General features: G+C 38.7%; 1 protein-coding gene across 1 annotated transcript; it reads left to right on the top strand.

The window, feature by feature from the left end:
* Positions 1-37538: 37538 nt before the first annotated feature.
* On the top strand, positions 37539-38755 carry LOC137242274 (uncharacterized). Its single transcript, XM_067769623.1, has 4 exons — positions 37539-37631; positions 37807-38036; positions 38102-38255; positions 38399-38755. The coding sequence occupies exons 1-4, from the start codon at positions 37565-37567 to the stop codon at positions 38515-38517; spliced, it is 570 nt and encodes a 189-aa protein (XP_067625724.1). The 5' UTR covers positions 37539-37564; the 3' UTR covers positions 38518-38755.
* The last annotated feature ends 33334 nt before the right edge of the window (positions 38756-72089 follow it).

Genomic DNA, 72089 nt, shown 5'->3' with positions numbered 1-72089 from the left:
GCTTGTACCTCTTCGAGCTCCAAAATATTGTAACGAATTTAGTGAAACTCCGCTTATTTTGCACCTTCTACTAACGTTCCTATCGCTAAATTATTGAATAAATAACTCTAATATTCAATAATGCAAAATGGCCTTCACAATAACATTGATACTTCACAACCAATAGCTTGCTTAAATCAAACTGAATCTGCTTACTCAGCTTTTGCTCCTTTTATACTCTGTGCTGTGTCGTTCGCATACTTCTAGGCGTTTCTTCTTCTAGAATTTACTACTTGTTTACCAGCTATAAACTCAGCAGCTATAACTACAGATGCACGTTTATAGCTTCTCATATGCTCGTGTATATGTAAGTGATACTTCGACCGATGATTGCATACTTTTGTGAGCATCTCAGATATATGCATGTATTTGTACATATCTCTCCGCTTCTTGTGTGTACATATGTGTAGACATAATGATTGATTTGTTTATGTAGATACAAGTGACTGCTTAGTATCGACTTAGAGATGATAGTATGCCATAGTGTTGCTAATATTCGTCACACTGCTCTCCACCGATCGGGACGATCAGACAAATTTTCTGATCTAAACGCTGCTAGCCTCGCCAAATGAATCACCCATTTATTTCGTGGTTCCCCAATTGTTTGTATGCGGCAGATGACACCACTGATCCTCTTCTCAACTCTGCACGGGCCTTCCCGGCTGCACCAAAATTTGGATGGAACACCTTTCCACCGGTGAGGGTTGTATAGCAGTACCAAATCTCCCTCCAAGAAACCTTCCGAATTATTGTCCTCATCGTACCTGCGTTTCATCTTACTACTCATTATCCTGGATCGTTCCCTCACACTCTGTAGTTTGGCTAATGAACTACTCCGTAGAGCTTGCTCTTGACGGATTGGCTTCACATAATCAGTATCGTACCCACGTTTCACAACAGTAGTGCGCCCTGGCTTGAAACTACCCTCGCATTTTTTCTGGGAAATTCTTTCCTTCGTTTTTGTGCATCCATTAGGGTTTGTCAATGCCAGTTTTTTTCTCGCGGGTACCTTGGGTTTTGATTTGTTTTGCTCGTTCATTCCATCAACCTTTGCCTGCTTTACTTTCTTTGACTTTTGTGGTCTCTGTTGAATCTCCTCCACCCGTACTCGCTTACTGCTGAACCCTTTCTCAAAATTGAAGTTAAGTGGTATATCCTGGTTCATATAGCGCATAATCCTTCTCTGCATGCCGATTCTTATGTCATGGTCAACTAAGAAGTCCACTCCCAATATGAATTCATCAACGATCTCCGCCAAAACGAATTTGTGTAGAATCATGACCTTTCCAATTAAGACCTCACATACCACTTTTCCTTGGACTTGGTTATACTCGCCAGTGACCGTACGCAACCTTGCTCCAGGAAATGGTTTTACTCTCCTGTTGACCAAGTCAGATCAGATGCGCCCGTATCTACAGTCAGTACACGTTCTTTGCCATCCACATTCCATCTGACGGTAATACTGCTTGATTTCCTTCCAATGTGCGACACAGATATCACCGGACATTCAATAACTGGAGCTGGCTCTCGATCTCTACATCTTACTCGCTCTTGCTCATCTCCTCCAGCTTTGTTATTAAAACTATCCATTCTGCTGAAACCACTAGGATCGAGATCGCAATGACGTGCAATGTGACCGGGCTTCCGGCAAATGAAGCATTTGATAACTCTTTCACTCCGCTTTTGCGACCCTTTCAGTGCCTCCAATATTGTGTTTACCCAGTCTGGCTTTTCTACCTCCACACGGCGTGCTTTGAACGCTGGCTTACACAGAAGCGATGCTGTTTCCTGAATTAGAGCATGTGATACCGTTTCTGTGAGGGTGGGTTTTGGGTTTGCGTACGTCAGTCGCTTCGTTTCCACATCTCGTATACCATTTATAAAGCTCTGGATTTTTACCCTCTCGGTGTATTCTATGGGTGCGTCCGCATTCTTTAATGTGCCAGCCTTTCAAAATCCGACGCAAACTCTGGCAATATTTCACAAGCCCTCTCGAAGCGGTTCAGTAAATCCATTTGGTATATGGGTTACCTATGCTCGGTTCCATATCGTCTCTCTAGAGCGCCCATCAGTGCTTCATAACAGTTCCGTTCGCCTTCTGGAATGGTTTGTAAGATCTCAGCTGCAGCTGGAAAGGAACAGAACCGTTAAAGGATGGAATTTTTACCTTGCGATTAGACGTTGAAGTGATTGGGCGGTTCAATTGTAATTCCCAGATCTTGTATTTCAAAGCATCCATCTCTGCCTCTATTTTATTCTATCGACCACTGAAGCCTTCATGAGACTGGGTAAGTTTTTCTTCCATAAGCGCCTCCAGTTTAGATGACATACGGGCTTCCTGCTCTTCTAGTTGTGTGGAGATCTGAGATGATATCAGTGCTGAAATTTGTGCCGATATTTCGGAAATACGCGTCCCCTGTGCTTCAATCTTAGATGTTATTCGTGTCTCTTCGGAACCATCTTGTATGTTATACGGTTCTCATGGGATCCTAGTTGAGATGTGTTACGTAGCTGACTGTTTGGGTGGTGAAGAGCAGCGGAAAGCAGATATGCTTGCGGGCCCAGGCTAGCTCGTCGTCTTGGGCGGGGTATTGCACCACCGACCTCACCCGCAGCCACATGAACAAAAATGGTTCATACCTGCATATGTATAGGAAAGGAAGGAGAAGCTGGAAAAGATGTAAATATACGTTAGGGGTATAGTTAGAAGGGGGAAAGCATAAGGGGAGAAAAAGGTGAAAACCTGTGTGCTGACTCCTATCTACCTACAGTGCCCCCAAACCTGACACTGGTCGGTCGCCTGCCACTCGGTCATTTTCCCTAAACACTTACCTTCACCTTACCTTGCCACGCACAAGCGCGGCACCAACACCAAACCTAAAACTTTAGCCCTGCATTATGGAAAGATCTAAAATTTTCAGCCATACATTATTCATTTATTAAAATACACTCAAAAAGGGAAGGTAAACTAAAAACTACGATTTCAAAAAAATCCTAAGTTTTAAACTAAACTACGCCCTAATACTAATTACACGTTTTCAATTCGAACGAAATTATTATTCCCAAAAAAAAAATTTAACAAAAGTAAAAATTAATGTTTCCCAAAAATATATACCAAATTAATCAATTCACAACAATTTTTTTTCTCCTCAATTTACGGCCTACGCTAATGTCTTACTAGCTAATCGGAAAATTTATGAATACAATTCAAACGTAATAAAATAAATTCCTTGCGCTACAAAAAAAAAAACAATAAACTTAAAGCCCTAATCCTTGACCTATCTCAATAACTGATGCAATTAAGAACAATGAAAAAAGAAGAACGATCAAAAAACCAGTTTGGCATAAGACAAAAATATGCCTGCATGTAGATACGTATGTGCATAAAATTGTGTAATCAAATATATTATTGCTCTTTGTCAATTCCTATTATTTTCAAATTTTTGAGTATAATTTAGTAATTGCAAGTCAATATATGTGCACACTAGCATATATACTCAAATAAAATAATATAAGATTTACTCACTCACCATATCACTCAATGTGTTGGAGGCGCCTTCAAGCTATAGAGTTGCTATGCTGAAAAGAGGAAAAGCTCAGAGCATACATGCTAGATACATACGTCTATTCAGCTCTTGATAGCTCACTCGGTTGAAAAGGAGAATGAAATGGCGTTCAATCCATTTGTAGGAAGGAAGCTAGCTCGCTCTCCAGAAGGGCGTGGCCCATCGGCTGGGGGCCTTAACATTTCGTCGCAAGTGGTAACGAAACCCAAAGGAGCGGAGGCCGAAAGCAAGCAAGGAGCGTTGTCGCCGGGTGCTACACCGAAGCTTTGCAAAAAGAACTCCGACAGCAAGGCTCAAACGGGCACACCATTATTAAGTGAGCTAATTAAGCAGGCGTCAGCTGCGTTAAATCAGCAAAACCCCCCTGGAGAAAAAAAGATGACCAAGCTAGGCAAGGCAATTGAGGACTTGATGCAGTTCTTCATAGGGCGTAATAATATACGCGCGGAAATCAAGCACTTGGCCTCCGTAATAAAAGTGCTGTACATCGAGTCGGCCCTAGAGGTAAAGAATTTAGAACATAAATTGCGTGCAAGCGAATGCGCCAAGGATAGAAGTCCATCACCCCCAGGAAAGCGACCGAGGAATAATTCGTACTCGACCAAGGAGAACAACGTGGTAAAACCCACTACTACACTAGAAGATGTCTTACCAGGGCACGTGGGTGGTCACAAACGACGGCAAGAAACGCAAGAGAAGACGGAGCGGAAAGAGGAAACTGCAGCCCAAAAGACGGGAGAGTGGCAGTTAGCCAAAAAGAAGAGCAAGAAAAAATCACTTAAGGCTAGGCCGGATGCAATCATCATTTCCAAGGCGGGGTATGCGACATATTGCGTAAAGTGAGAAGATGCGACGAATTAAAATCCCTGGGTGATGACGTCAAAACGATTAGAAGAACGGCAAAAGGAGAGCTGTTACTAGAGCTGAAAAAATCGCAAGATGGGAAAACAAGCGCGTACCAAGCAGAAATTGAAGCGGTACTAAAGGACTCGGCTAAAGTTATAACAGTGCAGAGATCTCGATGAGATTACTACGCCCGAGAAGATTTGCAACGCCCTCCACCAGCAATGCAACATCAAACTTCCAGATGTGGCTGCAATAAAAAGCATACGCACAGGGTACAGTGGCACGAAGTCGGCACTTATAATCCTTACAGCGGATGATGCCAAGGCGGTTCTTAATACGCAAAGAATCCGGGTAGGATGGGTTTCCTGCCGAATTAGAGAGCTCAAGCAAGAAAAACGCTGTTATAAGTGCTGGGGCTACGGGCATATAGCTCAGAAATGTAAGGAGATTGTAGATAGGTCTAGCCTATGCAGGATATGCGGCCAGGAAGGTCATAAGGCTGCAAGTTGCGAAAATGCACCGAAATGCGCGCTATGTGGGGGACAACATTCTGCAGGCAGTTTTAAATGCCCACAACGAGAGGGCAGCAAAATGACTGTCTCATGAGGGTACTGCAGCTCAATTTAAACCATTGCGAGGCAGCCCAAGAGCTATTCCCAAACAGTCTATGAAGGAGGATATGACATAGTGGTACTCTCTGAACAATACAAAAATCGCCAGGAGCAGGGTTGGCTCTCAGATTCAGCAGGGAAAGCCTCAATTTGGGCACCAGGGAAATTTCTCCCACAGGAAATTATGACGCCAACGGTAGCAGGATTCACGTGGGCAAAAATCAAGGTATATACGTCTTCAGTTGCTATGCCCCTCCGAGCAAGACCATCGCCGAGTTCGAAGACATGATATACGGGATCACCATTGAAGCACGAGGTAAACACCCGCTTTTAGTGTGTGGAGACTTCAATGCATGGTCATCTGTGTGGGGAAGTGGACGAACCAACGAAAGAGGGAGAGTTCTCCTCGAAAGCCTTACTTCTTTGAGGCTAGAACTCCTAAATGAACCAGGGATATATACCTTCGATACAGGTACCAGACGATCCATTATAGATCTCACCTTCGCTAGCAGCGAAATAGCAAGACGAGCAAAATGTTCCATAAGCAATGTCTACACACACAGCGACCATAAAGCTATTAGCGTAGAGCTGCTCGAAACTCCACGAACGGTAGCAGAAAGACATCGACAAAGTAGGAAATGGAAACAGCACCTTTTCGACCCACAAATATTTGACATTATCTGGAAGGACGCCATGGTACGAGAATCGCATGCGGAAGACCAGTCGGTTTAAATCACTAAGTTGCTATGTATGGCATGTGATGCTGCCATGCCCAGAAGTCGCGGAAAAGCACAGCGCACTCCGTTATATTGGCGGAATGACGAAATTGCGGAAGAGCGTAGAAAATGCCACAAAGCACGAAGAATAGCGCAGAGGGCACGCTCATCACCACGATGTGCAGAGCTACACAGCACCTATGTCGCACAAAGAAAGGCACTTCAAAATGCCATAAAAAAGAGCAAGAAGTTATGCTTTAGGGAACTGCTGGATAATGTCGACCTAGATCCTTGGGGATCAGTCTACAGAACTGTGATGGCCAAAGTAAAAGTCCGATATCACAGCAACCTACGTGCCCGATACTGATGAATATTATTGTTGAAACACTTTTCCCGGCGCAAGATCGCTGGACTTATCCAAGCGAGGATCTAGAAAGTACGGAAATTCCGCAAATTACAGAGCAAGAGGTGCTGGACGCTGCAAAAAGAGTTGCTGATAACAAATCCCCAGGACCCGACGAAGTACCAAACATAGCCCTTAAAGCCGCGATTACAACTAGGGCTACATTATTTACTGATCTTTTTAATGCCTGTATGCAAGAAGGCGTATTCCCTCGCCCGTGGAAACGACAAAGACTTGTCCTATTGCTGAAACGTGGTAAACAGCCTGACCAACCATCCTCATATAGGCCACTTTGTATGCGGGATTCCCTAGGGAAGATTTTCGAGCGTATAATTAGTGAGCGCCTACAGCTGACTCTAGAAAGACCAGGTGGCTTATCGAATAGTCAATATGGATTTCGCAAATCAAGATCCACCGTAGATGCAATACAAACAGTCGTCAATATAGCTAGAGAAGCTATCTCTGGAGGCCAAAATAAAAGGAAGTTCTGTGCACTGATTAAGTTGTACATCAAGAATGCTTTTAACACTGCGAACTGGATGCAGATAATGGCAGCGCTGCAAAGCTTCGGCACTACCTCTTACTTACGCAGAATTATAGGTGGCTATCTTAAAGACAGAGTACTTCTTTTTGACACGGATCAAGGAGCAAAAGAGTACAAAATCACAGGAGGCGTCCCACAGGGATCTGTTCTCGGTCCAACGCTTTGGAATGTAATGTATGACGGGGTGCTAAAGATTGATCTACCAGAAAACACGCAAATTGTGGGATATGCTGATGATATTGCAGTGTTAGTAGTGGCCAAGAAACTGGACCTGCTTCAAGCATTATGTAATGACGCCGTAGCAAGAATAAAGGAATGGCTGACCAATACAGGACTGGAGTTGGCTAGCCAAAAGACGGAAGTGGTATTAGTAAGCTCCAAACGGTCGGCGAACGAGTTAGTCTTAACTGTCGGGCATCATCAAATCACCTCAAAGGATTCCTTAAAATACTTAGGAGTGCACATTGACTCTAAGTTAACTTTCAAAGAGCACTTCAGAGCGGTGGGGGAGAAAATTACCAAAGTTAATGGATCACTTATGCGAATAATGCCTAACATTGGTGGTCCGAGCGAAGCTATACGTCAGCTATTGTCCACAGTAACCAGCTCAATAATACTATACGCAGCACCAGTGTGATATGGATATAAACAGGCCCATCAAAAATATATATTAGCAGCGTACCGACTTGCTTCTTTAAGAATAGCAAGTGCTTATCGGACGGTGTCCGACGACGCGATCCTGGTTCCAACCCGGAAAATCCCAGTGGACTTACTGGCAAGCGAAATGGCCGATCTGTATAACAGTAATATCGAGCGACCATCTGAAGAAGACAAGAAAAGAGCAAGGACACAAACAATAGCTAAGTGGCAAGAACGGTGGGAGACCTCGAGTAAAGGGCGTTGGACTTTCACACTAGTTTGGAACGTAGCTCAATGGAATGAGCGGTAGCACGGCGAACTGAACTACCATCTCACGCAGATAATGAGTGGACATGGCGGTTTCAAAGGGTATTTATGGAAGCGTAGGATAGAGGAAGATCCTCATTGCCCAATGTGTACCACAGAGTTAGAAAACGCAGAACACGTCATGTTCTACTGCCCCCGTTTCCACGAAGAAAGACTCACATTGCATGGAGTCTTTGGGGAGGAACCTACCACGAGAAATTTAGTTAAACATATGTGCAACAGGAAAGAGTGCTGGACTGCAGTGAGCAAAATGGCATTTATGGTAATGACACGCCTGATGGATGCTGAGAGGGAGGCATTTTTCAGCCTCCCCGCAAAAAAAAAAAAAAAGCTCACTCGGTTTTGCAGTTATGCAACGAGTGGGTTTGTAGTAACGAATCTACCAGGGTCGTATTCAACCAAGATCCAAAAGAAATGCCGGTATCTAACACAGTGAACCGCGGTATGTAGCGTCGATATTCCAAGGGACGATCCTGCAAGGAATATTGCCGCCAATCTTTAGGTTAACAAAACTACAATTCTCAAATATTTACAATTTTGAGTTAGTCCCTCGTCGACTAACAAAAAAAAAAGGAAAATAAAAAAACTGCCAAAAGACAAAAATCCGAATAGTGAGATACGATGGAAGCGCGGTTAAATGGGGGATAAAGTAGACAAATGAAAGCCGAAGCGAAATGAAATGAAGTGAATTAAAAACAAAAGGGGAATAAAAATTTAATGTAAGAAAAAAAAATTTGAAAAAAGTAATAGAAAATATTATTTCAGCAAAAAAGAAAGGGCAAACGCCCCGCTGTCCCCTCTTACAGCACTCACCTAATTCAAAGTATATTACAAGGGTGTTAACTTAAAACAACCTAAAATAAAACTTTTAAATAGAACAACAATAAAATTTTTAAATCCGCTTCGTCTGCTAATGCTGTTGTTGTAGCCTTCCGTTGATGCCGTCGTTCTTCCAGAATTGAATGTTGTGAAGCTCTGTTGTTGTTGTTCTGTGCGCAATTTATATTACCAGACTTTCCTTTGCTTATGGACAGGATCAATTGTTGTTGCGAGCGATACCAAATAAATATGTTGAGCGTATGTATATGTTGTTTGGTGTTGCTCATAGGTTTAGATAAAGGTTGAATTGTACTTGTTGTTCTTGCCGTGTGTTGCTCGGGAATATGCGCGAGTGCATTGCCAGCCAAAATGAGGTTGTGGTTGTTGTAAACGTTGTGTGCCGTCGGTATGAAAGTGGCGTGATGATTGTTGTTGGCGTTGCGCCGCCAATACCAAAATTCGTGGTTATTATTGTTGGAGCGGTATGTCGCTAATAAAAAAAGATGCTGCAGTGGTTATTGCGCCCGTATGTTGCCAATATAAAAGTGGCGTAATGGTTGTGCGCGGTAGTTGTTACCGAGCGGTATGTCGCCAAGCTAGCCTTTAGGCCGGAAATCGAGACTTTCAATTCTCTGTGCCCAGTTGTCCTTTCCAGCAGGGAGTGCCCTGTTAATATACAAAAAACGTTATTTTTGAAGAATTTATTCATTTATTTATTTATTTATTATTATTACAGCTTTTATGCCTAGATTTACAACATATAAATTTATTACACGTGAAATCTCTATCGTATCACAGTTCTGCGACAAGATAAGAATAATTTATTTATAAACATATTTAAGTCATCACAGTTTCTTATTTCTACAGGAAGTTTATTAAATCTTTTTAGACCTTTATAAACAAGTTAAGCTGTCCTCTTTCCGTTGTAAAGAGCGGAAATCTGAAGCTATTTTTATTTCTCGTATTAATATTGTGAACGTCTCTATGGTATACAATATTGTTCTCAAATACTCCGGCAGATTACCCTTTTTAATATTAAAAATAAAAATCACCACAAAGAAAAGGATACGCTGTTTTACACTAAGCCATTGCAATTCATTTAGCATTTCTCTTCTCGGAGTATCGTATTTTTTCTTAAGAATAAACTGACTTATCTTGTTTTGTTGATTTTCCGACAGGGTGGATAAATGATGTATATTGGAACGATTTTCCTTCATCCCTTGTCAAATTTAAAAATAAACCTCATCGCTTTATTTTGCATTTTTTGTAAACTGTCTATCACACTATCTGCCACTAAAAACAATATGGTAGGGCAGTAATTGAAATGAGGTTCCACGATTGTTCTATATACAAGAATTTTATGCTTTTTTGAAACAAATTTACATGATCTGTATAAAAAGCCTATCTTTTTTGCAATCTTTTGCTTCAAGTCGTTTACATGATCCTCGAATTTCAATTTATTATCAATAACTATACCTAGGTGTTTTATTTTATCTACTTCCATAATTTTGCAGAATTCGATTTTTAGTTCATTTGTATTACTAATAAGTGTTCTACTTAAGATCATATATTTAGTCTTATCATCATTTATCTTTAATTTATTTTGGCACATCCAGAGATATACACTATCTAAATCTGATTGCATTTTTTCAATAGCTACATTGAGATTTTTATCGCTTATCATAATAAGGGTGTCGTCTGCAAACAATTTGATATCACAATGGTTTACTACTTTGACTATGTCATTTATATATATTTTAAAAAGTATTGGTGCAAGTATCGATCCTTGTGGAAGGCCGATATTAGCAGCTTCTTCACTTGATATAGAAGTACCATTAATTAATGTTTGTAGACGTCGGTTGGAGAAATAACTTATAAACCAGTGCAGCGCTTTATCTCTTATGCCGATACTATACAGTTTATACATCATAATTTGGTGAGATACATTTTCGAAAGCTCGTTTTAGGTCCAAAAATACCGCAATTAACTTTATAAACTGGCGTTACCGTAGTAAGTTTCCAACAATCTGGCATGGTAGCTGGCTGTGTATTCAACTGAGTCTTTTACAACACCATCCGCCAAAAGTTTCTTGCCACCTATCTTGTTTTTAAACTGTTTAACAACTTTTGTTACAGTATCAGCTGTCACTTCCGTGAACTCAAATTATGTGTGTACATTATAATCATGGTTAAAGTTATTTCCCACTATTTCAATCTCGGTATTAATATTTTGTATACTGTTCACGAAAAATTGATTTAGTTTATTAGCTATGTCTTTTTCATCGCTGTATATTATATTATTTATTTCCATTTTTGTTATCGGAGTTTTCTCTTTTTTTAAATTAACTGTGTCTTTAAAATATTTCCACATAAGCTTATTGTTTTGTCTATTAGCCAAGATTTTACTTCCAGGTACCTGTTTTTCTTAATCTTGATTAGTTTTTTGTAGTGTCTGTTAAGGCTTTTGTACTGCCTCCAGTCACCACTCATTTGACTACTTTTATAGAGACCATTTTTGCGTCTGTTTAGATCAGTTAACTCGGGATCATACTATTTATTCATTAGTTTCACTTCAATTTGTTTTTCAAACGTTAGAACTTTCACTGCTTCAACCATAACATAATTCAAAGCTTTGATTTTATCCTCAAGTGATAAATTGTTTAATATACTCAAGTTATAGTATCTAAAGATATGAAGAAGGTTTTCAGCATTGTAGCACTCCCAAGAAGTTATAGTTTTTGTTACACGCATTTGGTACTCTTTCTGTGATTCTAAATTAAACCCAATTATTTCATGGTCAGATATTTTATTTTCTTCGAGCCTCATACAGTTAGTTTTATCACTATTTGAGTAAAGTAAATCAATTCTTGTTTGAGAAGTTTCTGTTATACGGGTATTGAAATCGATTTCCTGAGTCATACATACATTTGCCATAATGTCATTTAACTGATTTCGGATGGAAGTGTTCCTGTTCATGTCTATATTGAAATCCCCCATAAGTGAGTTATTATCGCTTGGTTCAAACTTATGTAGAACATTTTCACACAAGTAATTTATAAAATCACAATCATTACTATTAGGTGAATGATATAAGGGTCCCATACACCATTTTGTACCATTTCTTTTAATTTTAATAATTATACACCATATATTTTAGTCAAAGCTGTTGTTGTAAATCACTTTATACTCAATTGTTTCGTGAACATATAAAAAACACACCGCCTGTGTGACGGCTATGTGAATCACATCTTACGATCGTGTAGTTAATTAAATTCAATTCGGAATCTTCTATATCAGTTCTTGATTCTGAGCACATCACAATAAATGGGTTTTTTTGTATATATGAGCATTTCAAGCTCATTTTTGTTAGCTATGATGCTACTTACATTTAGGTATAAACCAAGTAGTTGCTATGTACGGTTAGGACCTTTGTTATGGCAATATTTTTCATAAGCCGGACATTTAGTACTAAATGCAAAATGATTTGCATCGACGTCTGCTACCTTTTTTTGCACAAGTTCGTAACAATTTACACATCTCACTATTTCGGACTTACAATCTTTTACTTCATGCGAGCCACCACACTTGGCACACGCGATTTTGTTTATACATTCTCTGGGCTTGTGTTGAAAGCCTACACATTTAAAATACCTTAAAATATTCATATATTCAAAAACTCTGCAACTGTCGTATTCAATTTTGATTCTTTTTTACCAATAAGCAATTCGCATGTATTGGCATCACTCTCTATTAGCACAATATAGCTTTCAAGTCTTTTGTTTTTATCTTCATAGACTTTTATTATTTTCATTTCCGTATTATTTTCCATTTGATTTTGCTTTAAAAGGCTGGTGAGGGTGATAATATTTATTGTCTGCATGATTGTGTACTCACCGACATACATAAGGCTGTATGTAGGCGTGCATACATGCATGCAAGTTTGCTATTGGCTTACTTGGAAAGTTGGCTATGTAGAAGCCAGCTTCCCAGTGGGAATGCCAAGTTGGACGAAGATCAAAAAAATCAAGGGCAAAGAAAACCGTTAAACTCACCTGGAACTCCTGCTGCTATCTTGTGTCGGAAACCGCTTGGTGGTTGGCCGGAGATCCCTGGCCTTTATCCTTTTCTGCCTTTCACGTTTCGCGAAAACTGTTCGGCGCGCACCGTACTTAATATCTCTTTGAAGGGATTTTGTTTTATTTTTTTCTCACTCGATTAAAAGCGCGCACAACAAACTTATAACTTTGAATAGTTCTCACGCACTCACTCACACTGGGCACTGATAAAGTAATACTTTGTCCGTTGCGTAACGTTGTGCCCTTTTATAGCTATCGCCGTGGCAGGGAACGTTACTTAGAACGGAAAATTTTTACCTATACGTGCAAATCTATCTTTCGGCTTACCCGTATTTTCATTTATGCATCCACACACTCATACATTTATACACTTAAACGCTTACACAAACTAACACCTGCACAGATACATTTAGTTCGTGGCTTGACTGCAATTTTGCTACGCCATCAGCAACATCGTATCCACTGCAGACACAATGTTGCCGTTGTGCTGTTGCGACAGTCATTCCAACATTGCGGCCAACACACGAACCTAGACATATCACACGTCGTTACAGATACATGCTGCCATTCATTCGAACCAGTGCTTATGATGCAAGGCTGTCGTTACAGGCTCGCAACCGCCGATGGTGCCTTCACTATAGAGCGTGTGCGTAAAAAAAAATCGAACGCAGCCTGCAACCTTTTGTTTCCCGTCCAAAGTGTGGCACTGACCCACGACTCAATGCCGGACTTAATTTTATTGTCAACGCTTGTTTCTATTGCTACATCTACATACTAGGTCACTGGGTTACTTCTACTCCTTATACCATTCCTAACCTATATCACAGATAGAATCTAAAATTTAGAATAATTAAAAAAATATATATTACAGATAATAAAACTTAATAAAAACTATAAAATAAAATATCACTGGTAATAAAAAAAGATGAAATAAAAGGATTAAATAAAATAAAATATCACAGGTAATATAGTCAAGTAAAAAAAATATGTAAGATAAATAAATAAATAAAAAAAATCTTAATAAATGAAAAAATAATCAAATAGATAAAAAAGCCAAGAAAAATAAAAATAATTTAATAAATAATCACATATGTCAATAAATTAATAAATAGTATACGTCAATAAATAAATAACTAAACATCTCTACTTCTAGTATCGTATACCTTTTGGCTTCTTTCATGGGCCAACTTCAGCTCTTTCATAATTTTATTCCTAATCAGTTGGAGTTTGTCACTTGGAGCCTCTACCTCGAAATCAAAATCCTTTCCCGCTGCCAGCTTTCGGTATAGCTCATATGATGCAGCATGCTGTATCATAGGCATGCCGAAAGTGGCGTAGTACGGCGACATGTTGATTGCTGCATGTGTAACGCTGCGGAGTGCAAATGCTGCGTCGCTGACACATTTGTCCCTATTTTTCTGATTCTCTTTATAAATTATCTAATTAATTAATTAATCTGTAGGACAGATTATCTAATTAATCTGTAGGACAGATAGGGTTGTTACCCTCTCCGCAGCGTTACCCTGAGGTGAATAAAAAGCTGTTTTTACATGTTTTGTGCAATATTTCTCTAAAAAGTAACCGAAAATCTCAGAAACGCACAGTTTTCCGTTGTCCGAATGTACGTATTCGGGCACGCCAAAAACATGAAAAACATCTTTTTTCAAAAACTTGACTACCTCAGCTGAAGTTGCCCTTTTCATTGGTTTTAAGAATACGAACTTTGAAAAATGATCTAAACCTCAAAAGAAATACACATTACCATCACTAGAACGAGGATACGGACCCATAAAATCTATGAACAAACGTTGGAAAGGTCGCTCTGTGAGCTTTTGTTTGCCCATCAGTGGCTGTTTGTAGACATTTTGTGTTTTATTAATTCTGCAAGTTTCACACTCTTTAATATATGTGCAAACATCTGAAACCATGCCTGGCCAGTAATATTTCTGACGTAGTCGGGGCAGTGTCTTGTGGATGCCACCGTGACCAGCGGACGGTGAGCTGTGAGACGACTCTACCAGCCCCGCTCGCAATTCCGAGGGAACCCAGAGCGTCCAGGTCTGGTCCGCTAGAAAATCATCCCCCCTGTCGAATTACGTCCGTTTATAGACGTAACCGTCCGATATGCATAAGTCTAGTAACTTGTCTTTGTTCTCGGTCACCATCTTTTTCAACTCCATATACTCCTCCGCCTCAAAGCGCGGTGACTCGGGACACACGTCTATGGCTCTATCGTTCGACAGTATTTCATACATGTGCATTCGTGAAAGTGTGTCGGGAACAACGTTTTGTGCACCTTTTCGATGTTGGATATCGAAATCATAACCCTAGTGTTTCAAACTCCACCTTGCCAACCTCCCAGAAAGATCGTTCTGATTCATGAGCCATTTGAGGCTGGCATGATCAGTTATGATGGTGAACGGGGTTCCCTCCACGTAAGGTCCGAATCGCTTCACATTCACGATAGAGGTGTAGCATTCCAGTTCGGTGATGCCATATTCCTCTGCGCCTTATTAAGTTTTGCCGATACATATGCAATCGGTCTTTCGTTCTGGTCATCGTCCAGTTGGAACAAAACCCCTCCCACTCCGTCAGTCGATGCGTCACATTGTTTATAATTTTCGGTTGAAAGCAGGGTGCATAATCACCGGTGCAGAAACCAAACTCTGCTTTAAAATTTCAAATGATTTTATTGTTTCGTCCGTCATATTAAATTTCTTTATTTTGTCTTTCTTGAGGCAGTCGGAGCTGCAATAGTCGCGTAATCCTGTATGAAACGTCGGTACCAGCCCTACATCCCCAGGAACCGTCGTAGTTGCTTCGGGGTTTTTGGGATTGGAAAGTCTCTCACAGCCACCACTTTATTGGCTCTATTCTACTACAGCCATCCCCGACTACATATCCTAGATAGCGAACCTCTTTAAAACAAAACTTGCTTTTTTCCACGTTTATAGTCAATCTTGCCTCGCGAAGACACCGAGCGACCTTTTCCAACAAACACATATGAGACGAGAAATCTTCGGAACAAACTAACAGATCGTCTAAATAAACAAAAACACATTTACGTAAAGCGGCCCGAATGACCTTGTCCATAAGACGACACATACGTTGCGCTGCGTTACACAACCCGAAAGACATTACGGTGAATTGGTATAGGGGTCGGCCAGGGACAGCGAAGGTGGTATTTTCACGTGAGTTTCTGTCGAGGGGTATCTGCCAGAAAGCATCCTTCAAGTCGATTGCGGAAATATATCTCGTGTTTTGTAGGCGGCTCAAAATTTCATCAATATGTGGTAAGGGGTATGCGTCCTTTATAGTTCTTTCATTCACTTTGCGAGCATCTAGGCAAAGCCGATTCTTCGTTCCTTTAATAACCAATGATACGGGGAATTCCAACTACTGTTGGACTCCTCGATGACTCCCATGTGCAACATTCGATCTAACTCTGCGTGTATGAGTTTTTTAATGACCGGCGAAATTGGATAATGGCGTTGCTTGACCGGCAGGTTCTCGTCCACCACCTCGATGACGTGTTCCTCTTTGGCTCTCCGGCCAAACCCCAATACCGCGAAGGTTGGGAATTGGGTCTTCACACGCTCCAACATATGGTTTTGTTCCGTCGTCAAAACGTGTTGGACTGCGTCAAAAGAGAGGTCACCCTCGGCGGGCACGAGCTCCGCCACACTGGCAGCATTCACACTCCCATTCAAACCTTTACGCACAACACTCGTACGGAATGCCTGCCAAAAGTCTATACCTAAATAAACTTGTTTTTGTAGACCTGGCACTAACAAAAATTCTAATTATATGATTTTAATAATCGGGGATTGCCCATATTGAAAACCGCCGTACCAAGCATAGCTTTAACACATAATTGCATACGAAGTATGCAATGTGTTAAAATTTAAAATATGCAAAAAAGAAGGCAATTGGGAAGAACTTTAAAACAACTATCGTAGGAGTGCGAGTTCGACTCCCACTCCCGGGAGAAAAGGCTTTGAAGAGATTTACAAGGTATAATCGAAACAGCTGTCGCCTTGTCCGTCCTGATGTCACGTTGTTTAAATTTTTCCCAAATTATTAAATAAATTATAAAATTCTAATTATTCGGTCGAGTTATCCCACACAACCGGCAACTTATTACTCCTACCACGGCGGTTTCCTCCCGTTCACGGGTCAGATATTTTGGGCCCTGATTGGCACAATCAAGGCCTCTTTACCGCATAGAAGTGCCGATGAGCCTTTTCCTAAGCACTCGCCCCTAAGTCCAAGTGAGCCAAGACCTCATGACCTCCTATTCTTTTTTTTTGGCGAAAAACCTATTATCTCCTTTCACTGTAACAATTGTTGAAACTATTTTATTCTTCAACCTCTTAAAATATTTTATGTTTTCCCTCATTTTCTCTATCTTCTTAAAATTCCTGACTTTCCTACTTGCTCTTATTGTATCACAAAATATTCTTTTTCTTGCTTTTTGGTACTCTAGCTTTCTTTGGTGTATACTCTTAATCTCCTTCTTTTCCCGTTGTTCGGCCGGGGTGCGTGTGCTCCTGGAGGTAGGTCGGCGCACCGGGGTCGATCTCAAGCGGAATATACGTGTTGGAAATAAATAAAAGAAGACGAGATTTCTCGTTATAATTGGATGTTTTATTGGATGAAGATAATGTTATACAATTTAACAATATTACCTTTTGAACAGTTGTATGAAGCGGCGGAGATCGTTGGCGGCAGATGCGTGCTGTGCGGCAGTTGAAATCCAAGAGAGCGGTTGTATAGCAAGCTACAACCGTTGACACGCAAAATCCTCCGTTTTGGAGGGGAAAGGCACCCACACATCAACCCCGACATGCATATGCATGAGTGCTGACAAAAAGCACACATACACGTGCATGTACATGCATACACATGCATGTGGCGGTGATGGTGTGGGTGGTTATAAATTAAGTCGAGTATCGAGTATCGATTTGAAGAGTTGCATTGGGGGGATCGCAATCACATGCGGAAAAGTTAGGCATCCTGCCTAAACATGCCGGCCCCCCTTGCGATACGCAACATCGTTTTTACCCCCACCGAACTCCGACCGCTGAAAAGCAACGAGAAAAAACGTTTGCATTAAAACTAAACTTAACCTAAAATCGCGTATTTCGCCAGCGTCGCGGGTGGCCGGGAGTCCTGCCCGAATTGCGCAGCATGCCACCTAAGCTAGGATAAAAATAAACATTAGAAGTGGAGGAAAGTGAATATTTATTGCCTTTGGTTATACATAATTCTTAGATATATATAGAATCCATAAAGTGATATGACGTAGAAGGTCAATAGTGCTGGACGAAGAGGCCGAGGTCTCCGTTCCAGACTGGCAGAAAAAAATTTTTTTTTTCTTTTGTTGGACGGAGAGGCCGAAGTATCCGTTCCAGACTCGGACTTTTTTGTTTAGGTTTTTCTGGGCTGGACGAAGAGGCCGAGGTCTCCGTTCCAGCGTTTAGTGTGTCGTGTCGCTCTCGCGGCGACTGCCTTTTTTTTTGTTGGATGAGGTGTAGCATCTTTTGAGGTGCCAGGGCGAGTGACCGTGAGGTTGGTTGGGTGAAACGGCGGTGTTTTATTACAAGACGTATGTTAAAAGGGATGAGTAAAGCGAGTTTAAAACGAAGCGTAGGGGCCGACGAAGGTGTGTATTTAATTTTGTGCGACAGCTCATGGCGAATAGCGCAAATCCTAATTAAATTCGAAAGTGTACCAACTGCCGGTGCTTGCATGCAGATTGGCGATGCGTTCTCAACGACGCATTCTATATGCACGTACCATTTTGAGATAGCATGCAACCCTGTCATGTATTTATTGGTTAGCTGACAGCTAAATAAATAAATAAATGTAAGGCGGGATAACCTCCGAAGAGATCTAAGGCCGAGCTTCTCTTCCAATTTGCGTCGTGCTCCTCTTGATTTTTCCCTACATATTGGCCGGACGGGACCTACATGTTTTATGCCGACCCCGAACGGCATCTGCAAGGCAGATGAGTTTTCACTGAGAGCTTTTCATGGCAGAAATACAATCGGAGTGCTTGCCAGACACTGCCGAGGGGCGACCCCGCTTAGAAAAATTTTTTTCTAATTGAAAAATCTTATTTCTAAAATTTTGATGTTGCTTTGCCCGGGAGTTGAACCCTGGGCATACGGTGTGATAGGCGGAGCACGCTACCATCACACCACGGTGGCCGCCGCTGACAGCTGGTATGGTGAATTTGTGGCATGCGAGTATATATATACATATATGTATTTGCTTGCCCTTGAAAAAAAACTAGGTCACTAGGGCAGTAGCACACTAAGCCGGTAGAAACAGTTGACTTTGTCTAATTTCGGGATTTTGTCGTGTCGGGATTCTTTACTTTCGGGACTCGGATTGTTTTTGCACCGAGCCTTTATAATGACCTTTTGTGATATTTGTTGTTGAAAAACAACAAGTCCTGCCCCCCAGCCAGAAAACAGTACCCAAAAAACGGACAAGGTAAAAAAAAACAACAACAAATTTCTTTGTTAAAAAAAAGTGAAATTTTTGTGCAAGGAGAGGTTTTTTTTGTTTTGTTTCCCCCTTTTTTTGAGTTCCTTTGTTGTGTATGACTGGTTGGTACTGCATGAGACGCCCACATGAGTAAAAATACAAAAACACGTCAGTCCCGATTGTGATGTTTTGCGGTTTTCAGTACTAATTTTGTCTATTTAGTGTTCGGTATCCGCCCTTAGTCTGACAGCACTAATGAGGCTGCCGTTGTTATGTTGCGGGTTACCATCCAGTTGTTTTCCCGTAACAGGAATTTCCAGGGTACATTAATGTAGGATTGTGGTGGATAAATTACCCTCAACACATTGTTATTTGGAAAAGGATTTTCAAGCTGGTAAAACGGAAGTATGACAAATTCCTAACGGATTTTTTAATAAATTTTTTCTCTAATGGGTTTCCTATTTTATTTCTTTTTTTTTCTTTTTCAGTGTCAAATGGACCCGCGGCAGTATATATGTTTGACACTTGAGTCTGCGGAGGGGGATGCGGAACCCATTGAGGTGGTCGCGGACATCCGATATGCGGAGCGGCGAAGGGGCTCATTGCCATGTTTTGCGCCGGTCGAGGTTTTGCAGCACGCAGTGAGGTAGGAGCTGCGGCGCGCCGACCCGGGGTGCTCCGTGCTAGGCGGACGCCCATCATCGTGAAAGTGCGCGGGAGGGCCACGACATGGTACTCCACATTTTACCGCGGCTGTGAAGGAGTGTTATGGGTGCGGCGGCCGCACCAGGATCCAGTGCCCCATTGGCAGTTTAGTTGCAGTGTGTGCCAGCGGGCACTAAGCTCGTTCGCGTGTTTGGTTGCCCATTTGAATGGGCATATGGGCTTTTTCCCGTACCGGTGCGGGGATTGTCTAAGGCGGTATGCGTCTTCGGATGCGTTATCCCTGCACCGAAAACGGATGCATTAGGGATGGGGGTTCTGGAGTGTTCACGAGATGAAATACTTTTTTTTTTAATTTTAACATTTGAATTTCGGTTTTCTTTTTATTTATGAATTGGATTAAGTTATGTTAGTTATGGAATAAAATATAATACTCACAAATACTGTCGATGTTCTTATTTGGATCGTGATCTTCCTGGGTAAAGGGAAGGTGAGTGTCTGAACCCTGACAGAGGCGTTGTGAAACGGACCATTTGGTGGTCGCGTTAGGTAACGTGGCAACTCTGCCGTTTCTCGTTTTCTTGTATGTATCATACATACATACCTACGTTGGTTGAACATTCCAGTATAGAGAATGAAGCAAAAAAAATGAATCGAAAGATTTATTTTACCGGTTTGCTTCAATTCTTTTGAAATGTACGCGTTGCTGGACAGAAAGAGTAAGTAGTAAAACATTTTGAAATAATTTTATTTCAATAAATATGGTTTTGTTATTTTATATTTTTTAATGCATTTTCTTTTATATTCAGGTGACTGGCGATGGAGATCCAGGAGAGCTGATGGTTTTATGTGTCGTTTTCTTTTTTGTGTTCTAGGTTACCGGCATCACAAAAGGGGGTGCTCCAACTACGGCGTCGGCCGCGCCGTCAGTTGTCGCACTTTTGCGATACCCATTGATGAAATTTATTAATGGATTTTTTTCTTTTCAGGTTTTGGTGCGGAACATTCACAGTTTAGCATGGAATATTTTGGTTAGTGCCACGACGGCACCCGAATTAGGCAATTAGGGTAAACATAAGCTTCCTACGAGACCACCGTATACAACAAAGTGAGTTTTGGAGTGTGGTGTTTTAGGTTTTAATTTTAATTCATGTCCACGCAATAGTCGTTATGAAACTTTGTTAAAGCAACGGCATGTGCAATTATTAGGCCGCTCTATTGACCCTAAAACAAGCTCATAAATCACCGCGTCAATGCACGTATGCACAAAAAGTGTTGAATTAGCGATTTTCCTTTCGAGGCAATGTTAAAATATGGGTATCGTAGAACTCGGAAGACTTTTGGAAGCGAATCGTGTTCTGGCACAAGTCACTTAGCAAACATTTAGCGTTAGATAACTTTGCTGGGATGGTTAAAGAGGCAAATCGCCATGTCTCAACGCCTTATGGACGCATCACGTTCCATGTATTTGTGGTAGAGGATTATGACTTTTTAGTTAATTATTGCTGCATTGCAGCAACCAATAAATTTGTGCTCAGTAAAGTAAATGTGCACCATCGCAGCCAGTACAACGCAAAAAAAAAAACCACAGATGGCACATTTCTCCCTGCCGGGCTCAAAGCGTTGGAATGCCGCTTATTCCACACAGTTTGGCCAATATACAGGCTTCATTGGTGTGCCACATTTTGTTATGCAATGTGTCGATTGCTTGGCGATGAGGGTATAGCCGTTGTTAGTGATATATTGTTAAGTCACGCATACAAGGCACATTGCCGTAGTTTATAAAACCCTTAATGTGTGCAATGCCAAAAGCTTGCAAATTACCACGTTGTGAATATGGTTCATCAGGCGTACTTAGCGAATATCCGGCACATCTTTACGGATATCGTACAGTCTCCAGAGGCAAAAACTGATCTTATTGTTGTGGTATGTTATTGTACCCAATATATTTTGAATATTTTTTTTTCTTTTTATTAATTAATTTTTCTTTTCTATTCAGGTTGTCGCGTTATGATCTTAACGATGGAGGCCTGCAGAAATAAGCAGAAGAATAAATTACAGGACAGAATTTCCCGATGTTGAGAAACCGACAGCCCGAGCCTATTATGAGATCGAATGGAAGGGGCGTTATTTGCGGGTTATTTTTCTGCAAGCAGTGAAATGGCTAGAAACCGACGAAGTTAGGCGGATGCCTAATGCGCGCATATAAGGTAAGGCATAAAACGCAGCTATGTGTAGTTTACAATAGGGGTCGACTGGTAAAACCGGTCACAAAACGCTGGGAGTTGTAAAAGAGTACGTGTTTCCACCTCGGTAATCCTAAGGAACCGATTTTGTGATGCTGCAAAATTTAAATTTCCCGTTCGGAATCGCGATTCTGTACCCACACCTCTCCCTTAGACATCCCTCACCATCCGTCGAAAGTGTGCGCTCGAAGAAGTTGGTAGCTATTCTTCATTTGTTAGTTGCGTTAGCCCGGTATTTTGGGGCGTCAATTCTTTTACCAGAAAATGTTTTCGTTAATGTTGTAATTGCCCCAAAAAAAAGGAACTGTGGTTCACCGGTACATCATGAAGTGTTTACTAAAGAGAATTGTGAAATGTTTAGTGATTTCTTGGAACAGACACCGCATGAGAATGTGCGTCAAAAAATGTTGGAATTGGTATTCTTGCCACAGCCACATGAGGACGAACGTCTTCTATTTCCTATCCTATTTATTCATTAATGTCATGATGTGGTGCCATTAATGTTGATATTTTACCATGACTTTTCTATAGGCTTAACACATTACTCTTTCTAAGGAGAACAGCAGTGGGTTCACATGATTCGGGCCATGTGGGTTTAGGCCATTCTATGTTGATTGTAATTTGTGTAATGCTCATCAGCACACTTGCGATTATCCAGCCCACTTTCGCTCTCTCGTAATTACCATGCGCCAATGGGTGTGATTATGGTGTTAATTAAATTTACAACAACGCCACAAGATCGTAACGATCAAGTTCATAATGTTCGTATTGGTAAAGGGTGGAATCGTTATCCTAGTAGCGTTTCTTTCCAACGAAAATTTTCAGTTGAGTTTGTTTTTTTTTTTTTTTTTTTTGAAATCGGAATTTCGTGGTATACACGTTGGCTGGGTGGGGTAACAAAGTCACTTGGATTGAACCTGCACCTACACTGGATGTCGCTGCTTTGGGGCATCAAGATGGCACAATTGTTGTGCTTAATCTCTTAAATTCGACGAGGTGCTTATGAAATTCAAACAAGATTGGGGTCGAGTATCGCAAGTACCAATGGTCATGTGGCATTTTGGAATTTGGATATTTAAAACTTAAAATGGTACTTAAGTTTACACTGCCAGAAAAACTAATTAAAACAGATTTAAAATTAGAAGAAAAAGGAGATATCATTTAAAATAGTTGTATATTATAGTGAGTATCAACATTATGTTCTAACTGGTAAGCTAGAATCATAGGCGGGGCATGAGCGGGCAACAAGAAAATAAATAGAATACCCGATGTGCTAGTACAGCTGGATAATAACCATACATGGTTGAGAACCGATAGCCGAAGATGTGAATGATTTTGTTAGATCTCCTTTTACTGTGCCTTCCCGCCCTCGAAATAGTTTCGAACCGTTTGTTTCAAAGTTGTACATTTTGAATGAGGAGGTTTATAAACTTAAATTTAAAGATGTTAAACAAGTACAATCCCGTACATAAATTACCTGATTGTGAATGAGCGTTTACCTTATGGGAATTTGAAAATGTCTGAAAGACAAGGTTATTGACAGACGTTTCCAAACTGCCACGGAAGGTTCTGATCAACAAAATATCCGATCTTCAAGTCAAATATATAATTTACTGCATCATAACTTAAAATCTCTGATTTTGAAGAGGGATAGCCTTTTTGTAAAATTGAGTTAATGTTTGATCGCTTGACGGTATAGACACTTATCGTAACAGGTTGAAATGTTGATTTACGAAATATATATAAAAGGAGACAAACGTCGCTGGCTATTTAGGCGACAAAAGGGAAAAAGGGCCCAGCTTGATGCGCTACTATTATTAAGGGCTGCGTGATCTGCGATGCAGTTTTGCATATTTAATTTGAATATTTCTGCTTCTCCGCCACGGATTACCCAAAGTTAAACCATTCGATTTCTAGAACTGATGATGTTTAGATTTAGATTCTCCCTAACGAGCGAAACCTTCCGTCCGGTTTGCTTGGTGCTTCGAATTCAAATATCGCAAATGACAATAAAAAATGCATGTCCAATAATTTACGAAAAAAAAAAATTAAAAAAAAAAACAGAAACACATTAAAGGTTTAATTTTCGTTGCATTTGCTGCAAAGGATAATATAGCCCTTTCGAAAAGGGCACGTATCTGGGTAGGTGCAACCTCTATGAGTAGTTGCGCATGCATTTTAACTTGATTATATTTATAGTTAAGAAATGGATTGACCTAATTCGAATATCGTTACTTTGTGTGACGCGTCTCTATTTGCGAATTTTGTTGCTGACTTCCGTTAATTGTCGTTAAGAAATACAAATACGTTTGTATACTCATATAGGTGAAAAAGAAATTATACATTTAAACACAAGCGGGTGCGGGCGCAATGTGCCATTTATAGCAAACACACAAAACCATTTGAGGAATTTTGCAATAGGCAAATTGAATTGAAATTATTCAATTGTATTCTGTAGCAGATAGTGAATCTGCGTTAGGGTATGTTGGCCTCGTTCAGGGGAACGAGAGCTGGGTTTAATTTGGTAAAAAATTAAGGAATAAGTGTTCTGGGGCAGACCGTGGGTCTGTATTAGGGTTCTGGTATCCTCGCTGGGGGGAGCGAGTGACTTTGGGTTAGAGTTTTGGAAATTAAAAAAGATAATGGGCTGAAAGCCTTTAGGTTCTGTGGCAGATCGGTTTGCCCTTCTGTGGTAGGCTTTTATGATGTCCTCGTTATGGGATAACGAGTGAATGGGATGGTTTCTGGTGTCCCCGCTCGGGGCGAGCGAGTGAACTTGGGGATTTTCTGTTCAGGGGGCCCCCGGTTAATATTGTTAAAAACACATAGAAAAAAAATGCTTTTTGTTTGCGAGCTTTTTGTAAGCTCTCCCGCGTCTTCGTGCGTCTCGCTCCCTTTCCCCATTGCCCACCAGTAGTCAGGTTTAGGATTCCCTCCGGTAGAATCGGCACGAGACCGGGGGTAGAGAATAAAAGAAAGAATGTGTAGGATCGCCCTCCGGTAGACTCGCACCATCACGAGACCGGTGGGTTGATTATAATTAGGGCCTAGGGAGAGACACAAGCTTAGGGATAGCGGGGCATCACGGCGCGTGGTTGAACGCGTCTTTATGTCCCGCGCTCCCTTTCCCCATTGCCATCGCGTAGTAAGTTTTAAGATTCCCCTCCGGTAGACTCGCACCATCACGAGACCGGGGGTCGATTATAATATATGTCTCGGGAGAAACGCAGGCGTAGGGATAGAGAGACAAGAATACGCGGGTTCCTTAATATGCTTTCCATGCTTTCACCAACCGTGGGCCTCTGATTTTGGGTAGTCGGGGGAAATAGAATTTTGGTTTTTGGGGTTTTGTAAGGCGGAATTTGGCCCCTTACATTTAAGCCTCCTTGTCGTGGGACGGAAGGAGTACGAATTTCGTAATTGGTCTCTTTATTTGTCCCTTGGTAGTATGAACGTCAACAACACGCACACGGTTATCAGAGCCTGGGTGTGTGTTGACGATTCTCCCCATTCTCCACTCGTTGGGTTGGAGGTTGTCCTCTTTGATAACAACTAGGTCTCCTGGTTCTAGATTAGATTGCGGATGTTTCCACTTGTATCGTTTCTGGATCTCGGTGAGATATTCGGTTTTCCATCGCTTGCAGAAAGTGTGATGGAGGGCTTTGAGTTTCTGCCACCGATTGATCATAGAGGCAGGGCTCTCACTAGCGTCCGGCTCTGGCGGAGCCAGTAGATGGCTGCCAGTGAGGAAATGACCTGGGGTAAGTGGCTCTAGGTCCGTTGGGTCATTGGATGCCGGGCTGAGCGGCCGCGAGTTCAGGCATGCCTCGATGCGGCACAAGAGGGTATGGAATTCCTCGAGGGTGAATTTGTGTGGTGAGGCTATCTTTTTGAAATGGCTTTTGAAGCTTTTCACTCCCGCCTCCCACAGCCCTCCCATATGGGGAGCACCCGCAGGGATGAAATGCCACGTGAGTGACTGGTGGCTGTACTTTGAGACACCGTTCTCTCGCGCTTGTGAGATGAAGGTCTTGAATTCTGATCGTAAGGATCGTGACGCTCCGACAAAGCTCGTACCATTGTCGGAGTACATATCTTTCGGGCATCCGCGCCTAGATATGAAACGGGCAAATGCCGCTAGAAATGATGGTGTGCTGAGGTCAGTAGTGGCCTCCAGATGAATTGCTCGTGTGGGAAAACACACGAACAGGCAAACATAGCCTTTGGATAGTCGACACCCTCTGCCGCGGTAACCTTTAATGTCGAAGGGTCCGGCGAAGTCGACTCCAGTATTCGTGAATGCACGGCTGAAAGTCGTGTTTTCGTCTGCCAGTTGTAGGAGCGTCCTTATCGAGGTCTTTAATTCGTAAAGACTAATAGGGTCATTCGGGGAAGTGCGATGCACAATACGTTGAAATTTGGTGTGATTTTCGGTCACCCAAATTTGTTGATACATCTTTTCGATGTCGCTATTGAATACGAAGCGGTATAGTCTCCATCGTAAGATGGGTAGGATGGGTAGATCGGCTTTTAGAACTGGGCTTGGGAGGAGAATATCGTTTAGGCTTTTACCGTTGGCCGTAGGGCTCGAGGCATTAAATACTACGCGTACCTTTGCAGTAGTACTTTCCGCTTTAATAACGGCGTGGTGGGGCAGGAAGTAATGATCCGCATCGTCGGATGGGATATTCTTTTTCAATTTTCTCATATGTCCGAGTGTTTCATATTCTGACAACACTGGAACATATTCTTTACCTAAATCTGGGTTTTTTATTAGCCGCCCCTCATTCCGGAAGAATTGAGAGCATGCTCGTTTCAGGGACGGTCCTAAATTAATGTTATTAGGTTAATCCTGCCTGAATGGTAGTGATACGGTGTATCTTCCAAATTCATCACGTTTCGTTGTTTCTTTAAATAATTTTTCGCAATACCTCTCCTCTTCATTTAATATTTTATTTTTGGGTACATGTTCTACCTCCCAGAAAGCTTTGAGTTGGTTGTCTAACGCAACCTCGTTGTAGAAAGACATAATGCTCTTCGTTGGATTCGGTGATTCGATACGACCGGTTAGTATCCAACCGAACACTGTCTCTTGGGCTAAGAGTGTGTTTAGCACATTCTTTTTTATACCGTTCATTATAATTTGGGGATATATGTCTCCGCCAAGTATGAGGTCTACGTCTTCGTTGACGTAGAACCTCTTGTCTGCCAAAACCAAGTCTGCCTGCATAGTCATTGCGTTGATATGGCAGGATGGAAGATTCCCAGTGAGTTTCGCTAGAACTAGTACGGGTGTAGTCAGGCTGAAGCAGGGATCCCCTTGTGATGCCTGAAACATGGGCATGCATTTTTCTCGCTGGCAAATTGATTCTGCGTTTCAGTCTTTCAGTTATAAAGGAACATTCAGACCCAGAATCAATTAATGCCCGCGCGGAGAAGTCGGTACCATTATGGTGAATGTGTACGCGAGCAGTTCCTAATAGCACACCTGTGCTGGAATTGGCATGGCAGGATTTGACATTCTGGTTCGTAGAGGAAGGTGGTTGTCCCGATTCCTGTCTTTTCTGTGCCTGTACCAAAGTTGATGGGGTATTATCCGCATCTTTGAAAGGGTTGCGCACCGCCGGTTGCTGAAGTGTGTCCGCATGCAGGAGCGTGTTGTGACGAGAGTGGCATTTGGAACAGTTGTACGAACTGGTGCACCTCGTCACTGTGTGTCCTGGGGATAAACAATTCAGGCAGCCATTTGTGGATTTGACGAATTTAATCCTTTCTACCGGGTTTAAATCGCAAAAACGTGAACAGTTGCGTAATATGTGCTCCATAGATTTGCACATTTTACACATTGATTTTGTTGTTTGCTTGGTTACTTTTGTTTGAAAAGCACCAAGTCTTTTTGTAGGGGTTTCTGTCGACTGGCGCGACGTGTTTGACTTTTGCACTTTAGAAGTGGCATTCCCTGTAAAACCAGACACGGTTTCAAGTGTCTGAAAACGATTTGACAAGAATTTGTCCATATCCTCCCACTTAGATATGTCCGTTTTGTGGTCAATGCTCTGCTCCCATAGAGCCAACGTATTGTCAGGTAATTTTGTCAAACATAAATAAGTAATAATCGCATCCCAATTTGAAACGTCAATCTGATGTGTTTTTAAGGATGCTAAACAATTATTTATGTCGCGCTGTAAGGTTTTGATGGAGATGCCGTACTCGCTATCTATCTTTTTTAGATTAAACAAAATTTGTAGTTGTGAGTTTACGAGAATCCGCTTATTCTCGTATCTCTCACATAGGTTTTTCCAGGCTGTTTCGAAGCCTTCATTTGTCAAAGGACATTTCTTGACAATGTCCCTTGCCTCACCTTGAGTTTTTTGGTTAAGGTGGAACAACTTTTCTACCGGGCTTAAGCGACTGTTATTTTTATGGATGGCCGTGAACAGGTCACGAAACGTTGGCCAGGATAGGTAGTCGCCCTTGAATACCTCAGTATCGCAAGCTGGCAGGCGAATACTGTATTCACGCGCACGCTCTCCTTCAGGTCGAACCTGACTATCTCTTTCCTGCTTCAATTTGGCTTGAAGTTCAGCCATGTTCGACATGCATCGCAAGAATACGGCATATGCCGCTTTATGCTTGATCTTGAACGCTGCAATTTTCTTTGCGTCGAGCGTGTCAGAGCCAAGCAACTCCTCTAGGGCGTTCTCTGCTTTTTCCCACTTAGCTTGCAACTCTTTTTGCTGTATTGCCAGAGTGTGTACAGTGTGCAGAGCCGCATTGATATCATTAAAATCGGCCTCGAATTCGATTATTCGATCGGCCAATCTAATGTACGAATCCATGTTCATGGTTGAAAGGTGGAGAGCAAATTAACCAAGGGATATAAAACTTTGAAAACCTGAGCGAATCATCCAGCCAACAACTATTAAAATTCCGCAAATTTTATTTATTGCTTTGAATTTGTTTAATTTTCTGACTTTGCAGATTATTTTGTCCCGTAAAACAGAGAGAAGGGAGAGCAACAACAATGTCTTTTGCGGAGATAAAAGGGGGCCACTCGCCACTTCAAAGTTCAATTTTATTATAAAACAGTGCGCACGCTGATTCTTGTAAAAAAGTGTAAAAATTTCATAAAAATCTTGTGAAAAAGGAACTGTGTAACAAAAATTTATTAGATTAGTGCAAATTCTAATGACACAAAGGAAAACTGAAAAAATTGGAAGTGAGCTTATGTGTACCTCTTCCTTGTTCTGTGTCCGGAGAGCTTACCGCTGGTGGGTGGACAGACCAGATAGTCACAAGGAATTAAAAACGTTAATGTTACGCGTTTGGACTTCTTTTTCTTTTCGTCACTAATCTTTTTACACTTTTCGCACTTAATAACAAATCACTACGCTTGTGGCACTGAGAATATTTATTTTTTACTCGGTTTTATTTATTTTTTATAACAAAAAAAAAAAAATTGTGGCAAGAAATATTGCACTTACTTTTGTTTGGCGATGTTCTGGTTTGGCGTGGCAAGTAGCTTGTGTGCTGCAGTGGCTTCCGCTGGCTGTCGCTTGCTCAGTGTTTTGCCGCTGTTGTGAAACAGTAAACGTTCAAACTTTTTGTGGTACAGCTGTTGGTTGTGGCAAAATTCTCCGGATAGCTTTTTATGGCAATTTCTGTAATTTTGGTGGGGACAGCTATGATCATATGTTGTGTGGACTGTATATGCGCTTTAATTTCTTTCTCGGGGAGAAGGACCAAATGTTCGGCCGGGGTGCGTGTGCTCCTGGAGGTAGGTCGGCGCACCGGGGTCGATCTGAAGCGGAATATGCGTGTTGGAAATAAATAAGAGAAGACGAGATTTCTCGTTATAATTGGATGTTTTATTGGATGAAGATAATGTTATACAATTTAACAATATTACCTTTTGAACAGTTGTATGAAGCGGCGGAGATCGTTGGCGGCAGATGCGTGCTGTATGGCAGTTGAAATCCAAGAGAGCGGTTGTACAGCAAGCTACAACCGTTGACCCGCAAAATCCTCCGTTTTGAAGGGGAAAGGCACCCACACATCAACCCCGACATGCATATGCATGAGTGCTGACAAAAAGCACACATACACGTGCATGTACATGCATGCACATGCATGTGGTGGTGATGGTGTGGGTGGTTATAAATTAAGTCGAGTATCGAGTATCGATTTGAAGAGTTGCATTGGGGGGATCGCAATCAGATGCGGAAAAGTTGGGCATCCTGCCTAAACACCCGTGTCATTCCTGCCTGCTTCACTTCTTCCCTGTTTTCCATATCCCTTCTCCTCAAAATTTTTACTTGAGTGTTGCCGGGTTGCTTATCTCCTGACTGGAGTCCCCGGTCAACTCCGCTAGCCTTGGGTTTCCCTGTTTGGGTTTAAAAACACAGAAGTACGCGTCATTACCACAAGCAAAACAGACCAAACTGTGAAACGCGGACGAACATTTACTTGGTTTTTGTGCTTCTGCCGGATTTTTTATGTAGTGATCCACTGGCATACCGCACGAAAAACACAACATCAGGTGGAAGGGAGATGCACAAAAGGAATTCACAGTGGAATTGGACGCAGGACTAACAGAAGGACTAGCACTATTGGGATGGGTTGGGATTTGGGATTGCGGTTGGGGTTTCCTGACAACTTCTACCTTCTTTTCTCCTAATTCTAGTAATTTAAAATCTAATTCGTTAACCGCCCTGGACCTACTCTTATTTTCTTTAATGAGTTTTTCAGCTCTCTTACACTCAGTTTTGAGCTCCGCCAGAGAGTCCATTTTTACGGGAAGGTCAAGTTGGCTAGGTATGGCTTGAGGTTGCCCCGGATTATGCCAACCAATTTCCTCTCAGGGATTCTCTTCCGCAAACGGAACGTCATGTTGTGGACTTCGGCATAAAAGTCATCGAAAGCTTCCGCGGGCAGCTTTTTCCTCTCCATTATTTCACGGATTATTTCATAGTCGTACTCGGCAGACTTGAAGTGGCTTAGCATCTCGGCCTTCAGCTCATGATAGCCGAAGTCGGGCTCGTCCGAATGGTCCTCAAGGACCTGCCAGAACCACTTCAAAGCACCGCCGGAAACCAGACTATCAAAGTCCGTGAAGAGCTGGAAGAAGGAAATATTATGCTGCTCGCGCATCCTCTCCACCTGAAAGATGAAGCTTTCGACGCCAGAGCCTAATCGGGTGTTCAGTGCCAAACGATCCGAAAATCCGCGACGCGCACCTATTAAAATAGTCCGTAGGAACAAAGTCAACGGGCCTCGGTATACCCGTGTCAATTTGGTTGAAAAGAGAACCTGCGATTGGGTTTTCTAGGGATCGCGCACGGCTCCTAGTTACGCGTTGGTTGGAATCTAGTATCCCTAATCCACCTACTACGCGGTTATCAATCTCCTTGTCTTTATCAGATATTCACTGTCTGAGAACCGAACAAAAAACCCCAAGAAGTGAAAGAAACGAAACTAAAAAATCGCTTCACTAAAAATTTTTGTGTATATTTGGAAGCAACTAAAATATGCTACGAAAGTAAAAATCAAGCAAAAGAATAAATATGAATGTGAGCCTAAATAACTTCACCCAAAACCCAATAAAAAAATATATATAAATAATGGATATTAAATAATAGATGTAAAAATTACAATATAGGTATATAATAATTCAATTTAATAAGTAATATGTTTGTGTGTGTATGTATGTGTATCGTAATTCAAGTAATGGTGCGGATATGTCAAAAAAACTGAAAATTTGTATCTTAAATGCCTAGAAAGGAATTAGTAAAGTTCACCCAAAACCCAAGTTCAAAAATAAAACAAAAATAAAAACTTAGTACTAATTATTACGAAAAAAAAAATTCAAAGATATTCTGTAACTTATGGAATATGCTAACACCTACAAAATGTATACGAATTTCGATATCCGTATGTATGTGTAAATTTTTATTTTTTTTTTTCTTTTTCAAGTCCCTAATGAAAAAATGAAACGCAATATGAAACAAACCTAAGAACGATATAATAAAGAAACCATAATTTTTACAACGCAATTTCAAAAAAAAATTGTTTGGAAATAATCCTAATAAAAAATTACAAAATACCCAAATTTGAAATTCGCAAAGTAAAAAAGTTACTACTGAAACTGACTGTGTATCTCTTGGTGTGTGTGGTGCTGCTTTGGCGAAGGTTCGGTGAAGGCAGTGTGTTCGTCCGTATCTAATCATCTAGTGTCAAGTCCGTCGTCATGCTGTCCGTGGAAGGGTGGCACATCACCATCAAGAGCTAGTCCCTAAGAGTGTACGCCACACCTCCTCTCCTAACTATCGTGGCGACGACTGTAAACCCCATTTATCGGGAATGCTGGACTCCCGGTAAGGTAGCTTGAACAGCCGCCACGATCTCCTACGTAAGTCCGTCACTAGCTAAGTGTCATACCAGGTACCACTTAGTCAAATTGCAGGAACCCGAAGAAGGAACCCTGGTATGAGCACTTCGCTAATCCCTATCTTATTGTCATGATGACACTTGTCGGCCAGCCGAACCCAAACGACGTTGCCATCATGACCGTCCCTGCCCAGTCAAAAGACGGAAATAGGGATTGGGATCGGAAGGATAAGAAGAATTTAAAAAAAATCTAAGGAAGGAAAGGTAAAAAAAGATTAAGAAATTTAAAAGAACCATACAAGAATTAAATAATAAAGGAAAAATGGAGACTTGAAATTTAAAATAAGAAATAATTAACTAACTGAATTAAATTAAAATTTGATCGGGCTATTGCCGTTGGGCGCCATTGTTACGTGGCTGATTGTTTGGGTGGTGAGGAGCGGCGACAAACAGGTATGCTTGCGGGTCCAGGCTAGCTCGTCGTCTTGGGCGGGGTATTGCACCACCGACCTCACCCGCAGCCATAAGAACAAAACGGGTTCATACCTGAATATGTATAGGGAAAGGAAGGAGAAGCTGAAAAAGATGTAAATATACGTGAGGGGTATATTTAGAAGGGGGAAAGCATAATGGGAGAAAAAGGTGAAGGCCTGTCCTATCAGGTGGAGTCTACCCTCCCTCTACAGTGCACCTTACACCGCACCGTGGGCACTGTGCTCACTCCTATCTACTTACAGAGCCCCAAACCTGACACTGGTCGGTCCCTTGTCACTCGGTCATTTTCCCTAAACACTCACCTTCACCTTACCTTGCCACGCACAAGCGCGACACCAAACCTAAAATTTTAGGCCTGCATTATGAAAATATCTAAAATTTTCATCCATACATTATTCATTTATTACAAACTCAAAAAGAGAAGGTAAACTAAAAACTACGATTTCAAGAAAATCCTAAGTTTTAAATTAAACTACGCCCTAATACTAATTACACGTTTTCAATTCGAACGAAATTATTATTCGCAAAAAAAAAACTTAACAAAAGTAAAAATAAATGTTGCCCTAAAAATATATCAAATTAATCAATTCACAACAATTTTGTTTCTCTTCAATTTACGTCCTACCCTAATGTCTTACTAGCTAATCGGAAAACTTATGGATACAATTCAAAGGTAATAAAAGAAATTCCTTGCGCTATAAAAAAAAAAAAACAATTAAGTTAAAACCCTAATCCTTGACCTATCTCAATAACTGATGCAATTAAGAACAATGAAAAAAGAAGAACGATAAAAAACCAGTTTGGCATAAGACAAAAATATGCCTGCATGTAGATACGTATGTGCATAAAATAGTGTATGCAAATATATTATTCCTCTTTGTCAATTCCTATTCTTTTCAAATTTTTGAGTATAATTTAGGAATTGCAAGTCAATATATGTGCATACTAGCATATATACTCAAATAAAATAATATAAGTTTTACTCACTCACCATGTCACTCAATGTGTTGGAGGCGCCTTCAAGCTGTAGAGTAGATATGCTGAAAAGAGGAAAAGCTCAGAGCATACATGATAGATACATACGTCTATTCAGCTCTTGATAGCTCCCTCGGTTTTGCAGTTCTGCAGCGAGTGGGTTTGTAGTAACGAATCTACCAGCGTGGTGTTCATATGACAAAAAAATTTATGTTTAAAAAAAAAAAAACTATCCAAAAAAATGCTGGTATCTAACCAAGTGAACCGCGGTATCTAGCGGCGATATTCCAAGGGACGATCCTGCAAGGAATATTGCCACCAATCTTTAGGTCAACCAAAAAACCAAAAAAAAAACTACAATTCTCAAATTTTTACAATTTTCAGTTAGTCCCTCGTCGACTAACAAAAAAAAACAAGAAAATAAAAAAAAACTGCCAAAAGTCAAAAATCCGATTAGTGAGATACGATGGAAGCGCGGTTAAATGGGGTATAAAGTAGACAAATGAAAACGAAGCGAAATGAAATGAAGTGAATTAAAAGCAAATAGGGAATAAAAATTTAATGTAAGAAAAAAAATTTTAAAAAAGTAATAGAAAATATTATTTCACCAAAAAAGGAAGGGCAAACTCCTCGCTGTCCCCTCTTACAGCTTTCACCTAATTCAAAGTATACTACAAGGGTGTTAACTTCAAACAATCTAAAATAAAACTTATAAATAGAATAACAATAAAATGTTTTAATCCGCTTCTTCCTTTAATGTTGTTGTTGTAGCCTTCCGTTGATGCCGTCGTTCTTCCAGACTTGAATGTTGTGAAGCTCTGTTCTTGTTCTGGGCGCAATTTATATTACCATACTTTCCTTTGCTTATGGAGAGGTTCAATTGTTGTTGCGAGCGATACCAAATAAATATGTTGAGCGTATGTATATGTTCTGTGGTGTTGCTCATATGTTTAGATATATATTGAGCTGTGGTTGTTGTTCTTGGCGTGTGTTGCTCGAGAATATGGGCGAGTGCGTTGCCAGCCAAAATGAGGGTGTGGTTGTTGTAAACGTTGTGTGCCGTCGGTATGAAAGTGGTGTGATGATTGTTGTTGGCGTTGCGCCGCTAATACCAAAATACGTGATTGTTATTGTTGGAGCGGTATGTCGCTAATAAAAAAAGATGCTGTAGTGGTTATTGCGGCCGTATGTCGCCAATATAAAAGTGGCGTAATGGTTGTTGTTATGATGTGCGCCACCAAATTAAAAATATAGTCTATTGCTTGTGGATGCGTGGTAGTTGTTGCCGAGCGGTATGTCGCCAAGTTAGCCTTTAGGCCGGAAACCGAGACTTTCAATTCTCTGTGCCCAGTGGTACTTTCCAGCAGGGAGTGCCCTGTTAGTAAACAAAAAACGTTATTTTTGAAGAATTTATAGGCTTAAAAGACTGGTGAGGGTGATAACCCAGCAAAAATGCTTGGAGTAATTGTAAAAGGAGCACTCATTTGTTGCTCCATTAGGAGCAAGTAAAAATTTTTGTGTGATCGTTACCGTTCGATACTTTTCGTGTCATTTCGCTGTGCCGCCAAACTGCTGATTGCGCTCGCGGTGTCATTGTGTGTTCGGTTTTTGGTGAAGCAACACCGTACGCTACGTGTTATTGTTTTAAAACAAAGAAAAAACTAAAAAGCATTAAAACTCAAAAGAAACTAATATAAAATTAACTAAAATTAAAAAAAAGGTAAGTTAAATAATGTATACTTTATATTCAAAGCGTCATTTTAAGCGCCTTGTAAAGAAAGAAATTAATAGGCATAATGAAGGTGACGCTTTGACGAGTGAACCGCTTGAGGAGCCGCCATTTGCAAATTCTGCCTTCGCTGCAGATGCAAATTGTGAAATAGCTGCTCCAGATGCAAATCCGGAAATGCCTCAAGTAGAAAATGAAAGTATTTCCAAAAACCTGGCGGTATGGGTTGTAAAAAACCAAATCACTCAAAAAGCGTGTAGTGAACTTCTTAGCATATTAATTAATGGAGGTCTAAATGTTCCTTTATGCAAGCAAACCCTATTGGGAACTCATTGCAATAATGAACTTTTAATCTTTGTTATGCAGCCAGGGGAATACTTTCATTTTGGAATTCGTAAAGCTTTGCAGTTACTTGATGTTAATTTGTTTTCAAGTGAAAATATAAAAACTGATATATTTGTGGATGGGATTCCAATCGCTAAAAGTTCTTCAAAGACATTGTGGCCAATTTTGGGTGCACTACCCGGACGTGAAAGCCCATTTTTAATAGGTAGTTACATTGGCCCTTCAAAACCCAAAGACGTCCGACATTTTTTGAGTGAATTCACCAAAGAATATTGTGACATTAAGAACCACGGTGTGTTAATCGGTGAAAAGTTGTGCAGCCTTGAAATAAGGCATTTTATATGCGACACTCCTGCTCGAGCTTTTCTTACTGGAACGGTTGGCCACACCTCTGCTGTAGGGTGTTCGAAATGTGAACAGATAGCCTTCTATAAAAATAAGCGCTTAAATTACAATACTAATATAGCAACAACAAGAAGTGATGAAGACTTTAGAATGCGAAAAAATGTATCGTTTCACCAAACCTTGTTTCAAAATGAAATACATCCTTTGGAAACGTTGAGAATTCGAATGATTTCCCAGTTTCCACTGGATGTTATGCATTTACTTGACCTTGGAGTCACAAAAAAAATGTTGTTGCTTATACTTAAAGGAAAGCATAACAAGTCAAGGCTGAGTGCCTCACAAAAGTTGCATCTCAATAGGCGTATGATCTGTGTTTCGAAAAATACCCCAAAAGAATTTTCGCGAAAAGCTAGACTTTTTGATGAAATTCATAGATGGAAGGCAACAGAATTTCGTCAAATAATTCTTTATACAGGCATTGTAGTATTTAAAGGGATATTAGATAAAGATATATATGAACTCTTTCTCTTACTTCACACTGCATATCGTTTAGTTTCTTGCCCGGCAAAGAATCAAGCAAACTTGGAGTGCGTTCGGCATTTAATTGAGGCTTTTGTTTCCGAGTCTGCACCCACAGAGTTAGCTACAATGTTCATAACTTATTGCATTTAAAAGATTGTGTTCAAAACTATGGTATTGTCGACAACTACTCAGCTTATAAGTTTGAGAACTTTCTGCAAACATTAAAAAGGTAGTGTAAAAAAGCTTCTAAAATTGGGCAGCAAATAAATAACAGAATACTGGAAAGAGTTTTGCACAAGCCACCTAAAGATCCCGATTTCGTTTTTGTAGCAAAACCCGGCAAAGATAATGTGTATTCTAAGTACAAATTCGATCAATTCATACTATCCGTGAAGTCGCCTGACAATTATTGTTTTAATAGAAATATGGTTCCAATAAAAATAACTGGCTTTTTAGTTAATGAAGGTTCTGAATGCGTAAGAGGAAACATTTTTACAGATCCAGTTAGTTTTTCCGATTATCCTCTTGACTCATTGAACACATTAGGTATTTGCACAGCAAAAACATTAGACAGTTTGGAACATATAATAAAACTAGACGATATATATTGCAAATGCTTTTGTCTGCCTGAGGAAGATCATTTCATCTTCATACCAATTTTACATAATTGTCATGTATGAAGTGGAGTAACGCGCGTGGCCCTATTATTATTAATTATTTTATTAATTCATTAATTTGTTTATTATAGATGAGCAAGTTGACATTTACAGCAGCAAAAATGGATTGCCCCAAATTATACAGACCATCTGTGGGTGCGCTTAAATCGTTTGATACTGAAACAGTTGGTGAGTTAAAAAAAATTACATATTTTTGAATACACCGCTTTTCCTATATATAACCCACTCCCCATACACTCAGAATGTACATGTTTTAAATATTTATATTCCCTTTAATTAAAAAATTTTTCTTATGCATTCGTATATCATACATTTCTGTAATTAACTCCTTTTAAATTTTTAGCTCAAAGTGATGTAACTATAATTTTAAAAAGAATGGAGGACAAAATTGATTCAATCTCGGCTGATGTCAAAAAACTTAAAGAAATTGCTTGCCAACATACTGTAGCATTAGATTCAGTTTTAAAAACTATGAATGTGAAGCCAAGAGACCTAAAACTTTTCCCTATAAATTCCTTGTCGCAGCTGCAGGAGTTCGAAGAAAACTGTGAAAATTATACTCATGTGGAAATAGTAAGCATCTCACCCCGGTGGTAACAGAAATAGATAAAATTTTAATAACCTATTTATTTGCTTAGGTATCTTACATTAAACAAAAATTTGGAGGAATCGAGTTATACAAGATGTTGCAGGCAATTTTTGCAGATACACTCCTAGCTAAAATTAATTGGGATGGAAAAAAAGGGAAGGAAGCAATACAAAACTTCAAGCTATTCAACTATTTTATTTACGGTATGTGATTTAAATTCTTTAGGAATTAGAATTTAAGTTTTTACACATAAGATTCAAAAACTTTTTATATTCATATATGTATGTATGTATTTTTTATTCTTTTGGCAGTTTAAAAAAAATATTTTAAAATCTTATTTTTACAGAAGCCCTGAAGGAGAACCATTCGTCATATCCCGAATTCGAGAAAAAAATGAAAAAAGCATTCCATAAAGCAAAAGCCGCCTCATATCGTAGAAAAAACAATGAAAAATTGAAAGTTTAATCTCTTAAATGAATCTCTTAAAACAATGAAATAACTTTTTTTTACTGTTATATGTTAATATTAGACTTGATCAAACAAATTATTATTATTATTACTTGTACCTACATATTTACTGTTGTTGAAAATAGTTCGATTTTGCAGTGTAAAATGGACTTTGTGAAGTATCTGATACTTTTGTTTTCTTTAGTACCTGAAGTACGAAAAAACAATGTTATAATTGGGGCGTTCCATGGTTGGAAGAACTTTTGAATCTCTGATTTTGTTTATACTTGGTCAATTTGTTGTGGTTAGTATGCTTTTGAAGTACACACAAAAGTTTTGCAAAAACAACAAAAAATTATTTTTTAACAAATTAGTAAAAAAAAATTTTTTTAATTTTAAACGTAAACGTGAAAGCTTTTCCTGCAATTTTTATATTAAAACTTTTTTCTGCGATTAATAGATAACGAGATAAAAAAATTTTGAGGAAAAGTTACTAAAAAATTAAATTAACAATATCATGCAAAATAATTGAAATTTTGCAAAACTTTTGGGTGTACTTTAAAAGCATTTTAACCACAACAAAATGACCAAGTATAAACAAAATCTGAGATTCAAAAGTTCTTCCAGACACGCAACGCCCCATTGTTTTATACTTTTTCGCGAATATGTAAGCTTATGAAAATTTATGTTTTTTTAATAATAAAATAAATTAAAAAACCATTTTTGGACTTCTCTGCGAAAAGACGTAGGAATCTTTATTAAGTATACTCCAAGGAGTACTGTTTCCAAAACTCCATGGAGTAATTCATTCCATAATCCGAAGAGTGCTGCCTTCGATGCTGCAAGGGGTACTCCGTTCAATACTCCGAGGAGCGCTCCCCACAATGCTCCATGGAGTACTTTATTCCATAATCCTAGGAGTGCTCCCTTCCATGCTCCAAGGAGTACTCCGTTCAACAATCCGAGGAGCGCTCCCCACAATGCTCCATGGAGTACTTCATTCAATGCTCCGAGGAGTGCTCTCTTCAATTCTCCATGGAGTACTCTATTAAGAATTTTTAGCAGTGCTCCTCTCCAATGACATGCAATGTTAAAATGGAGTAAAATTTCCATGAGCATCGGAGCAATGGGGAGTAATTCTGTTATTCAAAATTTTGCTCCTCAATTACTCCTTGGATTACTTCTTTTTTTGCTGGGAATATTTATTGTCTGCATGATTGTGTACTCACCGACATACATTGTATGTCTGTATGTAGGCGTACATACATGCATGCAAGTTTGCTATTGACTTACTTGGAAAATTGGCTATATAGAAGCCAGCTTCCTAGTGGGCATGCCAATTTGGAGGAAGATAAAAAAAATCAAGGGCAAAGAAAACCATTAAACTCACCTGGAATTTCTGCTGCTGTCTTGCATCGGAAACCGCTTGGAGATCCCTGGCCTTTATCCTTTTCTGCCTTTCACGTTTCGCGAAAACTTTTCGGCGCGCACCGTACTCAATATTAATTTGAAGGGCTTTTGTTTTATTTTTTTCTCACTCGATAAAAAGCGCACAACAAACTCAAAACTTTAGATAGTTCTCGGGGAAGACACCGTTTATTAAACCGAACTCACTCACACTAGGCACTGATAAAGTAATACTTTGTTTGTTGCATTTATAGCTACCGCCGTGGCAGAGAACGTTACTTAGAACGGAAAATTTTTACCTATACGTGCAAAGCTATCTTTCGGCTTTCCCGTATTTTCATTTATGCATCCACACATTCATACATTCATACACTTAAACGCTTACATAAACTAACACCTACACAGATATATTTAGTTCGTGTCTTGACTGCAATGTTGCTACGCCATCAGCAACATGGTATCCACTGCAGACACAATGTTGCCGTTGTGCTGTTGCGACAGTCATTGCAATATTGCGGCCAACACACGAACCTAGACATATCACGCGTCGTTACACATACATGCCGCCATTCATTCGAACCAGTGCTTATGATGCAAAGCTGTCGTTACAGATGCCACTGTCGATGTTTGAGCAGATATTGCAGCCAATATCATGTTAAAGCCTGTGCTCATTACTGTCTGCGATGTTTCGTTTTTCTCTTCAATTTTCGTTGTTGTCCCGTCCCCATTAGGATGAAAGACATCATCGTCCACATTAATTCCTTCCGACTCCATAACGTCTCGTATCCGTGCTTGAAGTTCGATCTTATTCCTGGTTATATTCAATCCACGATTCTCCAACTCCTTTTTCAGTTGCTGGATCCTTAATTCACTTAACTTTGCATTGTCCACGTTGTATTCGAAATCTTCAGAATTTATTCAACAATTCCTCTTCTGACACCAATTGTAACGAATTAAGTGAAACTCCGCTTATTTTACACCTTCTACTAATGTTCGTATCGCTAAACTGTTGAACAAATAACTCTAATATACAATAATGCAAAATGGCCTTCACAATAACACTGATACTTCACAACCAATAGTTTGCTTAAATCAAACTCAATCTGCTTACTCAGCTTTTGCTCCTTTTACACTCTGTGCTGTGTCGTTCGCATACTTCTAGGCGTTTTTTCTTCTAGAATTTACTACTTGTTTACCAGCTATAAACTCACCAGCTATAACTACAGATGCACGTTTATAGCTTCTCATATGCGCGTGTATATGTGAGTGATACTTCGACCGATGATTGCATACTTTTTTGAGCATCTCAGATATATACATGGGTTTGTGCATATCTCTCCGCTTCTTATATGTACATATGTGTAGACATAATGATTGATTTGTTTATGTAGATACAAGTGACTGTTTAGTATCGGCTTAGAGATGATAGTATACCTTATTGTTGCTAATATTCGTCACAGAGATTTTTTTCATAGGTCGCTTCCTATCAATGTATGTATTGTGTTCCAAATATGAGCCAAATCGGACCGCAAATACGATATTTTTTAACATCTCGATATGAACCTAATAAGAGCATAAATACGATTTTTTTAATATCTCGATACCTGTGCCACCTAGCGGCAATTTTTTTCATATGCCGCTTTCTATTCATGTACAGGGCCGCAGAGAGCCGAGCCGGGCCCCTGGTACTGTTCGCGTTTACGGACCCTCTAACAATAAACTCAATCCAGTAAAAAAAATAACATAACATACATAAAATTTTTCAATTCACATTGTCAGTTTTATTTCATATAAAATAAGATTTACTGGAGCACTTACATAAATGAAATGTTAGATTTCATTGTTTGAGTTGCTTACATTCACTTTTTCTAAATATGTGCAAAAGCTTGAATCAGCCAAGGAAAACCTTCCGTGCTTTTTGGTCTGCGAATATGGAAATTACCGATTCAAAACTAATGCTGCGAGCAAGGCTGGACTCCAACGCCAATGTTCCAAGGCTTGTCAAGCTCATAGTAGAACGCAAAAAAATTTTCACGCGAGACAATAGACTAACAGCCCTATTCTGTGCACTTGAAAAATTGTCAATAAGTTGACAAGTAATCAAGATTTTATCAAGTTGACAAATATTTCTATTCTGTGCATAACTTGACAACTCTAAAAAGCTCTACGACCTGTGCCTTTCACCATACTGTGGTGACCTAAATAAAATAAGCAGAATTCAGCTGTTTAGTGCAACAATCGCGAAATGGAATAAACGTAAGAATTGAAGGTAACTGTGCAGTTTATGGTGCCCACCGAAATTTGGGCCTTTTTTTTCGAGTGAGGTATCAAAAGAAGCGTATTCACGTCTAGATTAAGAATCCGAAAGCGGAAGTTAACTTTTTTACCCGTTTAAAAGTTATGCGCGAAAAACTGGTTTGTCTTGTACATATTGTTCCCGCACATTTACAATCTTTTAAGCGCACAAATCACATCCTGTTTTGTTTTTCGATAGAATAATACAATTTGATATTCACGAATTAGTGAAAAAAATTTGTCTAATTTCTCCAATTAATATGCAATTAGGTAATAAAAATACAGAAAATACACTCTAATCACTTGATTCGTTGTTGAAGAAAAACACCTGATGGTGAAGAGTGCTGCCAGATGAGCAATAATAGAAATTAACTGAACAAGAAATTACTCTTGCTTTTCTCAAGTCATCTGCGTAGAACACCCTTATCCGATCCAACCCCGGCTGCGCCATGCACAGTAATTCTGCTTAGAACACCTTTCTGCATAGGCGGCCTTCGCCGCGCTTATAAAAAATAACCCTGGGAAATACGTGATTCGTAGTCATAGTTTTTACATGCAGACCACAAAAAACGTGAAGCTTCGCATCCTTACACAAAGTACCTACCTATTTTTTATTTTATATTTATCATGTTTAGTTAAGCATTTTTTGAAAAAAAATAAAATTAAAATATTTTGTCAATAACATATTTTTTCGACTTATTATTCGATTTATGATAAGTTAGCAATCATTTTCCCATAAAAACATAATTTTATTATAGAAATTTCTTCTAAATATAAATGTTTTATATATCAAAAAAAAACCTTGTTTTATTACCTGCTGAGCTGGCAACACTGTTCACTTTCATGTGTTTTAATTCCGGCAGAAATTTGTTGCAATATGTTTTTTGATATTTTATAAGTAAATTAGTAAAATTTAACATAATTTTTTCGTTAATTCGTGCAAGTTAGATTATGTTAATATACTAAATATAAAAAGTAAAGTGATGTGTGCGCCTAAAAGATTGTAAATGTGCGGGAACAATATGTATCACACAAACCTGTTTTTCGCGGATAACTGTTAAACGGGTAAAAAAAGGTAACTTCCGCTTTCGGATTCTTAATCTAGACGTGAATATTCGGTGGGTACCATAAACTGCACTACTACCGAATTAAATTTTGTTCATTATTTTTTGTAACAAATATTTTAAAATCATGGGTTGTTCAAGGAAATCAAAAGTGGAACGTGCTACGCATGAGCAATTAGAGCGATATGTCTCATTTTATGCTGCTAACCAAGAAATGGGTCATTTCGGCATGGCTTTGGAGACTCCCTCGGGGTCATTCCTGGATGGTTTTGAGGACTCCATCGCGTCCTCCCGGGGTCATTTGGGGGACATTCTGGGATGGTTTTGGGACTCCCTCGTGGTAATTTGGCGGATATTCTATGATGGTTTGGGACTCCCTCGGGGTAATTGGGGGTACATTCTGGGATGGTTTTGGGGACTCCATCGGGTCGTCTCGGCGTCATGTAGTGGGCTTTCCAGAATATTTTTGGGGACTCCCTCGGGGTCATTTCGGGATCTTTTTGGGGACTCCCTCGGGGTCATTTGGGGGACATTCTCGGATGGTTTTGGGGACTCCATCGGGTATTTCGGGGTCATTGGGGGACATTCTGGGATGGTTTTGGGGACTCCATCGCGTCCTCCCTGGGTATTTTGGGGGACATTCTGGGATGGTTTTGGGGACTCCATCAGGTCGTCCCGGCGTCATTTAGTGAGCGTTCCGGGATGTTTTTGTCGATCCCTCGGGTCATTTTGGGTATCATTGGGGGATGGTTGGGATTACCACTACATGACGACGGGACGACCCGATGGAGTACCCAAAACCATCCCGGAATGTCCCCCAAATTACCCCGAGGGAGTGCCCAAACCATCCCAGAATGTTCCCCGGGAGGACGCGATGGAGTCCCCAAAACCATCCCAGAATGTCCCCCAAATTACCCCGAGGGAGTCCCCAAAACATTCCGGAACGACACTAAATGACGCCGGGACGACCCGATGGAGTCCCCAAAATCAACCCAGAATGTCCCCCAAATTACTCCGAGGGAGTCCCCAAAACCATCCCGGAATATCTCCCAAATGACTCCTAGGTAGTCCCCAAAAAGATCCCGGAACGACACTAAATGACGCAGGGACGACCCGATGGAGTCCCAAAACCATCCCAGAATGTTCCCCAAATTACCCCGAGGGAGCCCCAAAACCATCCTGGAATGTCCCCCAAATTACCCCGAAGGAGTCCCCAAAAAGATCCCAGAAGGACCCGTAAATGACCCCGAGGGAGTCTCAAACACCATCCCGAAATTACCCCCAAAAACCCCAGGAGGATTTTCAACAATAATAGCAAAAGTAATAAATGTTCTTCCATTTTCTCTCGATCGCACAATAACAGAATTCTAACTTAAATTTATCCATATAAATTAAATTATAATTAGCGTTTGACTTATTGACAATTTGTCAGCGAAAAAGCTTTTTATTTTTTACATAGAATAGCAATTACTTGATAAATTGTCAAACTTGACAAATAAGCAAGATGGTGAACTTGTCAAGTGCACAGAATAGGGCTGTAAAAGAACGCTCCCCTTCAGCCACACTGACTGGAAGTGTGCAAAATAATCTTAATGCTATGTAGATGCTAGAAAATAATACTTCCATCTTCATGTCATGAAATTTGTTCAGAAGTTGATATGGTGGCAGCGAATCACATCCCAAATTTGCTACGGGGATTGCTTTGAGATGAACGTTTTCATCTATTAGATCCGTAGTAATATCGATGCCATAAATCGTGCAGAATGCCGCTGCCTTTTCTCTGAGCTCTTCTTCCGTCAGATCCTGATACTTCCACAAAAAACTAAATTTAATCGCAATGTCATTCCCCCCAAAGGTCGAAAAAATTTTATTTTTCAAATACTTTACAGAACAAAAATGAAATATCCAAAGAAAACAAGTAAGGAAGGCTAAGTTCGGGTGTAACCGAACATTACATACTCAGTTGAGAGCTATGGAGACAAAATAAGGGAAAATCACCATATAGGAAAATGAACCTAGGGTAACCCTGGAATGTGTTGTTTGTACGATATGGGTATCAAATGAAAGGTGTTAATGAATATTTTAAAAGGGCGTTGCCCTTAGTTCTATAGGTGGACGCCTTTTCGAGATATCGCCATAAAGGTGGACCAGGGGTGACTCTAGAATTTGTTTGTACGATATGGGTATCAAAAGAAAGGTGTTAATGAGTTTTTTAAAAGGTCGTTGGCCTCAGTTCTATAGGTGGACGCCTTTTCGAGATCTCGCCATAAAGGTGGACCAGGGGTGACTCTAGAATTTGTTTGTACGATATGGGTATTAAATGAAAGGTGTTAATGAGTATTTTAAAAGGGAGTGGGCCTTAGTTCTATAGGCGGACGGCTTTTCGAGATATCGCCATAAAGGTGGACCAGGGATGACTCTAGAATTTTTTTGTACGATATGGGTATCAAATGAAAGGTGTTAATGAGTATTTTAAAAGGGAGTGAGCCTTAGTTCTATAGGTGGACGCCTTTTCGAGATATCGCCATAAAGGTGGACCAGGAGTCACACTAGGATTTGTTTGTACGATATGGGTCAAATGAAAGGTGTTAATGAGTATTTTAAAAGGGCGTGGGCCTTAGTTCTATAGGTGGACGCATTTTCGAGATATCGCCATAAAGGTGGACCAGGGGTGACTCTAGAATTTGTTTGTACGATATGGGCATCAAATGAAAGGTGTTAATGAGTATTTTAAAAGGGAGTGGGCTTTAGCTCTATAGGTGGACGCCTTTTCGGGATATCGTTATAAAGGTGGACCAGGGGTGACTCTAGAATGCGTTTGTACAATATGGGTGTCAAACGAAAGGTGTTAGTGAGTGTTTTAAAAGGGAGTGGGCCTAGTTCTATGGGTGGACGCCTTTTCGAGATATTGCCATAAAGGTGGACCAGGGGTGACTCTAGAATTTGTTTGTACGATATGGGTATCAAATGAAAGGTGTTAATGAGTATTTTAAAAGGGAGTGGGCCTTAGTTTTATAGGTGGACGCCTTTTCGAGATATCGCCATAAAGGTGGACCAGGGATGACTCTAGAATGCGTTTATACAATATGGGTATCAAACGAAAGGTGTTAATGAGTATTTTAAAAGGGAGTGGGCCTTAGTTCTACGGGTGGACGCCTTTTCGAAATATCGATATAAAGGTGGAGGAGGGGTGACTCTAGAATTTGTTTGTACGATATGGGTATCAAATGAAAGGTGTTAATGAGTATTTTAAAAGGTAGTGGGCCTTAGTTCTATAGGTGGACGCCTTTTTGAGATACCGCCATAAAGGTGGACCAGGGGTGACTTTAGAATTTGTGTACGATATGGGTATCAAATGAAAGGTGTTAATGAGTATTTTAAAAGGGAGTGGGCCTTGGTTCTATAGGTGGACGCCTTTTCGGGACATCGTTATAAAGGTAGACCAGGGTTAACTCTAGAATGCGTTTGTACATTATGAGTATCAAACGAAAGGTGATTATGAGTATTTTAAAAGGGAGTGGGCCTTAGTTCTATAGGTGGACGCCTTTTCGATATATTGCCATAAAAGTGGACCAGGGGTGACTCTATAATGTGTTTGTACAATATGGGTGTCAAATTAAAGGTATTAATAAGAATTTTGAAAGGGAGTTGTGGTAGTTGAAGGCGTTTTCGAGATTTCGACCAAAATGTGGACCAGGGTGACCCAGAACATCATCTGTCGGGTACCGCAAATTTATTTATATATGTAATACCACGAACAGTATTCCTGCCATGATTCCAGAGGCTTTCGATTTCGCCCTGCAGAACTTTTTCATTTTCTTCTACTTAATACGGTAGGTGTTACACCCATTTTACAAAGTTTTTTTCTAAAGTTATATTTTGCGTCAATAAACCAATGCAATTACCATGTATCATCTCTTTTTTCGTATTTGGTATAATTATGTGAACTGAGTTTAGTAAAGATATATCGATTTTTGCTCAAGTTATCGTGTTAACGGCCGAGCGGAAAGACAGACGATCTACTGTGTATAAAAACTGGGCGTGGCTTCTACCGATTTCGCCCTTTTTCACAGAAATCAAATGAAAGGTGTTAATGAGTATTTCTAAAGGGAGTGGGCTTTAGTTCTATAGGTGGACGCCTTTTCGGGACATCGTTATAAAGGTGGACACCAGGGTTGATTCTAGAATGCGTTTGTACATTATGAGTATCAAACGAAAGGTGATAATGAGTATTTTAAAAGGAAGTGGGCCTTAGTTCTATAGGTGGACGCCTTTTCGATATATTGCCATAAAGGTGGACCAGGGGTGACTCTATAATGTGTTTGTACAATATGGGTGTCAAATTAAAGGTATTAATAAGAATTTTAAAAGGGAGTTGTGGTAGTTGAAGTCGTTTTCGAGATTTCGACCAAAATGTAGACCAGGGTGACCAGAACATCATCTGTCGGGTACCGCAAATTTATTTATATATGTAATACCACGAACAGTATTCCTGCCATGATTCCAAGGGCTTTCGATTTCGCCCTGCAGAACTTTTTCATTTTCTTCTGCTTAACATGGTAGGTGTTACACCCATTTTACAAAATTTTTTTCTAAAGTTATATTTTGCGTCAATAAACCTATGCAATTACCATGTTTCATCCCTTTTTTCGTATTTGGTATAGAATTATGGCATTTTTTTCATTTTTCGTAATTTTCGAAATCGAAAAAGTGGGCGTGGTCATAGTCGGATTTCGGCCTTTTTTTATACCAATACAAAGTGTGTTCAGATAATTATGTGAACTGAGTTTAGTAAAGGTATATCGATTTTTGCTCAAGTTATCGTGTTAACGGCCGAGCGGAAAGACAGACGATCTACTGTGTATAAAAACTGGGCGGGGCTTCAACCGATTTCGCCCTTTTTCACAGAAAACAGTTATCGTCCCAGAGTCTAAGCGTCTTCCAAATTTCACAAGGATTGGTAAATATTTGTTCGACTTATGGCATTAAATGTATCCTAGACAAATCAAATGAAAAAGGGCGGAGCCACGCCCATTTTAACGCACGCGAAAACAAATGGTTATAGCTCCAGCATTATATTGCAAATAATTAAAAAGTACCACAACAAAAAGGAACGAAGGGAGAGTAGTTCATTTTTTGACACAGTGGGCGTGGATGATAGGAAGACTTGGTGTAGCATGACTTATGATCCAAACAGCTTTAATGACTTGCAAAAACTTTATAGGCAAGTAAATGTAATGTTGGCCCCAAAAACAACAACAAAGTTAAAATCCCTATTGAAAACAACGAAGGACAGATGTGAAAATTTGGAAACGACGATGGGAATATATGCGGCGCTAAGTACATTGGTCAGTCGTCCCGCACTGTACGAATTCGGTTAAATGAGCATTTAAAATATATAAAGAATATTGACCCGAGAATTGGAATCGCTGAACATGCTTTATCGAATAGGCACCGAATAAGCGAAGACGATTGTCAATTAATAAAAGCAGAAACAAATAATAGCAGATTAAATATTCTAGAATCCTTACATATATATGTAAAAAAAAGTGACTCGGTAAATCGTGATACAGGCCCACTGTATTCGAGTCTATTCGCAGCTCTTCAGTAATGTTTGATGGTTCCGTTTATTGTTATACATACAGACATATATAATTACTTTGTTTTTTGTTCTTATAACTCTCTTTAACTTGTTACATTGTATTAGCTTTTTCTAAATTCGTTTTTTTGATTTAGTCATGGCGCAACGATACAAGGTGGCAGCATGGAACAGCTGATTATAAACTTTTTTTGTATGATTTGATACATCAACTTCCGGCGCAGTACGATTTTGACATTTGTCCATCGAATTTACAAAAACAAAGTACATGGAACTTTTATTTATGTTTGTAGGTATGTCACCATGCTGCCACCTTGTATCATTCCGCTATGGATTTAGTTAAGCTTACTTTGTTTATTTTTATTTTGTTTTGGTTAGTTGATCGTAGCAACTGATGAAGACACTACGTATGTGTCGAAACAATTGTTTTGCTCTTGTGTTTTTAATTTAATAAAGACAAAAACAATAAATATATTGTTTAAACGACTTTAAGGTGTATCACTTTTATATTGTCGTGTGTGGGATTCGTTTACCGCTCTAAACTAACTATTTAATTTTTCTAGTGCTTATACCCGGGAAATGCTTATAACTGGGGTTCATATAAACAAAAAATACTGTACCTTTTTTAAGCAGTTTGAAAGCGGTTTGGTAATCCTTGCAAAACGTTTAATGAAATAGCGATAAAACCCGCGAAACCCAAGAACTGTTTAATTTCCTTTTCTGTTCGAGGTCCAGGATAATTTAGTATCGCCTTAATTTTATTCGGGTTTGGCTTTATGCCTGACGGAGTTACTACATACCCTAAGAACTCTGATTCATGTTTCAGAAACTCACACTTATTAAGCTGTAATTTAAGGTTAGCATCAGCCAATCTCTGGAAAACTTTATCGAGCGATTTGATATGCTCCTGAAGTGACGTGCTAAATACCACAATATCGTCTAAGTATACCATACAATTTTTCCCAATTAACCCTTCCAACACTGTATTCATCAGCCTTTGGAATGTGACCGGAGCATTTTTCAGTCCAAATAGCATGCGCAAAACACATAATGCCCACATTGAGCAGAAAACGCAGTTTTCTTTCTGTCGGATGGATCCATCTCAATTCGGTAGAAACCCTGCGCCAAATCCAAGGTGGAAAAATACATACATTTACCCAGCTTGTCTAGGATTTCATCCACGTTTAGGATCGGGTATCTATCATCTACGGTTATTGTATTTAACTTCCGAAAATCGAAAACTATTATCCATTCCTGTTTACCAGAGTGATTCGGTTTTTTAGGCACAACCCATAGCGGTGCAGAGTATCGAGAATCGCTATGGCAAATTATCTCTTGCTTTGGTATTTTCATTATTTGCCTATCTACTTCAGCTTTGTGCACTTCCGGATATCGGTTAGACTTTACATAGATGGGGTCTTCGTGAGCGGTTTTGACCTTATGTTCTATTTTGTGAGTGAAAGTTAGCTGATCTCCTTCTTTATAAAATATATATTTTAATTTTTTCAGAAAGCCATTGACCTGTTTACATTCCTCGGTATTTAAGTGGCCCAATTTAAATTTTGTTTCCTAGTTGTTATCGTTTATAATATTTAAAATTGTTAAAGTTTTCTTGCGAGTTATTGTTACTAAATTATGTATAAATCCTCGCAGTGAAATTGATTGTATTATTTTGCAGATTAAATTTCAAATTAAGATTTTTAAGTATATCAAAACATAAAAGTACTTCGTATTTATCAGAAAAATTATACACATAATTCTTTAAATTATGCTTGGTAAATGCAATTGATTCCTGTACTTTGTCTAGAACAACTTTTCGGGTTGACGTTTTTAGAATAATTTGTAACGTATCGTTACAATAATATAACCCCTGTACCTTTTTCTCACTTACGCCTGAACCCCCTCCCACCTATACCTCTTTTCGTACTTGCGCCTGAAACTATGCCTATATAGCATAGCCAACAACCAACAGCTGACGGCAGGCTGCAAAAATACAACCATCATATGGTAAATGGCCGTATGCAACCAACAGCTGATGGCAGGCCAGTGGTGTAATTCTCCGGCAACAAGCAAATCACCACAATAGTGGTGTATTTCTCCAGCATTTTTCGGCACCAACAGTAAAAAGGAGTGAATTTGCATTAGAGACATAAAAACCACTCCGGATAGCTAGCGGAGCGGAAGGGGCGCTGTCATGGCGCGGGTTACCTTTCACCTGGGCTGGACATCGCGAGTGGTGTCTTCGGACTACTTTTCCCTCCATCACCCACCTTGGTGTTGAGCGGCCCGCTGCCTTAATGACCAAGTAACCCCTCCCCCCTCAGCCCTGGTGTAGTAAGCTGGCAGGAGTGGTGGGACAACTCCCATTAGATAGCTAGGGAGAAGAGGGTGCGGCCGTGGTGCGAGTCACCCCTTGCTGCACCAGGACGACGAGAGTGGTGTCTTCGGGATACTTTTCCCCCCGTCGCCCTGGTCTGGTAAGGAATTATCCACCGCCCGAACGACCGCACGACCCTCTCTCCACAGCTGTGGTTTCGGCCGTGAGCCGATGCGTGCGCACAGGGACTACAGCTGTGCCGTTAAGGTGCACTTCCCCTCCGCGCACGGATCGGTCCACGTTCGCGGCGCGTCACTTTACTTTTAGAAATGAAAACAGTACTCATGAAACTGATTCTCAATTCTTTCAGTTGCAGCTCATTCTCAATTTCTTCTTTCGCATGTAGAGTTGCCACACTTGATTGTTTCGAACAAAACTTGTAATATTTTTGACATAACATTTTAAATAGAGAACTTGTAAGTTATAGAAAAGTAAAGAATCAAATCGCGGGAAGTTAATTCACCACTGGAGTAACTTTACATGTAATTCGGCAAGCTTAATTCTCGTAACACTTTATTTTGAAACGATTCCAAAACAACTCAAACTTTTATGCTGTCAGAAAAATCAACATTAAAAAGGATGTTTTTATTATCTTATTAGATTCGTTCGCGTGAGTGAAAATTCGTAAAAACTTGAACAAAATGTTACTAACTTTGGAAAAATCCTGTTCGTTCAAACAAAACTTTTGCAACAAAAAGGCGCAATTTTGCATTTCGCTGGGAGGAGAAGTTGCAAAATTATACCTGATAAATAGGTGTGCCGGTATCGCATTAATTTGGTAGTGTTATGCATAGTAAGTTCAAAAAAGGGTTATTTAATTTTGTATGAATAACTGAAAAACTGGGGTTTTGTTGTTTTCCCAATTTATGTATTTTTTTGATTTGGTGGTTTTCTTATTTTGGTGTTTTTTTTTTAACAAGTGGCACCATAGTCATAAATACAAAGTGAGCGTAAAATTCTCTTTGAAATTTGCTCCTGCATTGACTGTTGTTCACTGTTGAAATAATCAGTGAGATCAGTTGTGTTAACAGAAAAGTCAGTTATATTGATTGGCAATCTGTCAATTTTACAGAATTTTGTTAACTTAAAAGCGACAATTTCTCTTCTGCTGAAATTACTAAACTAATTTGTTCGCTTGACAAAGAACTCGGTCTAATTAACTATAATTCGATCAATTTCACCGAAGCTCCGTTAAGTCAAGAACAACAGAACCGATTTTTTGATTTTACTAGCACCATTTCTTTCAGTGTAACATATGAATTAAAAACACATTTAACTGTACTAAAAGAAAATGTAACTGGATTTGATTAAGCTAAACATGTGACCAAGTATTAATTTGCCTTTTAATCCAAAAATACATCAAACTGCAGACAATTTTTATACAATATTATGAATAATCGAATTTTGGACAGCCAGATTGATCAATTACCCCACCGTGTGTTGGTCAATTACAAAAATATCGACATTAAGAGAGAACGCACATATGCTAACAGCTTATTTGTAAAAAGCTTAGCCCACAATTATGTTGTTGTTTATCTATATATAGTATTAGGCAGCGTTAGTAAATATTTCTCATATGTATGCACTCATTAGTTGGTTATTTCTCAACTTTTCAGTTCTAATTTGCACTATTTGTATTTGTTTCACTCAAAGCGATTATTAAATGTTTTGTTATATTTTTCACTCCACTATGTCTTCTTGTTTTTATTTTTTACTCTCTCTCTCAGTTGCTTTTAAACTTAGTGTTTTTGGTTGTGATCAAAGTCAATTGAAAGTCACCCGAAATCACTGGAACTCGATTTAATGTCAAACAGAGGTCATCCAAATATGATAACTGCAACAAAAAGATAATGTAGGTTAGGGATACTGCTTTTCTTTTATGTATATTTTTTCCTCTAATAAATTAAATTTTTTATTTAACACATTTTGTTAGAAAATACTTTTTGTAATTATAATGATTACGTAGTGTTTTCAAATAAAGAATCACTCACTCAAATTATATTTGCAGTTCGCATATAAACATAAATTTTGTTTGTTTTAATATTTGTTTTTGGTTTTTATAGTTAACTAGAAGAGCCGGCAGACGTTGTGCTGCCTTAAATTTGGCCTATCTGCATATATTTTAATGAGCTTTTTCCGCCTAACTCTGCCCTCCCGCCCTCTTCTCTTTTTCCTAATCCTTTTATTCACTCCCCCCCTCCGTCTTTTTCGCTTCATCTATCTCCATCTTCGTATCATTCCATCTCTTTCTCAGTCTCCTTCTCCTTCTCTCTTTTCTCTTCTCTCAAGTTCTTCTCATTCTTCTTCTTCCCTTATTGCCTGTCCCAGAGGACGGTATGTATTTTGTTCCAGTCCCAGTCCCAGTCCCAATCCGAGTCTCAGCCCCAGTCCGTCTCTGATCTACTTCCCGGAAAAAATGGGTGGCATGGTTGCAAGCCCCTGCTGCTCGTCGAATGGGGTGGAGTTTTGCACACCTGCCTTACTGGCAGTTACCTGAACAAAAAAAAGTGGTTCATGCCTAGATGAGAATACATAAATAGAAAGAAAGTAAGAGGTGGAGAAAAAAGGAAAGAAGACCCGTCCAGAGTCAGGGGGAGTCTACCCACCCCCTTCAGCGCAGCCTGCGCGAAGCCATGGGCAATGTGCTGACTCCGATTACCTTCCAGTGCCCCCTATACCTGACTCAAGTTCGTCTGTCTAAGGGTATTTCACTTCATTGATATGTATATAATTCGTCACACCTTAATGTACTCGGTATCAAAAAGATACTTTGCTTCTACTAGAAAATATTGTCATATCTTCCTTTTTCAAAAGTTAGTAAAAATATATGTATGTATGTATATGTAAAAAAGGCCTAAGCGGCCAAAATGAATTCAAATCCCTGACATTTATATATATTGTGACGAATATTAGTGACACTAAGTGATACTCACATCACTAATCTGACACTAAGTAAATAAAGCCACTACAACAATAAAGCAAGCTGTCACACTTATATGTACGTAAACAAATTAATCATTATGTTTACACATATCTCTATACAAGCAGCGGAGAGAAACGCACAAACACATGAATATATGTGAGATACTCCCAAAAGTAGCAATCATCGGTTGAAGTATCCCTCACATATACACGCGCATAGGGCTATGCCAGAAGCTATAATTGTGCATCTGTAGTTATAGCTGATGAGTTTATAGCTGGTAAACAAGTATTAAATTCCAGAAGATAGAAACGCCTAGAAGTATGCGAACGAGATATCACAGATTATAAAAGGAGCTAAAGCTGAGTAATCAGTTAGATTTAAGCAAGCACTGAAGTATCAGTGTTATTGTGAAGTACTTTAATAAAGGCCATTTTGCATTATTGAATATTAAAGTTATTTATTCAACAATTTAGTGATACGAACGTTAGTAGAAGGTGTAAAATAAGCGGAGTTTCACTAAATTCGTTACAATATATATATACATATAAAGGGAAGAGTATGATTTTTTTTCTCACTCACCTGATCTCAGCACATCAGCATTTTAGGCGCCTTCAAGCTGTGGGGGACCTGTTAGGGAGGGAAATTTACATACATACATATGTATGTCCCTTCCTATTCGTACGTTGTATGTATATGTAAAAAAGGCCTAATCGGCCAAAATGAATTCAAATCCCTGACATTTATATATATTGTGACGAATATTAATGACACTAAGTAATACTCACATCACTAATCTGACACTAAGTAAATAAAGCCACTACAACAATAAAGCAAGCTAACACACTTGTATGTACGTAAACAAATTAATCATTATGTCTACACATATATCTATACAAGCAGCGGAGAGAAACGCACAAACACATGCATATATGTGAGATACTCCCAAAAGTAGGCAACCATCGGTTGAAGTATCACTCACATATACACGCGCATAGGGCTATGCCAGAAGCTATAATTGTGCATCTGTAGTTATAGCTGATAAGTTTATAGCTGGTAAACAAGTAGTAAATTCCAGAAGATAGAAACGCCTAGAAGTATGCGAACGAGATATCACAGAGTATAAAAGGAGCTAAAGCTGAGTAATCAGTAATCAGTTAGATTTAAGCAAGCTATTGGTTGTGAAGTATCAGTGTTAATGTGAAGTACTTTAATAAAGGCCATTTTGCATTATTGAATATTAAAGTTATTTATTCAACAGTTTAGCGATAAACGTTAGTATAAGGTATAAAATAAGCGGAGTTTCACTAAATTCGTTGCAATATATATATATTCATATAAAGGGAAGAATATGATTTTTTTTCTCACTCACCTGATCTCAGCACATCAGCATTTTAGGCGCCTTCAAGCTGTGGGGGACCTGTTAGGGAGGGAAATTTACATACATACATATGTATGTCCCTTCCTATTCGTACAAATACCAACATTCATTGCCTGAGTTAGGTTTATCTTGTTGGTTCCATTAAATACAAAAAATTCGATTTACAAATGTATATAAAACTATTTTAGTTTTATAACGATTTTAAAAATTACACGATAATTATTCAATTACAATATGACAATATAAAGAAAAAATTTAATGGCAAGAAAAAAATATTACAATTAAAAATCAATGCCAACTAACTAAAATTATGAAAGAATTTCAAAAGCACAGTGTTGTTGCCACAATACCCCCTTCCTAGCGAAAAGTGACCTTTCTTCTTTTTGGAGCGTGTGATGGAATTTCTTTTTGCTCAATTGATTTTTGGAAAGTGGTTTCATCGCGTACTTCCGTAAATGCCGGTTTCAATCTGTTTATAGATACTGTATTTTCTCCTTTTGCAAGTTTGATAGTGAAAAATTTGTTCCTACGTTTGATTACCGTACCATCATTATGAACCCAAACTTGTTTTATTGAAACAGATCCGCATAAACGAATGGTTTATTGTTGGTATGATGCGCAATAGGCTGTGGTTAAATATTATGTATTATCATTTCAAAAAGACGTTCTAGAATTTCAGTGGAACTGACGTCGGAACTTGTGACATCTCCCAAGAACTCTTCCGGAATATGCAACGCTTCTCCATATATCATTTCAGCTACTGAGCTGAAATTTTTATACACTGTCCTCAAACCAAGCAGTACAGAAGGCAAACTTTTTGACCATTGCGAATTAGCTTGACAAATCAAGGGAACTTTTAAAGTTCGATGTAGTATTTCAACCATGCCGTTACTTTGTGGATAAAAAGATGTAGTGTGCTGAATCTTAGCTCCAATAAAACTAGCTAAGTCCTGAAACGCTTTCGAAGTGAATTGACAACCACGATCACAAATAATTATACTTGAGCATCCAAATCTTGCAATCCAACCATCAAAAAATGCCCTGCTTACAGTCTCCGCTGTAATGTCTGTTATTGGTATGTCTTCTGGCCATCGCAAAAAACGATCTATAATCGTTAATAGATACGTGAAACCCTCACATGGTGGCAAAGGACCAACCAAATCCAAATCCACTTCTGAAAAACGTTTTGAAGGTAACGGAAACTGACAATTGAAGAATGAGTGTGCCTATTTACTTTTGATGACTGGAAAAGGTAAACCACGTTTGGTCCAGATCTTAACGTCATTATTGAGTTGCGGCCAAACAAAACGATCTGCATTTAGTTTCCTTGTAGCTCTAACACCAGGATGTGCAAGGTTATGAAGCATGTCAAAAACAGGTCTTCGAAAACTGGTAGGAAGTATAGACCTGGGTTTACACTTAGATACATCACAATAAATTTCCGTTGTAGAATCTGGTAATTATACCAGTTTTAACTTAAGTCCAGAATCAGTTAATAGAAGTAATTTTTGTATATCTTCGTCCCTCATATTGAGCCTCAGAGAGTCGCGTATAATCAATTATAGAAACTTCATCTATCCTTCATACCGCATCTGCAACAGAATTGTCGATACCAGCAATATGAACAATACTCGTAGTAAACTGACCGATATAATCCAAGTGTCTGTATTGCCAAGGTAAAGCGTTTGCAGGATTTTGATTAAAAGCAAATGTAAGTGGTTTGCGGTCAGTATAAAGAGTAAAATCGCGACCTTCCTAAATATGAAGAAAGTCTTTTACAGCATTGTAAGCAGCTAATAACTCTCGATCATATTTATTGTATTTACATTCAGTATGGCTAAGTTTACGTGAGAAAAAAGCTAGGGGTTGCCATAATCCATTAAATTGTTGTTCCACTACTGATCAAATGGCAAGATTTGATGCATCAACTTTAAGTGCTAAGGGTAGCATTTGCAATCAAATTTTTGCATTTATTAAAAGCATCTTCAGCTTGAATTGTCCATTGGACGAGTCGCTTGTCCTTTTTTACTGCACCTTTTAAGTATTCATTAAGTGGGGCTTGATGTTGTGCTGCTTGAGGTAGAAAACGTCGATAAAAATTCAGCATACAAATAAACCGTTGCAAATCGGAAATTGTTTGTGGCTTTGGAAAGTTGAAAATTGCTTGCACTTTGTCTGCAGTTGGTGTACTTCCTGTACATGAAATGTGAAAACTAAGAAATTCGATTTCTTTAACTCCAAATTTACACTACGCAGGATTGATGATCATGCCAAACTCACGAAATCGCTCAAAAAGTACTCTCAAATGTTGCTCTTCGCAATTAAGGCATCGTCAATATATACGAAAACGAGGTCTAAACCACGACATACCTCATCCATCAAGCGTTGGAAACTTTGTGCAGCATTCCTCAATCCAAAAGGCATTTTGAGAAATTCAAATAAACCAAACGGCGTACTAATAGTCGTTTTCTCTCTATGCTGCGGATTTACATCCATTGATGGTATGCCCGAGTAAGATCTAACTTCGAGAAAACTTTGCGTCCATGAAGACAGTGTACGTAATCTGTGATAAAGGGAATAGGATACCGATCTGGAACGGTTATTTTAATCAACAAACGATAGTCGCCACATGGTATCCATTCTCCATTTGCTTTTGGAGCCATATGAATAATATGATTGTCTAATGCTATGTTCAAACAGAAAAATAAATTGAGGCAATATCAATTCAAATTGAGTGGTATTCATACAACTCAATTTAGCTTACACAATAGTAATTTGATGGCCGGTTGGCTCATCTCTACAGCAACAACATACCTGTGTTCAGAATGTCAAAATGTGCGTGTTGGAATTAGGTGAATGGAATGGAATGAAAACATAAAACTTTAAAATTTTTGTGTGTTGTAAGATAATGTGTTCAATGTTTTGGTTTCATTTTGAGTTTGCCATCCTCTTTTGACAATTCCTACTCCAGTGAAATGAAAAAAATAATATCAGCTGATGAGATGAGCCAACCATATAGTTGAGCCATGCGCAGCTGACGTTTAAATCTACTCAATAAACACACTTTACAAGGTTGTATTTACAGTTTGAAACAATTTATTACGCAATTTTTTTTAAATTGGCAATTTGTTATTACAATTTATTATATGATAAATTGCGTAATAAATTGCCCAAATGGTATAAATTGCCAATATGGCGTGTGTTTGTACCTAGTATAACATAAAGTTAAACTCCTTTTTTGCAATGGCTAAACGTTTTGAATCCAGTGGTCTTACTTTTGCCCGAACTGGAGAGCTTGTAGTCTCAATATGATGAAAAACGTTATTATTTTTACTGCACTGTGAAAGTGCTACGTTGTGAATCTAAGGAAATTCTTCTAATAATTTATGATAAACACTGTTGTCCTTTAAAACTGTTGATATACCGAATGATGGCTCAACAGAAATTTTAGCAGGTGCTGTCAAAAGTGTCTTTCCGTTAACTAATTTGCAATTTTTTAAATCCGGTAACAAATGAAAATGTTTGAGGAAATCAGGCCCAATGATGCATTTAGTAACATCTGCTACAACAAACAACCAAGAAAACAATTTGCGAAGTCCAAAAAGAAGTTGAAATATTTTGCTACCAAAAGTTTTAATTTGCGTACCATTTGCAGCAAAAAGTTGGATGCCACCTTCTACACATTTTTTTGATAAAGATTTATCCATGGGAATTACAGAGATGTCAGCTCCAGTGTCAATCAAAAAGTTTTTCCTAGTTCGTTTATCATAAACGAATAGGCGGCCAGACGTAGAATATGCGACATCGTTGGCCGCGAGATCCGACACGCTATTTAGTTTTTTGTTACAAAACTACAAGGTGATATGGACTTTGAGGCCTTATTACCAAACCGATTGTTATACCAACAGTAGTTCGAATTGTTACTCTGACTTGCAGATCGATGGCATGATGGAGATCTTTGACGATAATTGCTTTTACTACGATTAAGAGCTGAAAACCGTTTTTCAAGCGCTTCAATTTGCTTTGAAATGTCTTGTAAGAGCGATTCACCCTGTGGTTTGTCTAAAGTGGCTATATTTTCTGGACGAGCCATATCCGTAATTTTGTCAGCTTGTTCTGCAAGTTTATTAATATCTTGCTGATCACTGATGCTGAGAATTGTTCGTACGTTTGTAGGCAACTGTTCTAAAAATAGCGATTTCAGAACGTTATCACCAACTTGACCGCGACCTAAGCTCTGCACCATTCGCAAAAAATGGGAAGGTTGTTGATCACCACTTAACCACTTAAAAGGCGTTTAAGCTTGCATTCAGAAGAATCACTGAAAGCAGCAATGATACATGCCTTCAAAGTTTCATACTTCATCCCTTATTATCTATATATTAATACGCTAACAAAATTTCCCTATAATCAATTGACAGGCTGTTTCGCATACTTAGCATACGTAAAATCATATAAAAGTTATATGAAACGATTCGTATTGATCAGCCGCAGTGCATAGGCCTATTTTTGTTAACAAATATTACTCTATTTGTTTATAATTAATAGAAACAGTTTTTTGTAAATTCGAACAATTCATACAAATATCGTACGTCATTTTCGTGCACAAGCGCGCCATCTTTGGGAACAATTATCTAAGTGATCTAATGCTAATTTCAAAGACCTAAACCTTTATGCACAAGCGCGCCGTCTTTGGGAACAATTATCTAAGTTTTCTAATGTGAATTTCAAATTTTATGTATACTCGCTAAATTCGAAAGCACAAATGTTTCACCTACATACAAATATGGTTCCCCACTGTTGCCGCTTACCTATAATAGCCTTTATGATTCCCTGCTAAATTCGAAAGCACAAATGTTTCACGTACATACAAATATGGTGCCCAATGTTGCCACTTACCTATAATAGTCTCTACCAAAATCCTAAAACACTGTTTCAAAATAATTTGTAGCGTACCAAAAAACCTTAAATAGAATTAATTTTTGAACGGCCCATTTTTTGTGGCAAATTTTACTTACACGTAAATACATAAGTCTTTATTTAACAGATTATTTGTTTTTTATTTTAGTTGTTTTCAAGAAAACATGAAATCACAAATAATGAGTTAACTTTTGTTGAAACTAACTAAATTCATTTATAACAATGAATGGCAAATTTGCCCGAAAATGTTTTTGCATTTGCAGATTTAATCCTCATTTTAAATAAAGTACGTCTTATACTGAACAAAAAACAAAAAATTTACTAAAATATAACATTAAATTTTTTATATTGTCTTCTATGCTAATTTATTTTATTTCTTATTTTACTTTATTATATATTCGTTTATTTCAGCTTAGTTTATTATTATTTAAATGCAACTTAACTGAATCGGAAAATTTCACGTTGTATATTAAACGAAAAAAAACGTCCCTTGATTTTAGGTGAAAACGGCAACCGGCACCATGGCGGCCGTATTGCATAGGCAGTATTTTACCCACTATCTATATATTAATACGCTAACAAAATTTCCATACAATCAATTGACAGGCTGTTTCGCATACTTAGCATACGTAAAATCATATAAAAGTTATATGAATCGATTCGTATTGATCAGCCTCAGTGCATAGGCCTATTTTTGTTAACAAATATTACTCTATTTGTTTATAATTAATAGAAGCAGTTTTTTGTAAATTCGAACAATTCATACAAGCGCGCCATCTTTGGGAACAATTACCTAAGTGTTCTAATGCGAATTTCAAAGACCTAAACATTTATGATTCCCTGCCAAATTCGAAAGCACAAATGCTTCACGTACATACAAATATGGTGCCCAATGTTGCCACTTACCTAAATAGCCTCTACAAAATCCTAAAACACTGTTTCAAAATAATTTGTAGCGTACCAAAAAACCTTAAATAGAATTAATTTTTGAACGGCCCATTTTTTGTTGCAAATTTTACTTACACGTAAATACATAAGTCTTTATTTATTTATTTATTCTTTGTTTTTATTTTAGTTGTTTTCAAGAAAACATAAAATCACAAATAATGAGTTAACTTTTGTTGAAACTAACTAAATTCATTTATAACAATTAATGGCAAATTATAATTTTATTTAATTAATTATAAATACATATGTAATAGTAAAGCTCCGATTGCATACCTAACAGGTGGTGTGAAATAGGTTAAATTCCTTTAGCACATTTCTTCGTTCTTAACTAAAAATTCGTGTTTTTTGAATTATGACGCTATTGAGGTAAATGGGCGATATATGTATATCTAGTTTATATTGGTGATATAAGCCTACTGGGGAACCGAGCACCCAAAACTAACTTCGCTAGCGCGCCAACGGCGTATCTCCCGGGTGGTGTATAAAAAGTAAATTTTCAATTCAATTTCAAGTAATTTGACCACAATTCTATGTAAATTTCATTTGATTTTACATATTTGTTATATTTTTTTTAAGGAGCTCTACACCAAAACTTATAATTACATTTGAGAAGTTTGTAGAAAATTTAAGATTATAACGTGAAAGATTATAACGTCTTAGGTTAAATTCAAAATTTTAATGAGAACTTTAAGTAAGATAGATCAGTTTGCTATATTTCCACTCACTGCTCAACTATTAACGCATTATTGCACTACCCAACACTGGATGCACAGAGTGAGTTGAAAAAAATACAAGTTGGTCGAATTTCGACCACGGGCGATACTAGTTATTATTATTATGCGTTGTAATGAGAAAATGGGCTCAGCTTGAAAAAACCATGCTGCTGGGTGTTTGGTCCAAAACGGTGGGAATTTCTGTATAGTCGCTGCATGTACATTCAATGATGATGGTGTATCCGAATCAATCAAACAATCTGCGGATGGCAAAATTTGAATTGGTGTTGGAGGCGTAAGACCTGGTACGATCTCTTCATGATGTTCTATATTATCATTGCGGGTTGGTGATCTAAATATTGTCATATTTTACAAAAACTTGTACCCAAATTTACAGACAATTTATTTAATTTAGAATTGTTGTTTTTGAATTGTTGATTGCTTATGAATTTGATGCGGAACTGCACGACCAACCAACAGTTTTTGTTTGTAGTGTTTCGACTTCCAGATGAACTATGATTATGTGTTACATTTTGAATGTTTTTTCCTAGGGTATACAACTTCTTTCTCGGGGTCACCACTTTATCGTGTTGGTTCAATTAAATACAAAAAATCCGATTTGAAAATGTATATAAAAATATTTTAATTTTATAAAGATTTTAAAAATTACACGATAATTATTCAATTACAATTTGACAATATAAAGAAAAAATTTGATGGCAAGAAAAAACATTACAATAAAAAACAAGTAAGGACGGGACTGTATTCGGCTGTGCCGAAGAATTCATACCTTTCATGAATGGGGCTGAACAATAATCTTATCCCGTTCGTAATCTCCGGATAATCGGATGTATAAGATAAGAAATATATAGTGAACAGATCTACATACCTAAACGATTTTTATGATAGATATAAAATAAACAAGTAAGGAAGGCTAAGTTCGGGTGTAACCGAACATTATATACTCAGTTGAGAGCTGTGGAGACAAAGTAAGGGAAAATCACCATGTTGTAAAAAGAACCTAGGGTAACCCTGGAATGGGTTTGTATGACATGTGTATCAAATGGAAGGTATTAAAGAGTATTTTAAGAGGAAGTGGACCATAGTTCTTTAGTTTCCATTTAGGGATATCGCCATAAAGGTGGACCAGGCCTGACTCTAGAATTTGTTTGTACGATATGGGTATCAAATGAAATGTGTTAATGATAATTTTAAAAGGGAGTGGGCCTAAGTTCTATAGGTGAAGGCCTTTTCGAGATATCGCCATAAAGGTGGACCAGGGGTGACTCTAGAATTTATTTTGTACGATATGGGTATCAAATGAAAGGTATTAATGAGTATTTTAAAAGGGCGTGGGCCTAAGTTCTATAGATGGACGCCGTTTCGAGATATCGCCATAAAGGTGGACCAGGGGTGACTCTAGAATTTATTTTGTACGATATGGGTATCAAATGAAAGGTGTTAATGTGTATTTTAAAAGGGCGTGGGCCTTAGTTCTATAGGTGGACGCCTTTTCGAGATATCGGCATAAAGGTGGACCAGGGATGACTCTAGAATTTGTTTGTACGATATGGGTATCAAATGAAAGGTGTTAATGAGTATTTTAAAAGGGCGTGGTCCTTAGTTCTATAGGTGGGCGCCTTTTCGAAATATCGCCATAAAGGTGGACCAGGGGTGACTCTAGAATTTGTTTGTACTATATGGGTATAAAATGAAAGGTGTTGATGAGTATTTTGAAAGGGAGTGGGCCTTAGTTCTATAGGTGGACGCCTTTTCGGAATATCGTTATAAAAGTGGACCAGGGTTGACTCTAGAATGCGTTTGTACAATATGGGTATCAAACGAAAGGTGTTAATAAGTGTTTTAAAAGGGAGTGGGCCTTAGTTCTATAGGTGGACGCCTTTTCGGAATATCGTTATAAAAGTGGACCAGGGGTGACTCTAGAATGCGTTTGTATAATACGGGTATCAAATGAAAGGTGTTAATGAGTATTTTAAAAGGACGTGGGCCTTAGTTCTATAGGTGGACGCCTTTTCGAAATATCGCCATAACTCTAGAATTTGTTTGACGATATAGGTATCAAATGAAAGGTGTTAATGAGTATTTTAAAAAGGAGTGGGCCTTAGTTCTATATGTGGACGCCATTTCGAGATATCGCCATAAACGTGGACCAGGGGTGACTCTAGAATTTGTTTGTACTATATGGGTATCAAATGAAAGGTGTTGATGAGTATTTTGAAAGGGAGTGGGCGTTAGTTCTATAGGTGGACGCCTTTTCGGAATATCGTTATAAAAGTGGACCAGGATTGACTCTAGAATGCGTTTGTAAAATATGGGTATCAAACGAAAGGTGTTAATAAGTGTTTTAAAAGGGAGTGGGCCTTAGTTCTATAGGTAGACGCCTTTTCGGAATATCGTTATAAAAGTGGACCAGGGGTGACTCTAGAATGCGTTTGTATAATACGGGTATCAAATGAAAGGTGTTAATGAGTATTTTAAAAGGACGTGGGCCTTAGTTCTATAGGTGGACGCCTTTTCGAAATATCGCCATAACTCTGGAATTTGTTTGTACGATATAGGTATCAAATGAAAGGTGTTAATGAGTATTTTAAAAGGGCGTCCGCCTTAGTTCTATAGGTGGACGCCTTTTCGAAATATCGCCATAAAGGTGGACCAGGGGTGACTCTAGAATTTTTTTGTACGATATGGGTATCAAATGAAAGGTGTTAATGAGTATTTTAAAAGCAGTGGGCCTTAGTTCTATAGGTGGATGCCTTTTCGAGATATCGCCATAAACGTGGACAGGGGTGACTCTAGAATTTGTTTGTACGATATGGGTATCAAATGAAAGGTGTTAATGAGTATTTTAAAAGGGCGTGGGCCTTAGTTCTTAAGGTGGACGCCTTTTCGAAATATCGCCATAAAGGTGGACCAGGGGCGACTTTAGAATTTGTTTGTACGATATGGGTATCAAATGAAAGGTGTTAATGAGTATTTTAAAAAGGAGTGGTCCTTAGTTCTATATGTGGACGCCTTTTCGAGATATCCCCATAAACGTGGACCAGGGGTGACTCTAGAATGTGTTTGTACGATATGGGTATCAAATTAAAGGTATTAATGAGGGTTTTAAAAGGGAGTGGCCCTTAGTTGTATATGTGAAGGCGTTTTCGAGATATCGACCAAAATGTGGACCAGGGTGATCCAGAACATCATCTTTCGGGTACCGCTAATTTATTTATATATGTAATACCACGCACAGTATTCCTTCCAAGATTCCAAGGGCTTTTGATTTCGCCCTGCAAAACTTTTTCATTTTCTTCTACTTAATATGGTAGGTGTCACACCCATTTTACCAAGTTTTTTTCTTAAGTTATATTTTGCGTCAATAGACCAATACAATTACCATGTTTCATCCCTTTTTTCGTATTTGGTATATAATTATGGCATTTTTTTCATTTTTCGTAATTTTCGATATCGAAAAAGTGGGCGTGGTCATAGTCGGATTTCGGCCATTTTTTACACCAATACAAAGTGAGTTCAGATAAGTACGTCAACGGAGTTTAGTAAAGATATATAGATTTTTGCTCAAGTTATCGTGTTAACGGCCGAGCGGAAGGACAGACGGTCGACTGTGTATAAAAACTGGGTGTGGCTTCAACCGATTTCGCCCTTTTTCACAGAAAACAGTTATCGCCCTAGAATCTAAGCCTCTACCAAATTTCACAAGGATTGGTAAATTTTTGTACGACTTATGGCATTAAAAGTATCCTAGACAAATTAAATGAAAAAGGGCGGAGCCACGCCCATTTTGAAATTTTCTTTTATTTTTGTATTTTGTTGCACCATATCGTTACTGGAGTTGAATGTTGACATAATTTACTTATATACTGTAAAGATATTAACTTCTCTTTTAAAATTTGAATTAAAAAAAAAAAAAAAATTTTAAATTGGGCGTGGTCGTTCTCCGATTTTGCTAATTTTTATTAAACAGGCATATAGTAGTAAGTGTAACGTTCCTGCCAAATTTCATCATGATATCTTCAACGACTGCCAAATTACAGCTTGCAAAACTTCTAAATTACCTTATTTTAAAAGTGGGTGGTGCCACGCCCATTGTCCAAAATTTTACTATTCTGCGTCGTAAGTTCAACTCACCTACCAATTTTCATCGCTTTATCTGTATTTGGTAAGGAATTATCGCACTTTTTCGATGTTTCGAAATTTTCGATATCGAAAAAGTGGGCGTGGTAATTGTCCGATATCGTTCATTTTAAATAGCGATCTGAGATGAGTGCCCGGGAACCTACACACCAAATTTCATCAAGATACCTCAAAATTTACTCAAGTTATCGTGTTAACGGGCAGACGGACGGACGGACGGACGGACATGGCTCAATAGAATTTTTTTTCGATACTGATGATTTTGATATATGGAAGTCTATATCTATCTCGATTCCTTTATACCTGTACAACCAACCGTTATCAAATCAAAGTTAATATACTCTGTGAGCTCTGCTCAACTGAGTATAAAAATAAGTAGGTACTTTGTGTGAGGATGCAAAGCTTCTCGTTTTTTGTGGTCTGCATGTAAAAACTATGACTACGAATCACGTATTTCAAAAATAATTGTCGTAAACGTAACTATGTGATGAAATTTGATGAATTTTGAAGCCTCTAGCCGTAAAAAAGGGGCAAAAATGACAGTTTATATGAAGTATATAATATATACCACCCATCTCTATGATTTTTTCAGACAACAATATATGCTATATACGTAAGCATTCGTTGAAATTTGAAGCCTCTAGCTCTTATAATAGGGCAGTAATTACGAAAAGTTTCTTATCTGAACAATCGGTTGTGGGGGACATTCATTATATATACCACCGATCTCATCAATTTTTTCAGGCAACAATGTGTGCAATATACGAAATTATATGATGAAGTTTGAAGCTTCAATCTGGTAAATTGAGTAAGATATGACAAAAATCCTCTTTTTCTGAAAAATTGGTTGTATGGAGGATATATGCTATAGTGGTCCGATCTGGCTGTTTCCGACAAATGTCTAATCGGACACCCAAATACACCCACTAACCAAATATTATTAAGATATCTCAAAAATTAAAGGACTAGTTTGCATACAAACAGACAGACGGACAGACGGAATTGGCTAAATCAACTCAGCTCTTCATCCTGATTATTTCGGTATACTTAATGGTGGGTCGTTCTATTTTCCTTTAAGGACTTACAATTTTGGGTTTCGTGACGAAATTAATATACCATTTCATTTTCATGAAAGGTATAAAAACATGTAGGTACTTTGTGTGCGGATGCAAAGCTTCAGGTTTTTTGTGGTCTGCGTGTAAAAACTATGACTACGAATCACGTATTTCAACAATATATGACGTAAGCGTAACTATTTGATGAAATTTGATGTATTTTTAAGCTTCTAGCCGTAAAAAAGGGTCAAAAATTACAGTTTATATGGGGTATATAATATATATACCACCGATCTCTATGATTTTTTCAGACAACAATATATGCCATATACGTAAGCATTTGGTGAAATTTGAAGCTTCTAGCTGTTAAAATGGGGCAGAAATTGCGCAAAGTTTCTTATCTGAACAATCGGTTGTATTAGATATATACTATATATACCACCGATATCAATGATTTTTCCAGACAACAATGTATGCTATACACGTAAGCATTTCGTGAAATTTGAAGCTTCTAGCTGTTAAAATGGGGAAGAAATTGCGCAAAGTTTCTTATCTGAACAATCGGTTGTATGAGATATATACTATATATACCACCGGTCTCTATGATTTTTTCAGACAACAATATATGCTATACATGTAAGCATTTGGTGAAATTTGAACATATCTAAACGATTTTTAAGATAAATATAAAATAAACAAGTAAGGAAGGCTAAGTTCGTGTGTAACCGAACATTACATACTCAGTTGAGAGCTGTGGAGACAAAGTAAGGGAAAATCACCATGTCGTAAAAAGAACCTAGGCTAACCCTGGAATGTGTTTGTATGACATGTGTATCAAATGGAAGGTATTAAAGAGTATTTTAAAAGGAAGTGGACCATAGTTCTATAGATGGACGCCATTTAGGGATATCGCCATAAAGGTGGACCAGGCCTGACTCTAGAATTTGTTTGTACGATATGGGTATCAAATGAAATGTGTTAATGATAATTTTAAAAGGGAGTGGGCCTAAGTTCTATAGGTGGACGCCTTTTCGAGATATCGCCATATAGGTGGACCAGGGGTGACTCTAGAATTTATTTTGTACGATATGGGTATCAAATGAAAGGTATTAATGAGTATTTTAAAAGGGCGTGGGCCTAAGTTCTATAGATGGACGCCGTTTCGAGATATCGCCATAAAGGTGGACCAGGGGTGACCCTAGAATTTATTTTGTACGATATGGGTATCAAATGAAAGGTATTAATGAGTATTTTAAAAGGGCGTGGGCCTAAGTTCTATAGATGGACGCCGTTTCGAGATATCGCCATAAAGATGGATCAGGGGTGACTCTAGAATTTGTTTGTACGATATGAGTATCAAACGAAAGGTGTTAATGAGTATTTTAAGAGTGCGTGGGCCTTAGTTCTATAGGTGGACGCCTTTTAGAGATATTGCCATAAAGGTGGACCAGGGGTGACTCTAGAATTTGTTTGTACTATACGGGTATCAAATGAAAGGTGTTAATGAGTATTTTGAAAGGGAGTGGGCCTTAGTTCTATAGGTGGACACCTTTTCGGAATATCGTTATAAAAGTGGACCAGGGTTGACTTTAGAATGCGTTTGTACAATATGGGTATCAAACGAAAGGTGTTAATAAGTGTTTTAAAACGGAGTGGGCCTTAGTTCTATAGGTGGACGCCTTTTCGGAATATCGTTATAAAAGTGGACCAGGGGTGACTCTAGAATGCGTTTGTACAATATGGGTATCAAATGAAAGGTTTTAGTGTGTATTTTAACAGGGCGTGGGCCTTAGTTCCATAGGTGGACGCCTTTTCGAGATATCGCCATAAAGGTGGATCAGGGGTGACCCTAGAATTTGTTTGTACGATATGGGTATCAAATGAAAGGTGTTAATGAGTATTTTAAAAGGGCGTGGTCCTTAGTTCTGTAGGTGGACGCCTTTTCGAAATATCGCCATAAAGGTGGACCAGGGGTGACTCTAGAATTTGTTTGTACGATATGGGTATCAAATGAAAGGTGTTAATGAGTATTTTAAAAAGGAGTGGGCCTTAGTTCTATATGTGGACGCCTTTTCGAGATATCGCCATAAAGGTGGACCAGGGGTGACTCTAGAATTTGTTTGTACGATATGGGTATCAAATGAAAGGTGTTAATGAGTATTTTAAAAAGGAGTGGGCCTTAGTTCTATATGTGGACGCCTTTTCGAGATATCGCCATAAACGTGGACCAGGGGTGACTCTAGAATTTGTTTGTACTATATGGGTATCAAATGAAAGTTGTTAATGAGTATTTTAAAAGGACGTGGGCCTTAGTTCTCTAGGTCGATGCCTTTTCGAGATATCGCCATAAACGTGGACCAGGGGTGACTCTAGAATTTGTTTGTACGATATGGGTATCAAATGAAAGGTGTTAATGAGTATTTTAAAAGGGCGTGGGCCTTAGTTCTTAAGGTGGACGCCTTTTCGAAATATCGATATAAAGGTGGACCAGGGCCGACTCTAGAATTTGTTTGTACGATATGGGTATCAAATGAAAGGTGTTAATGAGTATTTCAAAAAGGAGTGGGCCTTAGTTCTATATGTGGACGCCTTTTCGAGATATCCCCATAAACGTGGACCAGGGGTGACTCTAGAATGTGTTTGTACGATATCGGTATCAAATTAAAGGTATTAATGAGGGTTTTAAAAGGGAGTGGCCCTTAGTTGTATATGTTAAGGCGTTTTCGAGATATCGACCAAAATGTGGACCAGGGTGATCCAGAACATCATCTTTCGGGTACCGCTAATTTATTTATATGTGTAATACCACGAACAGTATTCCTTTCAAGATTCCAAGGGCTTTTGATTTCGCCTGCAAAACTTTTTCATTTTCTTCTACTTAATATGGTAGGTGTCACACCCATTTTACCAAGTTTTTTTCTAAAGTTATATTTTGCGTCAATAGACCAATACAATTACCATGTTTCATCCCTTTTTTCGTATTTGGTATATAATTATGGGATTTTTTTCATTTATCGAAATTTTCGATATCGAAAAAGTGGGCGTGGTCATAGTCGGATTTCGGCCATTTTTTACACCAATACAAAGTGAGTTCAGATAAGTACGTCAACTGAGTTTAGTAAAGGTATATCAATATATGCTATACGCCTAAGCATTTGGAGAAATTTGAAGCTTCTAGCTGTTAAAATGGGGAAGAAATTGCGCAAAGTTTCTTATCTGAACAATCGGTTGTATGAGATATGTACTATATATACCACCGGTCTCTATAATTTTTTCAGACAACAATATATGCTATACACGTAAGCATTTGGTGAAATTTGAACATATCTAAACGATTTTTAAGATAAATATAAAATAAAAAATAGGTAGGTACTTTGTGTGAGGATGCAAAGCTTCACGTTTTTTGTGGTCTGTATGTAAAAACTATGACTACGAATCACGTATTTCAAAAATATATGACGTAAACGTAACTATTTGATGAAATTTGATGAATTTTGAAGCTTCTAGCCGTAAAAAAGGGGCAAAAATGACAGTTTATATGAAGTATATAATATATATACCACCGATCTCCATGATTTTTTCAGACAACAATATATGCTATATACGTAAGCATTTGGTGAAATTTGAAGTTTCTAGCTGTTAAAACGGGGCAGAAATTGCGCAAAGTTTCTTATTGAACAATCGGTTGTATGAGATATATACTATGTATACCACCGATCTCAATGATTTTTTCAGACAACAATATATGCTATACACGTAAGTATTTGGTGAAATGTGAAGATTCTAGCTGTTAAAATGGGGCTGAAATTGCAAACAAAAAAATATATATACTATATATATATACTATATATAATATCATATATATTATATATATCACCGATATCTATGATTTTTTACACAACAATATATACTATATACGTAAGCAATCGGTGAAATTTTAAGCTTATAGGTATTAAACAGGGGTAGAAATTGCGAAAAGTTTCTTATCTGTACAATCGGTTGTATGAGATATATACTATATATACAACCGATCTCTATGATTTTTTCAGACAACAATATATGCTATATACGTAAGCATTCGGTGAAATTTTAAGCTTCTAGCTGTTAAAATGGGGCAGTAATTACGAAAAGTTTCTTATCTGAACAATCGGTTGTGGAGGATGTATACTATATATACGACCGATCTCATCAATTTTTTCAGACAACAATATATGCAATATACGAAAGTACATGGTGAAGTTTGAAACTTCAATTTGTTAAACTGAGGAAGATATGACAAAAATCCTATTTTTCTGAAAAATCGGTTGTATGGAGGATATAAGCTATAGTGGTCCGCTCCGGCCGGTTCCGACAAATGCCTAATCGGACACCCAAATACACCCGCTCACCAAATATTATTAAGATATCTCAAAAATTAAGGGACTAGTTTGCATACAAACAAACAGACGGGCAGACGGACATGGCTAAATCAACTCAGCTCTTCATCCTGATTATTTCGGTATACTTAATGGTGGGTCTATCTATTTTCCTTTAAGGACTTACAATTTTGGGTTTCGTGACGAGGTATAAAAATAGGTAGGTACTTTGTTTGAGGATGGAAAGTTTCAGGTTTTTTGTGATCTGCGTGTAAAAACTATGACTACGAATCACGTATTTCAACAATATATGACGTAAACGTAACTGTTTGATGAAATTTGATGAATTTTGAAGCTTCTAGCCGTAGAAAAGGAGCAAAAATTACAGTTTATAT

This window comes from Eurosta solidaginis, chromosome 2 (genome assembly GCF_040869045.1).
Source record: "Eurosta solidaginis isolate ZX-2024a chromosome 2, ASM4086904v1, whole genome shotgun sequence".
NCBI lineage: Eukaryota > Metazoa > Arthropoda > Insecta > Diptera > Tephritidae > Eurosta > Eurosta solidaginis.
The sequence above is the reverse complement of the archived record's forward strand: the minus strand, read 5'-3'. Positions and strand labels throughout refer to the sequence as shown.

Bases quoted from the DNA above. Each gene is read 5' to 3' on its own strand.
- LOC137242274 (XM_067769623.1), top strand. From the start codon at position 37,565: ATGGATTGCCCCAAATTATACAGACCATCTGTGGGTGCGCTTAAATCG. The intron at 37,632-37,806 runs GTGAGTTAAAAA...TTAAATTTTTAG, and splicing joins GTTTGATACTGAAACAGTTG to CTCAAAGTGATGTAACTATA. The intron at 38,256-38,398 runs GTATGTGATTTA...TTATTTTTACAG, and splicing joins ATTCAACTATTTTATTTACG to AAGCCCTGAAGGAGAACCAT.